The sequence below is a fragment of the Schistocerca gregaria genome, chromosome X (genome assembly GCF_023897955.1).
Source record: "Schistocerca gregaria isolate iqSchGreg1 chromosome X, iqSchGreg1.2, whole genome shotgun sequence".
Classification (NCBI taxonomy): Eukaryota; Metazoa; Arthropoda; class Insecta; order Orthoptera; family Acrididae; genus Schistocerca; species Schistocerca gregaria.
In genome coordinates, this window is record NC_064931.1 from 415,782,831 (window position 1) to 415,854,919 (window position 72,089).

At 43.4% G+C, this 72,089-nt stretch overlaps 1 non-coding gene across 1 annotated transcript; it reads left to right on the forward strand.

Moving 5' to 3' along the window:
* Positions 1-32,249: 32,249 nt before the first annotated feature.
* On the forward strand, positions 32,250-32,324 carry Trnas-cga (transfer RNA serine (anticodon CGA)). The gene has a single exon. It is a non-coding gene; the product is annotated as a tRNA-Ser (tRNA).
* Positions 32,325-72,089: the final 39,765 nt, after the last annotated feature.

Here is a 72,089-nt window from a genome sequence, read left to right on the forward strand (position 1 = left end):
CGACACCGGTTCCGTAAGACGAATTGTCAACAACAATACAACTGGTTTCGTGGGGCCAAATTGAACCAGACGTCGATCATTGAGCAATGCATCTTTAAGGTATTGAAAAGCTACTTGGCACTCACCTGTCGAAACAAAAGGGACATTTTTGTGACGTAAGCGATGCAACGGAGCTGCGATTTGTGCAGCGTTCGGTATGAACCGAATGTAATAATTGATTTTTCCTAAGACTGACTGCAATTCTGTGACTTTGCGAGGAACTGGCAGGTCACGTATGGCTAACAAATCTGACTGAAGAAGATGTACACCTTGATTGTTTATGACATGACCTAGATATTGTAACTGCGGCTTAAAAAATCACACTTGTCCAGTCAACACTTAGTCTAGCATCAGATAATATACGAAACAAAGCACACATATTTGCAATGTGTTCGTCAGGTGTAGGACCTGCTACTGTAGTATAGGCCAAATAGTTTTAACAGCGGAAGCACTGCCAAAAGGCAAACACAAGTTTTAAACAAACCTAAATGAGTATTTACTACTCAAAGTTTCTAACATTATTCATCTAACGCTATTTGAAGATAGGTGTCGCGCAAATCAATTTTTGAAATATAGCGCCCAGCCCCTAATTTGGCCACGAGATCCTCTGGGTGTGTCATTCACAATTTGTGGATTGACTGTAGACTTAAAGTCAACACGGAGGCAAATGCGACCTGAGGGTTTGGGGAGCAAAACCAGTAGACTTGCCTATCGACTAGTTGATATGGGCGCAATAACTCCGCTATCTTGAATTTTTTTAAGTTCAGCAGCGACTTTGTCCCGTAATGCAATGGGAACAGCTCTGGCCCGGCAAAATTTCGGCTGATCATTGTGTTTCATAGTAATATGTGCAACAAAATTGTTAGCCTTGCCTAAACCTTCAGAAAAGAGTTCAGGGGATTCTTTCAGCAAGCTAGCTACACTGTCTTTTGCATTGAATGGAGGCACGGATAACACAGTGTCCTGAATTTTAAAACCAAACAAATCAAACAAATCAAGGCCAGATATGTTCTCAGAATCGCGTGATTGTAGCACAGTGAAAGTTACAGTTATCATATGCGAGCTATATATGGCAGGCAAGATACATTTTCCGAGAATGGAAATGTCCTGTCTTTTATAAGCCTTCAAGTGCATGCTTGTTTCGGACAGTCGTAGGAAGCCTAACAGTTCATATGTGTTACGAATGAGCAATGTAACAGAGACAGCAGTGTCCACACACAAACATCCAATTGGACAAAGAGGTTTTTGTACTGGTATAGCACTGAAGAAACAGTTCATTTGTTTGCTTTGCTAATGCCTGCGGCAGGCTTTCAATACATTGCATTGACTATATGGGTCTTGTGACGAGAATTATGTGAGTGGGCCGAATTCTTGTGTTTGTTCCATGGAAAACATACGGACTATTCGTGTCTTTTCTTCCCACAAGCATAAAAGTGTGCATGTCGGGACGGGCAGTCATGGCTTTTGTGCCATGAGTAGCACTGACGGTATGAATTACCTCTGTTCACCTGTTTAGAGAAGTGTTTGCGCAGTGTGGAGAACTGTTTACGAAGCGTGATGCATGTAGGCTGTCGCTGCCTACTGGGCTGTTCGTAAGCAAAGGACGACTTGACCCGACATATTGGTGGCTGCTCAAATTTTTCGGCTGACACAGCATCTGAATTGTATTGATCTAGTATTTGGCCTACCCAGCTAAAATAGTGGATCGGATTGTTTCATAATCTGTTCTCTAACTTTGACATCAGAGACATTGTACACAATCACATCACGCAACATAACATCTGAATATAAAGCACCACAAACACGCCGGCCTGGTGGCCGAGCGGTTCTAGGCGTTACAGTCTGGAACCGCGCGACCGCTACGGTCGCAGGTTCGAATCCTGCCTCGGGCGTGGATGTGTGTGATGTCCTTAGGTTAGTTAGCTTTAAGTAGTTCTAAGTTCTAGGGGACTGGACCTCAGAAGTTAAGACCCATAGTGCTCAGAGCCATTGGAACCATTTTTGAACCACAGGCACATATGAACTTGCATTCCCTCGTCATATCCTGCAAATCTGTTACCCACACACGTTAAGTTTTTTCTTACTGTTTCTTGCAACTAAAGAATTGGTACCTAGCTGCTACCACATTCACTCGTTGGTTATAATAGTTAGTTACCGAATCTACAACCTGATCATACGAAAGATCACTCTGAGTGGTGTAAGAGAACAATTTCTAAATGAGAAGAGGCACTGAACTTCCTACCATTGTCAAAAACTAATGAAGTTTCACATTACCTGGTGAACTGTGAGCAATTACGTGGGATTCAAACTGTTGCAACCATTCGAGCCATTCCTCTTGTTGTTCATTAACATGGCGAATAGGTGGTGTGTCACTCGGAGCTACCGCAGGTGTTTGCTGCAGTGTATTGGTAGTTTGGTTCACCAGGAGCTGCTGTACCGAGTGGAGAAGCCAAGCAATTTGTTGGGTCTAAAACTGAAATATGTGTGTCCGCTGTGTTGCATCTATCGCTTGCAGCTGTTGCGCCTGAGCCTGAGGTGGGTTGCAGGTATTGGAAGACACAAATGCAATAAACAGACCACCGCCGGCCGCGGTGGTCAAGCGGTTCTAGGCGCATCGGTCCGGAACCGCGCGACTGCTACAGTCGCTGGTTCGAATCCTGCCTCGGGCATGGATGTGTCTGATGTCCTTAGGTTAGTTAGGTTTAAGTAGTTCTAAGTTCTAGGGGACTGATGACCTCAGATGTTTAGTCCCATAGTGCTCAGAGCCATTTGAACCAAACAGACCATCCAAGCAATAAAAATGGTTCAAATGGCTCTAAGAACTAAGGGACTTAACATCTGAGGTCATCAGCCCCTAGACTTGGAACTACTGAAACCTAAATAACCTAAGGACATTACACACATTCATGCCCGAGGCAGGACTCGAACCTGCGACCGTGCCAGCAGCGCGCCCCCAAGCAATAAAAATAAGCGCACAAGCAAAGAATATTTCCGCAACGCCCACCTGAAAACACTGATTAACAAAAAACACTATAAGAGACACTTTTAAACAAGTAAACACGCCCCTGCAAAAAAAAAGACAAAGTAGAATTAACGCGCCAGCAAAATACAAAAGAAAATCCGTGGCTGCCAGGCAATGGCTTCTTCTTATAACTCGTCGCCAATGTTGAGTCCTGCCTAGTCATCGAATATGTGTTGTCGAGGAAACCTGATTTCTCGTATCGCTAGACGAAATTCAAACAAATCGTGTGTGAATTATTACAATAAGATAAATGACATTACTTAACTTAACAGATGTGGCGCAAGTAAAGGGCGACACACAAAATAATGTTCTTCAGTATCTACAGTTCCTAAGTGGCCGGTCTTGAAGTGCCAAATCTTGATGCTGCTGTAACGGTAAGCCGCGACCAATCGGCGCAGCGCTTATGTCTTATCGCATAGAGGCCGCTGCGGTCGCGTTGTCGTCTTGGAGATGGGTCGTTCAGTGTGCAGTCGGCTGACGTCCTCTTCACAGCCCTCTCTACTCTGGCGTGCCGAAGTTTGACTTTGTGCTGTAACACAAGGGGAAAGGGAGGGCTAAAACTGAATGCAGCCAGAACACAATTTTTTGGCTTTTCTCGGTCTTGAGTGTCTGGGTACCCGCAACCCACGTCAGTTCCTCTCATTCCGCGGTACTTTTTCTGTAATGTATGCTTTAATTGACAATTTATGTTATTTTGTAAGTTTTTATCTCAATGTTACATGTTTCTTCGTATTGCTCTCAATTTTACTCATTTCCACTCAATTTTTCGTAATTATAGCAGGTTTTATCCTGATTTTTTGTCATTTTTTCATATTTTTTCGTGTGTATTTGATCATATTGCAGGCAAGGGAAACTCTCACGTTCCAGGATTCGAAGTGCAGTCGACACACTGCCACGTAAAGAATAACTTACTACTAGGATAAAAAAATAACCGAATTCTACAATTTGCAGATGTCTTGACATAGTTGTGAGGACGTATCAGAGTTGTAAGATGTTAACGAAAGCTGCGAAGCTCATTTGGTAAGAAATAATAGCATATACTTACAGGAACAAATATCAGAGCAGCAGCAGAAATCAGCTCTGTACACAAGACAACTCCCTCTTGTAGATCCCTACATGGTAGAGTAGAAGTCAGGTGAATGTGCAGAACTGTACCACACTTCGAGTTTCCATCAGTTCCATCGCTACATGAGTCTGCAGACAAGCACTCTGACAGATCGTAGCAGTACACGAATTTGTTTCCAGACTACAAATTTCCAGTCTGCGCCTCTCGTTGAATCTCACCTAGGTACCAGGCGAGTGTTACTATACTTTTCATGAGCTTACTATCCAATATGCATGCATATAGATCATCGGGAGGAGAGGATTTCTTATGATTATAGAGATCTGTTGTATATAACACGCAAATATCCTCGTACAGAATAAACAGCGCATGGGTATGCCTCCAATATGAGCACATACATACGGAAAAATATTGAAAAAATAAGAAAAATGACAAAATGTCGGTTAAAACCGTTCGTACCGTAACACTGGTATAACGGGACCTGCCATAATGTACAAAACTGCAATGTGCTCTTGAATTATAGCTTCTTATTCTCGAATGTAAAATGATTACGTTTTTTCCGACATGTGAACAAATGACGTGAAAGGCTGTATTCTGTAATGTTATTTCTTGTGTGTTAAATTCTTGTAATACACATGAACATGACAGTATATTTACAGACACTGATTTGGCCTCAGGTCGTGTAATTCGCCCATCAGGCTGAAATACATTGTTTAACACAGATGTTTGCTCTTCATAGTTTAAATTCTCGCCTTTTCTTTACCCCCATAATGGATTCAAAATAAGGAGGACATTCTGTGGAAGTTTTCGCGGCAACATAGTGGAAGTTTTTTCCAGATTTTGCGCAGAGTGGTCATGTATAGGTGGTGTATAGTCCAACCTCTGCAGTCTAGTCATCTGTAATCGGCAGCGGAATTGTAGCGTATTTCACCTTGTTGGATGTCGCAAAAGAATTAGATGCGAATTATATCCTGCAGTGGAATGTAGAAAATATACCTATTTTTCTCAGAACACTAAAATAATATGGTCTGAACCCATTTTCGTGGAAAGAGAACATTTATTACTCTTGCGATTATGTTTTCATTTTTAATTGATGCTCGCTTATAACACATGTGTTGGCGTTAACTAAAATTATTATAGGGAAGTACTTTCACATTCAGAATGGCAGGCGTTTGTTGAAGCAGGCCTTGGAGAGTGTGTAGCGACAGATTGAAATACTTCGGAGTGCTGACTTGTGCACTTGTGAGATTTCTGTGGCTTCTACAGTGAAGAAGTAGTGTGCGTTTATAAGTGAATATCTCACAAGCTATGTTGTCGTTCATAACTAATTACGTGCAGTAGGAATCTATTGTTTCCCTGTTAATTACCTTTTATTTTATTTCATTGAAGGAACATTGACACCAATAAGTGTTTGGCAGAAATATACTGTATCATCAAAAGTACTTCTAATATTGTACTCATTGTTAAGATAGAACCTGCAGATTTAATTTAATTACAATCTTTCATTTAAAAATGTCTGTATTACGTTCAAAATTCGCAATTGCCGAATGATAGACTTTCGGCCATTCGATTCATGTGTCTATTCATATTGTATACTGTAGACTCAGCAGTATTTGGCTTGTAATACAGCTACTGCAAATTCCAGCCCCTAGACAACGAAACCAGCCAAAACTTTAATATTGCAACTTTGAATCTGAGGGTACGTAGTTGAGGACTACACCATCACCTCATCTTTCATTTCCTTATATATTGTGAAAGCCCGCACACTCCAAGCTTTTTTTCCTGTTGGGGGAGGGGGAGGGTCGAGAGGGGGTGTGGATCAAGATGCAGGCTGAGGAAAACACATGACGTCATCCAGGGGTGGGGGTGGGAATGGATGGGTGGTTGTGTTAGGAGTGGGCAGGTGAGCGTGCGGGTAATTAATTGTTCAATTTAATTAATTTGCATATGAATTTAATATCAAATGGTTCTGAGCACTATGGGACTGTAGTCATCAGTCCCCTAGAACTTAGAACGACTTAAACCTAACTAACCTAAGGACATCACACACATCCATGCCCGAGGCAGGATTCGAACCTGCGACCGTAGCATTCGCGCGGTTCCGAACTGAGCGCCTAGAACCGCTAGACCACCGAGGCCGGCTGAATTTAGTATCAAAAGTGTTCTAGCATCCCCATGTCCTTGCTACTTACTAGCGATGTCAATGCAACTTCCTGGTTCCATCCAGTTAGTAAACGATTTCTCCATCTATTCCGCCAGTGAAAACATCAGTGCGACCCATCTCTGTAAGATTTTGAATCCAAGTGTTACACAACCTCCATTTTAATGGTTTAACCATTTATCACTTCCGCCAATAGACTTCTGCAACATATTTCCCTTCAGTCAGACTAATTAGAGCCAGTTGTATGCAGAGTGAAGCCGAAATTCACTGACAATGATTCAGAGGTTGTTTAGAGATATTTTCCGTATATTTTCATATGAGGGACGGTTAGTATCCTGTGAATCTATGAGTCAGTGGATATGTAAATCATGACTGGGTTATTGTGTTCATAGTTAGCTGCAATATTTGCTCTTAGTTTACTGACGCTTTAGAATCTGTGCAGGTGTGACAACGCCACTAATCACAGCGTCGCTACAAGGTACTGTATGGCTGGACGGTGGCCCGACAACAAGCCGGGGAACAGAAGCCCTCAGGAAGAAATGAAGACTCGCCGTCCTGGTCAGTCCACGGGGAAACACTGTCCGCAGCCGTGTAGAGACTTACACGGGGATCAACACAACACACGACCAGCGCTGGTGTCTGACGATTGTGCACACGGGAACAGAGCACGGCACCAGTCACAAGGCGAGGACAGCGGTGGTTAAACTTAGCGTTAGAACTGCCCGCTCGGTTTGCTGTCGCCTCAGGTAAGCACTTGGACCAGCGTGTCTGCCAAAGCAGCGCGACACGTGCGGCTCCTACGGCAGTTGTCCGCACTAGCCCGTTGACCTACCTAAGCCACCTCATCTGCCTCCACCGCGACGTCCGCTGGCGGGGACATTAAAGACACTATTCACATGACTGAATGTATTTCTTCAGTTGGCCTTCACGTCTAACAGTTTGTAACAGAGCGTCCAATCGCTTTAGTAGCAACATTCAGTATGCGCTGACTTTCTCTACAGAACTGCAATATATTAGGCTGTAATTGTCAGAAATTTCCAGCTTGTGTGTTGACTGTAAAAGTTGTCACCACAATATCTTCCTGAGATTTTAGATCTGATATTCGACATAGCCGAAAACATTAATTTAGTAATCTGAGAATGTTGAGTGAAAATGATGTCCTGATGGTTCACTGTATTTACTTTGGATAAGTCCCTTTGTTTCTTTCGATCCTGAAATGAAATGTGCTACTTTCCGTTGTACTGGGATTTACTTTAGATGGGCGAAGCCATGAAAGATTGCAATTCCTTTAAAGGCAGTTTAAGTTATGCCTAGTTGTGTGCAAAGCCCCACACTGCCATGTTTGATGCATCAGCACAGATAGAACTAGCTGCTGTGCAGAATACACTGAACGCACTAATCAACTTTAAGTAGTAATTAAATTCATAGGATACACATGAAGAAAACTTCCGTATTTTTTTGTTTTCGTTCATAGTACGGGGCACTACGGCGCAGTGTAAACGTAAACTCCTTCCACAGACCCTTGCGTGTCCTTCAGTACCGACCGACCACCGCGCCAATGGCTTCATTGACTGCGGTATGAAGAAGCGTGGGGTCAGTGAGCACACCGCTCCCTCGTTCGTTTCAGGATCGTTTCAGTTATTAAGACCTGGAGCCACTACTTCTCTTTCAAGTAGTACCTCAGTTGTAATCACGAGGGTAAATGCACTCCTTTGCCGTTTGCTCACCGAAGACAAATCCCTGGCAGTATCGCGAATTAAGCCCAGGTCATCCGCATGGCAGTCAGCCGCGCTGTCCTCTCATCTACGGAAGTGCGTTAGCCACCCAGATTTGGGTTTTCCCTGCTTTCCCTAATCAGTTTTTATGAACCCATTTGGATTAGCCACGGCTGATTTGTGGCCCTATCCTTAATCAATATGAACTGGATAGGACATAAAACCCTAACATTTCTTCCTTTAGTTCCTTTAATTAGTATTTTTCCTTTGCTATATCTTTAGGAGTTTGCTACTCGCCATGCGCAGACATTATGACATCAACTTCGGTGATTTTCTGGTGGACCATTCATTTCAGTGTTACGTGTAGGTTGCTTATAAGTGATTTCATGAAAGTCAGCTTCATTTACGAAACTCAGAAGTCTGTAACAACCGATTCCCAGGATTATGCACTGTTTCTTGACTTCTACAACAGTGGAAATCAGTATAAACGTATGGATATTTCTACATCTACATCTATATGGATACTCTGCCTGGCAGAGGGGGTCATCGAACCATATTCACAATAATTATCTATTGTTCCAATCTCGTACAGCGTGCGGAAAAAACGAACACGTACACCTTTCCGTGCGAGCTCCGATTTCCCTTATTTTATTATGATAATCGTTTCTCCCTATGAAGGTCGACGTCAAAAAAATATTCGGAGAAAAAAGTTGGTGATAGAAATTTCTTGAGAAGACTCTGACTCAGCGAAAAACCCCTTTGTTTTAATGATGTCCACCCCAAATCCTGACCGAGCGAGGTGGCGCAGTGGTTAGCACACTGGACTCGCATTCGGAAGAACGACGGTTCAATCCCGTCTCCAGCCATCCTAAGTCGCTTCAGGCAAATGCCTGGATGGTTCCTTTGAAAGAGCACGGCCGATTTCCTTCCCAATCCTTCCCTAACCCGAGCTTGCACTCCGTCTCTAATGACTTCGTTGTCGACGGGACGTTAAACACTAACCACCACCACCACACCCAAATCCTGTATAATTTCAGTGGCACTCTCTCCGATATTTCGCGGTAATACAGAAGGTGCTGCGCTTCTTTGAACTTTCTCGATGTACTCCGTCAGTCCTATCTGGTAAGGATCCCACACCACGTAGCAGTTTTCTAAAAGAGGACGGACAAGCTTACTGTAGGCAGTCCCTTTAGTAGATCTGTTAGATTTTCTAAGTGTCATGTCAATAAAACGCACCCTTTGATTAGCCTTAACCACAACATTTTCTGTGTGTTCCTTCCAATTTAAATTATTTGTAATTGCAATTCCTAAGTATTTAGTATAAATTACGGTCTTTAGATTTGACTGATTTATTGTTCAATCGAATTTAACGGATTCCTTTTAGCACTCATGTGAATGACCTCACACTTTTAGTTACTTAGGATCGACTGCCAATTTCTACACTATACAGATACCTTTTCTAAATTGTTTTGCAATTTGTTTTGCTCTTATGATGACTTTACTAGTCGATAAACGACAGCATCAAATGCAAACAATCTAAGATGGGATCTCAGATTGTCTCCTGAATCGATTATATGGATAAGCAACAGCAAATGGCCCATATAACACTACGCTGGGGAACCCCAGAAATCACTTCTGTTTTACTCGACGACTCTCCGTCAATTACTACGAACTGGGACCTCTCTGAAGGAAATCACTAATCCAATCACTCAACTGAAACGACATTCCATAAACACGCAATTACATTACAAATAGCTTGTGTCATACAGTGTCAAAAGCCTTCTGGAAATCCAGAAATACAGAACCAATATGAAATCCCTTGTTGATAGCATTCAACACACCGTGTGAGTAAAGAGCTAGTTGTATTTCACGAGAACGATGTTTTCTAAACCCGTGTTGACTGTCTGTCAATAGACCGTTGCGATCGAGGTAATGCATTATGTTCGAATACAATATATGTTCCAAAATTCTGCTGCATGTCCACGTTAATTATATGAGCCTATAATTTAGTGGCTTACTCCAACTACATTTCTTGAATATAGGTATGACCTGCGCAACTTTCCAGTCTTTGGGCACGAATCTTTCGTCGAGCGAACGGTTGTATATGATTGTAAAGTATGGAGCTAATATATCAGCATACTCTGAAAGGAACCTAACTGGTAAACAGTCTGTACCGGAAGACTTGCTTTTGTTAAGTGATTTAAGATGCTTCGCTACTCAGAGGACATCTGTTTCTAGGTGACTTAGGTTTGCAGGTGTTCATGATTCGAATTCTGGAATATTTACTTCGTCTATTTTGGTGAAGGAATTTCAGAAGGGAAATTAACATTGTCGGATGGAACAGTTGGGCACACTGTCTATACAATGTATGAAATCCATTATGCCGATAAATGCAGTCAAATGGTATCGCATTTGATGACACAAGTACAGCATATAGTATACAGACATCAACAATTCATGTGATAGAGGGAGGTGTTAGTGTGTGCGTACGTGCGTTTACTGCAGATAGGAAACAGAAAGCGAATGGTGCGTAGAGAAACCACGATTGTTACAACGCCACGCGGAAAACAGTTATAATGAGATGAAAAAGCAGAAATCCGCAAGTACGAGGAAATGGGACTGACCAATCATCAAATTGCCTAGAAGATGAACTGTTCAAGTACAGTGACCTATAATTTCGTTAGACTGGGCTCACGGTGTGGACAGAACAAAAAATATGGGCAAGATAGAAAATTATCTGAGGCATATAAAGGGTTTATTTTACGGGAACCAAGGGCCACAAACCGTTATTCTCCTCATCCTGTTGCTGATTTACAGTTGCCTGCAACTGCGAGATGTGTGCGACAAATTTTGTCACATGACAAACATCTTGCATTCAAGAAACGACAACCGGAACCCGCATTAACACCATTACATAAATAGGCTAGGTCCATGTTTGCTGGAGAACATATGTGAGGATGGGACAAAATGACCTTCAGTGATCAGAAGAAGTTTAATTTAGGTGGGCAGTACAACGTTATTGTCATGAGCAGCAAGTGAGAATGAGGAGAAATTTTGGTAGTGGAAGTAATATGATTCGGGTAGCCCATTGAACTAAAGAAAAATCACGCATTGCTTGGCTGAAAACTAAAATAAGCCCTATATACACTGATATGATAAAACGCATGGTGCAGGGAATGGCAATTGAATCTCAATGTAGACAAGTGTAATGTGCTGCGAATACACAGAAAGAAAGATTCCTTATCATTTAGCTACAATATAGCAGGTCAGCAACTGGAAGCAGTTAATTCCCTAAATTATCTGGGAGTACGCATTAGGAGCGAATTAAAATGGAATGATCATTAAAGTTGATCGTCGGTAAAGCAGATGCCAGACTGAGATTCATTGGAAGAATCCTAAGGAAATGCAATCCGAAAGCAAAGGAAGTAGGTTACAGTGCGCTTGTTCGCCCACAGCTTGAATACTGCTCAGCAGTGTGGGAAACGTACCAGATAGGACTGATAGAAGAAATAGAGAAGATCCAACGGAGAGCAGCGCGCTTCGTTACAGGATCATTTAGTAATCGCGAAAGCGTTACGCAGATGACAAATAAACTCCAGTGGAAGACTCTGCAGGAAAGACGCTTAGTAGCTCGGTACGGGCTTTTGGTGAAGTTTCGAGAACATGCCTTCACCGAGGAGTCAAGCAGTATATTACTACCTCCTACGTATATCTCGCGAGGAGACCATGAGGATAAAATCAGAGAGATTAGAGCCCACACAGAGGCATACCGACAATCCTTATTTCCACGAACAATACGAGACTGGAATAGAAGGAAGAACCGATAGAGGTACTCACGGTACCCTCCGCCACACACCGTCAGGTGGCTTGCGGAGTGTGGATGTAGATGTAGATGTAGATCGAGCAAGACAAGGGAGCATGTCGACACTCTGTAAAGAATGTTGGGTCACAACATCGGTATTTGGGTGAGCGTTATCCTTTAGTAAAGTAACCCCTCACATTTTGTTCATGAATGGCAGCTCAACAGATCGAATCACCAAACTGATGTACAGATTTGCAATCTGGGTGCGTGGGATAACCACGAGAGTGCTCTTGTTGTCATACGAAATCGAACCGCAGGTCATAACTGCAGGTGTAGGTACAGTGTGTCTTGCATGCAGAGGCAGAACTACCTTTCATCAGAGAATGCAATAGACCTCCGCCCTGCCCTTCAGTAAGCTCTCGCTTGATGTTACTGAAGTCGTAAATGGCGGTGATTTGCAGTCAATGGAATGCACGCTACGGGACATTTGGCTCGGAACTGTCCTTGATGTAACCGATTTGTAACAGTTCTATGTGTCAATGTGGTGCCAGATGCTGCTAACATTGCTGCTGCAGATGCAGTACGATGCTCCAGAGCCATACGCTGAACACGATCGTCTTCCCTCTTTGTAGTTCCACGTGGCGGTCCAGAGCCTGGTCTCCTTGAGTCTGTACATTCCCTTGACCACCGCTGCCAGCCACTATTCCTGCCAAGTCTTTTTGCAATAGCACGGAAGGAACATCCAGCTTCTTGTAGTCCTATTTCATAGCTCAAACGTAGTGAGCTATGATAATGGCTTCTTTGTCGCCTTAGAGGCATTCTTGACTAATATTAACTTACCACGTCCAATCTCAAAGGTAAATAACTGTATTGTCCATCGTGTGTATTATGCGAAGAACTTTCGTTCATTTTATGTGTATTGTATAAATAAATGCTATGTATACACATCAAAAAAGTTTTGCATCACCTCGGTTCAGAGAGTTCCGGAACCTGTACAGAAATTTGGAATAGAGATCAACATAAACATTATTTCCGCCATTTTTATCGCTCATGAAAACCACACATTACATATTGTACCACCATACAACGGGACCTTCAGAAGTGGTTTTTCACATTACTGTACACACCGGTACCTATAATACCCAATTGCACTCCCTTTTCCATAGATGAATGCTTGTATTCGTAGTGGCATACTGTCCACAAGTTCATCAAGGCACTGTGGGTCCAGATTGTCAAACACCTCAACGGCAATTCGGAGTAGATCCGTCACAGTGGTCGGTGGATCACGTCCTCCATAAACAGCCCTTTTCAATCTATCCCAGGTATCTTCGAAAGGGTTCATGTCTGGAGAACATGCTGGCCACTCTAGTCGAGCCGGCCGCAGTGGCCGAGCGGTTCTAGGCGCTACAGTCTGGAACCGTGCGACCGCTACGGTCGCAGGTTCGAATCTTGCCTCGGGCGTGGATGTGTGTGATGTCCTTAGTTTAGTTAGGTTTAAGTAGTTCTAAGTTGTAGGGGACTGATGATCTCAGAAGTCTCATAGTGCTCAGAGCCATTTTTGAACTATAGTCGAGTGTTGTCGTTATCCTGAAGGAAGTCATTCACAAGATATGCACGATGGGGGCGCGTATTGTCGTCCATGAAGACGAATACCTTGGCAATATGCTGCCGATATGGTTGCACTATCGGTCGGAGGATGGCATTCACGTATTGTACAGCTGTTACCGCGCCTTCCGTGACCATCAGCGGCGTACGTCATCTCCACATAATGCCACTTCAAAACAGCAGGGGACCTGCACTCGCTGGAGTGATCTTCTCGGCATGTTGTTGGGCCGATGTGTACCACGCTGCATGGTGTCGTGATTGCAAAGATGGACCTCGCCATGGACGTAGGGACTGAAGTTGCGCATCATGCAGCCTGTTGCGCACAGTTTGAGTCGTAACACGACGTTCTGTGGCTACAGAAAAAACCTTATTCAACATGGTGGCGTTGCTGTCAGGATTCTTCCAAGCCATAATCCGTAGGTAGCGGCCATCTATTGCAGTACTAGCCCTTGGGCGGCCTGAGCGAGGCATGTCATCACAAGTTCCTGTCTCTCTGTATCTCCTCCATGTCCGAACAACATCGCTTTGATTCACTCCGAGACAACTGGACGCCTCTCTTGCTGAGAGCCCTTCCTGGCACAAAGTAACCATGCGGACGCGACAGAAACGCGTTATTCCGAGTGGAATGACTGGAACGGATCGGCTGTCGGACTCCCTCCGTCTAATAGGCACGGGTCATGCACGGTTGTTAACATCTTTGGACGGGTTTAGTGACACCTCTGAACAGTCAATGGGACTATGTCTGTGTTACAATATCCACAATCAACATCTATCTTCAGGAGTTGTGGGCACCGTGGTGCCGCAAAATTTTTATTGATATGTGTATTAAGCATTTGTTTACAAATTATCGCTATTGTAATGATATGTGTCATAAAACAAGTTACTTATTATTTTAAATTAGCGAAATACACACAATTATATGAAATGTAAACTAAAATACAAAAAAAATCGTGAACGTAAAATGTAAAATAGTAATTTAAAACATAAAACAAAAAGCAGAATAATTAATTATAATAATAATGAATGTTTAGGTATTTTAATTAGGTATGTTGATAATACTCCGATTGCAATTTCTATGCCGCTTATGTTCCAAAAATAGTATTTGAGAAACTAGTTTTATTACTTGTGTATGGATATGGCATGAAAGCTTCTTCTGATTTATGTTGTAGCATAAGTTTTCGTTTTTCAACGTTAATTAATGGTGGTGACGTATTTTGCAAAATTTTATATTATTAATAAAGTTGATTATACAGTTTTGATGAATGGTAATTACATTTCAGCTTTTATAATAAACCACATTTTATGTATCATGGTTTCGAAGATATTAGCTCTAAACCTAATATGCCAACATACCTTTCGGGATGTGTTTGCTCCTTAAAAGTGTAAATAGGCAACACCGATACAGTAAGTACTGAATTGTGTTTTATCGTTTATGTACGCCCGGGAACGTTGCTGGTGAAGTTCTATACTGTGTATACTTCTTGTTTGGTTGTCACTGTTGACACATATTGTTAAACCAAATGTAGCCCCAGAATAATTCGGGACAATTGTATCGAATGAAAACATAAAGTCCACTTAAGAAAAATAAAGAAAACAACAGTTTAAAAATCAGTTTGTTTGCAACGAGAAACAAGCTGGCTTTATATGTTGACGTCGTGTATCGTATGGAAAACGTGAGGGCTCACATTCCTAAGAAGCTATTAACCACAAATAATTCAGAAGTGGAACAAAGTAGGATATCAGAGATAAAAATTCTGAAGAACTAAGATTCCGATACCCAATGAGGCAGCTAAGTGGTCAGTATGTGTGAGTGTTACGCGGAGAAACGGCGATCATTTCCCGATACTGCTCGGAACTTTTTCTTGGTGGGTGAACTAGAATGTGGTTCACTCTTGTTGCCAACTTAGGAGCTACTTTAGGGAGAAGTAGCGGCTCCAAGGTTTTTGAAGCTGACAACGGCCGGGAGCGCGGTGTGCCGAGTCCGTGCATCTCAGGATGAGGCCATTGGTAGAGGATGACACGGTGGCCAGTCAGTTTTGCATGTGTAGTTAACTGAATTTTAGGACAGATTTCTTGGATTCTGTAGATATCCAAGATATTCTGCGTTAGAGCAATGAAATAACACAAAATTACAGATAAATTCTTAATGAAACAGCAGAAGGTGTAAATATCGAAATATTATCTGAAAAAAGCAAAACACCAAAACACTTGAAGAGTCTGGCCTAAAATGAAATTCCTATGAAATTCGTTGCCGCAAAATGGAAACAGATTTCAGATTTACAAAAGATATTTATAACAAAAAATGCATTTCGAATTACACAAAATGGTTATTAAACCATAATGTCTTTATGACTCTTAAACTTTCATTTTAAATTGAAAGAGAGAGAGAGATTGAAGAAATCCAAAGGAGAGAACGAAATGTAATAAATAATAATTTCGGACACTGAATAAGAAATATACAGATTAAGAGCAAATAAGGAATTGCAAAGTAATCCAACATTTGTTCTTAATCTGGAAAAGAAATTTGTCGGCTAAAATTTTTTGTGGTGTGCATTCACGACTGGAAAGCTGGAGAGACAGACATATTCAAGATGGCTGAAAGTTCTCGGTCTGAGGATAGGAAAAGAGTCCTTTTTGAGAGAAAATGTGTACAAAGAAGGAGTAAATGAAGCTCCTGAAATTCACTTTGATGCATAACACGTGGTCCAGTAGCGGCCATCCGTGAAATGTGCTTGAAGCCTCACATTACGAAAGAATTTTTGTTAGTGTAGTAACATCCATTTTAGAGGGTCGCAGGAGACTGGAGCTGATGTTGTGTCTTGTTAGTGCGACTAACTGTGAAAGATTAAAGAAAGTTAGCGCCAGCTGATGAGAAGGAATAATCCGTTTTGGTACGTCACCAGTGTGTCTTTCGTAAGTCAGACAGGTATCTATCGAAAATTTTAAATATTTCTTAGGAAACATACGAACTATTGTATGAAGCCGATGAAAACTACTAATTACGTAATTTGTGAACTTGTTGAACTTGGTGGGGCACATTAAGTAATGAAAAGAAAGAGTCGTATGTTGTAAAAAGCCAACGCCACTAACAAGAAATTGCGAAACTTCTAGGCCATTGCGTGCTGAACAGACGCTGACATTATTATCCCACGCGTGACAGAAAAGAGGGTTTCTTCTAGTGCCAGCCCAACACTGAAGATAATCATTCAGTCTTTTTTCAGTCTTTTAAGGAGTTTCTGTAGTTTCTCGTTCTTTTGCTGAGGCCAGCAGGAACCTGAATACCAGGCATTAAGACAATTTTGTTTCAAAAAAAAAAAAAAAAAAAAAAAAAAAGAACCTACAACTTCTCACGCGACGACGTAACTGAAGCGAGGCTGTGTGACGTCCACTGTCTGCATACTGCTTCCACCTGTCTACAAATCGCTGTTGTCCAATGACCACTGTATCCCTGATTTCAATGCTCTCTTCTGCCCCAGTCCTTACGCCTCGAAATACACCTATGTAATTAGCACGTGATTTCGTTTTTCATAATCGGCCTCCGGCCAGTGTGGCCAAGCGGTTCTAGGCGCTTCAGTCACAGGTTCGAATCCTGCCTCGGGCATGGATGTGTGTGATGTCCTTAGGTAAGTTAGGTTTACGTAGTTCTAAGTTCTAGAGGACTGATGACCTCAGATGTTAAGTCCCATAGTGCTCAGAGCCATAATCGGCCGTGTTGCTCTTTTATGTCATATATACAAGTAGTATCTCGTCTACGCCAGTAGCAAGTCGTAGGGAATGCAATGGCTTAATAATGATCATAAATTTACCTTCATTCTTGTCTAGAAGCCGTATATTTTTGAAAGGCTTCTGTTAACATCCTGCGTGGCGAACCACTGTATCGTTTGGTTGTTTTAGAAACGTGGTTTTCTATAAGAGTACTATATTAGGCAGTGTGTCTCACGAGGTATCGTCAATGTCCAGTGACGTGACAGGAACCATCATTCGAAGCAAAAAAGTCCAGTAAACAGGGGCTCTAAAATGTTCGCGTATCTTAGATACTGTAGAACAAATCCGTTCTGTTGCAAGTTCTTTACTTTCCTTGTTTTGGTAAGAGGTAGTATAAACCATAGCAAGAAAAACTGTCTTATAAACATAGGTTCTAAGATGCTTACCTTAAGAGTTATGAGCACTTGTTCATCAGAACAGATGTGTCCCACGGTAGTGAAAATAGCAAGTGCTAATAGCTCTTAAGGTATGTGCCTTAGAGCTCATGGTTACTAGATATTTTTTCTTGTTTTGGTCTATACTGCTACCTCTCAAAATATGGAAAGCAAAGATCTTGAAGTCGAAGAGGTTTGCTTCACAGTATCGATGATGAAGTGCTCATCACTCTTAAGGTATGCATTTTAGAGCTCTGTTTACTAGACTTCTTAATTTCGAATGTTCTTTCCTGCGATATTCATCAAAATGGGTCATTCCTCCTGGGACGTCGTGCAAGTTGTTAGTGCTGTCTTATATTATTACCGAACGCTGAAATAAAGATAGGAAAAATGATAAGGTCATAGAAAAATAGGAGACCGATGCTGGCACAACAAAACATAGAACTGCCTATTGCGCGTGGTTGGATGACTCAGTTGTTCAGTTCTGGAGAGCACTTTGCAGGGAAAACTAGGATTCGGCGTTAAACACCTAATCAGCCAGACGTTTCTACTATAAAAATTGTTCCACTACTGTTTTAAAACGGCAATGAATACCCAAAAACGAAAATTTGTATGAGTGGATGTTTGCGGTTGCCTTTGAATGACACCATATTATTTACATTGCTGCTACTGTATTCAGTAGTGTACCAACATGACTACTTGCTGATGTATTATGCATTGGATCGAAGAGTTCTTCAAATTGAGGATTCGCATGTAAAAGAATTCTCGACATTCATCAAGGCAAATTATTAGAGCATGCACAAGAAACACCTCATGTTATGCTAGGTTATTTTTCTTGCGTCGTATAAAGGCTCATTACATTAATCCATTAACTTTCTAATATTGTTCCCCATAGTCGACCCTACATTTACTATTGAAATTTATATAAATTGGTTTATTTTGTCTTACACACTTTTCTCAAAATTATACAATTATTTGATAGGAATTCTTTATAAATCAACCCCTACTTTTTATTTAAGTGATGGGGAGTAAAGATAATACTGTTTTAGAAGTTTTTGTAGGTGTGTTATTTCCGAAAAAATACAAGCATGTGCAATGCCACTAACCATTTCTCACGCTCATACCGTGTATCACTTTTCTTCTTCCATTCTTTTTACACTACACCATTTCTGGAAGGCGTCTTATCGACGGAATTGCGAAGCCTACCAAAACCTGAAAACGATTGCTTAAAACTAGACAAATATCGAGGATACACAACGAGTGGAGTGTCGCAGCGGTTAGCACACTGGATACGCATTCGGGAGGACGACGGTTCTAACCCGCTTCCGGCCACACAGATTTAGGTTATCTGTGGTTTCCCTAAATCGCCCAAGACAAATGCCGGGATTTTTCCTTTGAAACGGGATGACAGTTTTCCTTCCCCATCTTTGACACAATCCTAACTTGTGCTCCATCCCTAATAACCTCGATGCCTTCGGGACGTTAAGCCAAATCTTCCCTCCTTCTTTTTCGAAGGATATCCCACTAAATAGATCCATTTCTCAGCTTCCCATGATATATGGTACAAAATATCTGTTAACACAGAAGAAGAGACACTAAGGAGAAGCTATAGCTGCTAGGCCTGTCGCACAGCCGAAAGTGTAATAGCGGATTTGAAACCTGCGACCGGCTGTCAGTCAGCTCTATAAGCCAAAGGATTAATGTCGTTAATATTGCTTGTAGCGTTTCATAATTTAACGCATATATCATAACTGTAAAGAAATGCTTTAGTGCCCGCATCTCGTGGTCGTGCGGTAGCGTTCTCGCTTCCCGCGCCCGGGTTCCCGGGTTCGATTCCCGATGGGGTCAGGGATTTTCTCTGCCTCGTGATGACTGGGTGTTGTGTGTTGTCCGTAGGTTAGTTAGGATTAAGTAGTTCCAAGTTCTAAGGGACTGATGACCATAGATGTTAAGTCCCATAGTGTTCAGAGCCATTTGAACTGCTTTAGTGTTTATATTATTTTAGGTGGCCGACCTGGTATCATTGTAAATTCGTTAATGCAGCCTGGTATCGATCGGTTCTGATAGCAAATCAGTTGACGCACTACTGGTAGTGTTGGAATGACGAGAAGGAGAGTTAAGCCCATATTTATCTCTCTGTTTCATCGTGCTTCCAATCCCACCACAATGGCACAGTTGGGGAAGTTATGCTGTTTATATTATAGGCGTGGCCATCCAGACATGGGGGACACACTTGAGCTTACTTCAAGATATGTTAAACGAGTTATCTGCTGCCTCAACAATGCTCCCTCCAGTCTTAGTTCTTGGGAACAATGAACCCCTGAGTAAGATTACGGGTATGTTGCTTGGCCAACAGAACCATTGTGATAGTTGATCTTGCTCTGCCGGCCGCTGTGGCAGAGCAGTTCTAGGCGCTTCAGTCCGGAACCGCTCTGCTGCTACGGCCGCAGGTTCGAATCCTGCCTCGAGCATAGATGTGTGTGATGTCCTTAGGTTAGTTAGGTTTAAGTAGTTCTAAGTCTAGGGGACTGATGAACTCCGATGTTAAGTCCCATAGTGCTCAGAGCCATTTGAACCATTTGATCTTGCTCTGAGCAACATGAAGCCTGTTGTCTAAGCGAGAGTTAAGGCCTAGAAGAGTAACGTGAAAAAGATAGAGTTTCACGTGGGACAGAAGGTCCTAGTAAAATCTCGTGTGTTACTGAGAATTGAGTCTGCCTCGCGTAAGAAATTTTTTAGCCTCTTCAGTGTTTCATATTGATTAAAGCGTATCCTCCATCTTATTGCGACTGAGATGGAAAATCTTCAACCATTGGCTAAACAGGACTCTGCCGGCCGACAGAGATGTCCAGACGATGTAGCAAATCTTGGTACCCTGTATATTTAATAGATTTTTCAGATTCCATGAAGTTTCCGGATTGCAGCCAGATTACGTTGACCTCTTGCCACGATATTTCGACTGACAACCATTTATGTATCTTCCGATGAGTGTTTCGCACTGGAGGTTGTTAGTTCCTGTCGTCAAATTTACACCAAAAGTTCGCGCAGAGGGGCATGTGTAAAGGCAGCTGCCACATGAGCGACATCTGTCGAGTTCCGCACCCCCTTCAAACGCTGCTCCCGTTACGATGAGCAGGTGCATGCGTAATGGTGATACTACATGCACGCTCTCTGTCGGAATGAGCACTAACAAGTTTAAATTCATATACCAATATTTATAAAAAATTAGTCATAAAATGTTTTCTGTCTGAAGAAGTTATAGACATTGTAGAAACCAATAGAATTCAGCTGAAAGCCACCATGTCAGTTAATAAGATCTTCCACCAAACATGTATCCAACAATTCCTTAATAACTGAAACCCAGAAGTTTCTCTTTGGGGCCAAGTGTTCCGTGACATAACACTGCATGGAATGTCCTGTGAAGATACTATGGTCGGCTATAGCTGATTTGCTGGGCTGCGAAATGCGTGTGTGGCTGACCCTAGGACGTAGCCAAGTGGGAGTCCGCAGGGTCCGGACCCCACCTGCCACCTACTTGAAGCTACACACGTCCTAGTTGCCATGTAGTGTAAGTGAAAGAGATTTTGATTTTCAATAATACGACGAAAAACGGATCAGCACTGTCGATAGTATACAAAGCCATCGATAGATTTAACCTGTCTATATATCGAGAGCACTATCGGTTATCGCCCATCACTAATTTAGCGAAGACGAACTACTGTACAGAGTTGGCCTCACTTGAGCTCAGTTGATTTGTTAAACAGTTCATTGCTTACTTGCAGTTGAATACAATGCCGTTTATTGTTCTTTGTGCTGAATGCCGTTGTGATAGCATCTAATTACAGATATGTTTCTAACAAGAAAGAGGAGGAAAACGGATTTTGATTCGTCCACATGTGCTACGACAAGTTAAAAATATGTTTGCCCTTGTGTAATAGCCTAATTACCTATCTGCAGCCGTTTATGTTAGCACTTCAGTTGTTATTTGGAGAGATGTACAAGTATGGGGCTGCAATATGTGGGGTCCTGCCCTCTCGTCTTGTATAGAGTGCCTAAAGGATGCTGCGTTCTCGAAATGTTATACAAGAATTCAAGCAAATAAAATTAACAGTTTTATTTCAATAAAGCAGATTGACAATACTTAACTTTGAAATAACAATGGTGTCGCAGGCGATGGGTGACATGCAAACACTAATGATCTTCGCTATAGACAGAGTCCAAACAAGTAATGGGTATGTATCACTAATAACTGTTCTCGTAACCCTCTCTGCTAGGCCGTGCTAATACTCTGCGAATACTGTCCGCTAATGTCCGGCCGAGGCTGACAGGGGTGCCGCTTATATTCACTTCGGCTAGATTCCGCCGCTCCTATCGTGGTGCGGTCCTAATCAGCGCACCATTGGCCGACGTCGTTCAAACGCCTTCTCTTCTTTTGGGTTCTACATCTTCGTTCCGGCGCCTGTGGTTACGCAAGAACATTCCTGCCCCCGACCCCCCCCCCGCCCCCCCGCCCCCCCCCCCCGCCGTGTATGGAGTGTGACCACGGCGTGGAAGGCAGGAGTGTGGGCGCAACGTCGGGCCGGAAGCCGTGGCTGCAGGGGACGTCAAGCTTCCGCTGTACCCCGCCATCTGGCCTGCGCTCTGGCGGAAACATCGCCTGGAAAACGAAAAGAAGGGTACGCGTCTACCTTCTGCTGCCGTGAACCAAGTGAAGGCGGCGACTGCTGCAGTGTGGGTGGGTTCAGCTCCATCGGTAGGACGAGCGGAGGCAGAGGAGGCAAAGGCTCCGTTTCCATGGGGTTGTCCCGCGGTGTCGCGGTTGCAGTGCCTGCGCTGTCCTCTGGACCCGTGAATCTGGGGGAAGAGAGATTGAAAGAACATCGTGTACCAGACAGAGGCGATGTTGATTTTGACGCGGCGCTGCAAGCCATCCGGACCTGAAATAAGGTTCATGCAAGCTCCAAGTCTATGGACGATTTCGCATCGCGCCCACCGTCCGCTGCCGCTAAAAACCCTGTAAAAGACAGTATCATGAGGCGCGAAGCAATACTTGTGGCCTTCCTTCGGCACCGCATGCTGAGGAGGGTGGAGCAGGTGGAGCAGCGTGCGATTGCGGCGACCATGAAGTATTTCTGCAAGCGATGGTCCTTCGCGAGGGTGTGAATGGTATCAGGCGACAAACAGTTGATCCCTGGTGTGTGCAGAGCGAAATTTGGCCATCTGCTGCTTAAACGTTCTGACAAAACGTTCCGCTTCGCCGTTTGACTGTAGATCGAACGATGCACTAGTTAGATGATGTATGCCATTGCGTTGACAGAATTTATCAAATTAATTTGACGTGAACTGAGGGCCGTTGTCTGACACTGTTACTTCAGGTAAGCCTTCAAGGCAAAAAATCGATGACAACACCTGAATTGAGCTACGTGTCGTTGTCGACTTCGTTGGCACAGCAAAAGGAAATTTGCTATATGAGTCAACCACAATAAACGAGCGAGTGTTCCAAAAAGGGTCCGCAAAATTTATGTGCACACGTTGCCATGGTGACAGCGACCTGTGCGAAGCAGAGAATTTTGTGGTAGAGCGGAGTGATTTTCCGCACATACGTGATACTGCGACGTACACTGTTCTATTTGATCGTCCATATCCTGCCAGGTATAGTGTCGACGCACTAACTGTTTCGTACGAACTATCCCCCAGTGTCCTTGGTGAAGTAGCTGCAACACTTTTTTCTGCAAAGCTTTAGCTATCAACACTCGTGACTGTCCATTGTCATTTTGAACAAGAATTGCACCTTTCTGTACAGCGAGGCTATGCCAATGTGCAGAGTATAGGGGCACTACAGGGTTTTGTATGCTATGCAAGGAACGAGGCCAACATCTGCGAATTTATGTTAGCCAATCTTTCAAATCTGGATCAGCTTCCGCGGCCTGTGCAAGTTTCTTATAGTTCAGCGGAAAAAATTGAAGCAATTCAGAATCCTAAGTATCGATGTGACCACAAGATGCAGCAGAAGCGTCAAAGTCTGTATCAGGGTCACTCGGAAGACGTGAAAGTGCGTCCGCATTACGATGATAAGCTATCGGACGATAAACAATCTCGTATTGATATTGAGACAACAACAAAGCCCATCGTAGCAATTTTTGGGCAGTTCGTACAGGAACCGATGTCTTCGGATGAAACAACGACTGCACAGGCGTGTGATCCGTTACGAAATAGAATTTTCTGCCATACAAATAGTGGCGAAATTTGGTGACACCATACACAATAGTCAAAGACTCATTTTCAATTTGTGAATAGTTACACAGAGCTTTGAACAACAGTTTTGATGCGAAAGCAATAGGTCTGTCTTTATCACCAATTCTGTGCGAAAGCATGGTACCGATTCCATAAGAGGAAGTGTCAACTTGCAATACAACTGGTTTGGCAGCATCAAAGTGAACTAGACATCGATCACTGAATAATGCATCTTTAAATTTTTGAAAAGCTGTTTGGCACTAAGCTATCCAAACAAAAGGGACATTCTGCGACGCGAGCGATGCAATGGAGCTGCGATTTGTGCAGCATCTGTTATGGACCGAACGTAATACTTCATTTTTCCTAAGACTGATTGCAATTCTTTGACATTTCGAGGAACTGGTAGGTCACGTATGACTAAAAAGTGTGACTGAAGAAGATGTTCACCTTGACTGTTTATCAAATGACCAAGATACAGTAATTCAGGTTTACAAAACTCACACTTGTTCACTCTACACTTTAGTCCTGCATCAGATAACACACGAAACAAAGCACGCATATTTGCGTGTAGGACTTGCTACTACAGTATCCTTCAATAGTTTGAACAGTTTGGCTAACGTGCAGTCAGCTGTTCCAAATACTGTTGGAAAATGGCGGATACGGAAGCACTGCCAAAAGACAAATGCAAATATTTAAACAAACCCAAATGTTTTAAGACTCTTCATTGTGCGGTATTTGAAGATATGCGTCGCGGAAACAATTTTTGAAAAGTAGCGTCCAGCGCCTAATTTTTCCACGAGATTCTCTGGGCTTGGCAATGGATAAGTTTGAATCATAGTCTGTGGGTTGACTGTAGACTTAAACTCAACACAGAGGTGAATAAGAAGTAAAGGTTTGGGGAGCAAAACCAGTGGACTTGCCCACTGACTAGCTGATATGGGCGCAATAACTCCGTTATCTTGCGATTCATTAAGTCCAGCAGCGACTTTGTCCTGTAACGCAATGGGAACAGTTGTGACGCTGCAAAATTTCTGCTGATCATTGTGTTTAATGTGTGCAACAAAACTGGCAGCTGTGCCTAAACCTACAGAAAAGAGTTCCGGGAATTCTTTTAGCAAACTAGCTTCACTGTCTTTTGCATTGAATGCAAACATTGACAACACATTGTCGTGAATATTAAAGCCAAACAAATGAAAAGAATCTAGACCAAATATGTTTTCACTCTCACTTGATTGTAGCACTGTAAAAGTCATTGTTCGCGTATGCGAGTGATACATGGCAGTAAAGTACATGTTCCGAGAACAGGAATCTCTTGTCCATTATAAGCCGTCAGCTGGGTGCTGGTTTTAGACAGTCGAGGGGTGCCTAACAGTTCATATGTGTGACGGTTTAGTAATGTGACAGAGGCACCCGTAACTAACTGAAATTTCGTACATTTTCCACAAAGAAGTAAATGAGCAAGAAATTTGTTTGACTGGCATGTCACCCAAGAAACTGCACGCTTTCTATGTTTGCTGATGCCTGTTGCAGACTTGGAATATACTGCATTAATTGCACGGCCCTTGTGACTAGATTTTTGTGAGTGAGTACAATTCTTATGTTTGGCCCGTTTCAAATATATAGATTGTACATGTCCTTTGTTACCACAAGTGTAACACTGAGCTTGTCGAGAGGGGCAGTCTTGGCGTTTGTGCCGTAACACCTTGGGCAAGACGTAATTCTGTTCGCCTGTGTAGCCGCCTGTTTAGCTAACTGCTTACTTGACGTGCAACGTTGTTTACTCGGCTGGGCTAGCGCAAACCGCCGGTGCGGAATGGGGCGATCACAAGCAAGGGACTCAACCCGCCAAATAGCTGGCCGCTCAGATGTACGAACCGACAAGGCACCGGAATCGTACTGATCTAGTATTTGAACTCCCCGCAGAAATGAGGAATCGGACTGTTTCATAATTTGTTCTCTGATTTTGACATCAGGTACATTGTACACTGTCGCATTACGCAACGTAACATTGGAATATAAAGCACCGCAAGAACATTTGAATTTGCATTTCCTTGTCATACCCAGCATATCTGGTACCCAGTCGCGATAAGTTTGTTATAACCGTATTTTGCAAGTAAAGCACTGATACCTAGTTACTACCACATTCACCTGTTGGTCATAATAGTTAGTCAGCGAAGAGATAACATCGCCATACGCAAGTTCACTCGGACTGGCATTAGGAAAGAGTTTTTGAATTCATCTGCACTTCCCACTGTGGATAACAGATATGGAAGTGTCACACTATCTAGGACGTTGTGAGCTAGCATACTGGCATCGAACTGGTGCAGCCACTCCAGCCCTTCCTCGTCTTGTTCACTAAATTGTCGAGAAAGTGGTATAGCAGCTGTAGTAGGCGGTGCTTGTTCCGTCAGGTGCGCAGCGCTGGCGAGTAGCTGCTGCACCGTGTTGAGTAGGCTGAGATCTGTTGCGTTTGTAACTGAAACATCTGCATTAGTTGTGTTGCATCTAACGCTTGCAGTTGCCTCGCCTAAGCATTGGCGGGATAGGCGAGATCAGCGTGTTAGAAGACACAAATGCAACAAACAGACAAAAAAAGCAAAGACAATTTTTGCAACGCCCACCTGCAAACACTGATTAGCAAAAATGATAAAAAATTGTTAACGCAATATGCGCCCCTGAAAAGTAAAGAGAAGAGATTATGAAGGTGCCAGCACAATATAATCTAAAATTTCGTGGCTATCAGGCACTGGATTCGTTTAGAAATCCTGATCGCCAAATGTGGGGTGCTGGCCCCTTGTCTCGAATAGGGTGCCTAAAGAATGCTGCATTCTCGGAATGCTATACAACAATTCAAGCAAATAACATTAATAGTTTTATTTCAACAAAGCAGACTCACAATACTTAACTTTGAAATAACAATGGTGTCGCAAGCGATGGGTGACATGCAAACACCAAAGATCTTCGCTATAGACAGAGTCCAAACAAGCAATAGATATGTATCACTAATAACTATTCTCGTAGCACTCTCTGCTAGGCCGTGTTAATGCTCCGCGAATGCTGCCCACTAATATCCGGTAGAGGCTGGAAGGAGAGACGCTTATATTCATTTCGGCTAGATGCCACTCTTATCGTAATGTGGTCCTAATCAGCGCACCATTGGCCGACGTCGTCTCACCGCCTTCTCTTCTCTTGGGCTCTTCATCTTCATTCTGGCGCTTGTGGTTACACCAGAACACAATAATTCCATAATTCACAAGGCAGTGGATCGTAAAAAACATTACATATAATTTTATATTAAAATCGATACAAAAAATACACTTTGATTTGCCTGTGCCGCACAGATATCGTGTTGCTCAACAAAAATATCGCCAAAACATCTATGGTGCATCTCTTTAAAAAAAAATTCTCTCATTAGTAGACCAAATGACAAAATATCGCCCAATCTGGTCACCAGGGCAGTACTCCGTTATAAAAACCAGTTACGATACGGAACGATGGGGACTGGTTTGTGAAGAACAGAACGTGTATGTGGTGGCAGCATATTTTATAGTTCGTTTGTTTCTAACCTTATCCCTCTCTTTGTTTCTCTCGAACTAGTACTGTCTCCTTCATTCTTTTCCTAGCTCTGTTCTGTCACTGTGAATTGTGTTCAAGTGCCACTGTGTTGCTCTCCTACTCTCACACTGCCATCGCCTCCTGCCTCCTTCGCTCTTTCTATACCACAGCCACTATCTACTATCGTCTAGTATTTATTACTTTTCCTTCTCTCTCCCACTGTCACTGTCTCCATCTCTCTCAGCACAAAGAAGAGCGAATAAGTTAGCGTATCAGATATTGGTAAAAATTATGAAGGCACAGAGGAAGGTAGAATGAAGCAGCTGCAATCCTCAACTTTTCAGTCAGAACCATTTGAACATGAGCACATTCGCCGTTTTTGACTCCGATAGGAGCGTTTTCCCGCTGGTTCCCTTGTTTTCCTTGCTACAGCAGAGCATGTCAATTATACGAAAAGAACTGTATGGCTCAGTAAAAATTTGATAGGTTACTTATGTGAAATTGAAATAACGCAAAACTAATGTTATACTTAAAACCAGATTTTACTTGCACAAGTATTTTGCATGTGCTTCAGCAATACAACATATGGTTGCAGGGTACTTCTCCGTGCTATGACACTTTATAAACTACGTTTTCGCCTCAAACCAAGCTTGACGTGCATATTTTACTCCTGTATGTACGGTAACTTTGTATGCCGGAAACGTCTAAAGATATCAAGAAAATATTCAAGGTGGTTTGATATCGGGATCTTACGAGTATATAGCAAAAATTACACCAATATGTTGCGCATAGTCGTCTTTGAAGCAGCTACTCCATTTTGGCACCCAAACCTCATGTTTTGGAGTGTATCTCGATAAGGAATAAAGAGTTTTGAAAATAGGAAGATGGCACTTGTGTATAAATGTCTACAGAAAGCAAAGTTAAAATTTGAGGGATTTCCTGCTGTTATTTATTATTTAGATTTCACCTACACCGAATTTTACTTGGGTATTTTATGTGTACATGCATGGTACTTTGAACGCCTGTATCTCGGAAACAGATAAAGACAGCTACAAAATTTTCAAGGTTTTTCGAGATCTGGATCATAGGAATTTATAGTAAAAATCTGAGCCATTTTCTGTGAATAGCCGTTTTAGAATCCGTGGCTTGTTTTTGGTACGAAAGGTAAAAAAATACTTTTTTAGGGTTTTGTAAGGAACCACCCATGAACTATTGGTGCCCCCATAAACCGATTAAGACCCACAGTAGGCAAGATCAAATATAAAAAGAACCAGCCGATGGGATCCATTTGGCCATAGAAAAGTAAGTGTGTAATATTTATATTTTCAAGCTGTAACCCAAGGAAATTCTGGTCTTGCGTAAAATCGGTAAGCGGGTCGAAGGCTTCCATCCAGTGACTCACTGATCAGTCTGGCCTGGCAACGGAAGACAGCAAAACGTAAGCCGAAATTTTAAATTTAGCATTTGAGAAATCTTTCACGCAGGAGGATCGTACAAACATACCGCCGTTTGAGTCTCGTACAGATTCCCGTATGGAGGACGCAGTGATAGACATCCCTGGGGTTGTGAAGCAGCTGAATGGGTTGAAAATAAATAAATCGCCAGGTCCTGATGAGATTCCAATTCGGTTTTACAGAGAGTACTCTACTGCATTGGATCCTTACTTAGCTTGCATTTATCGCGAATCTCTTTCCCAACGTAAAGTCCCAAGCGACTGGAAAAAAGAACAGGTCGCACCTGTATATAAGAAAGGTAGAAGGACGGATCCTCAAAATTACAGACCAATATCCTTAACATCGGTTTGTTGCAGGATTCTCGAACATATTCTCAGTTCGAATATAATGAATTTCCTTGAGACAGAGAATTTGCTGTCCATGCATCAGCACGGCTTTAGAAAGCATCGCTCCTGCGAAACGCAACTCGCCCTTTTTTCACATGATATCTCGCTAACCATGGATGAAAGGTATCAGACGGATGATATACACTCCTGGAAATTGAAATAAGAACACCGTGAATTCATTGTCCCAGGAAGGGGAAACTTTATGGACACATTCCTGGGGTCAGATACATCACATGATCACACTGACAGAACCACAGGCACATAGACACAGGCAACAGAGCATGCACAATGTCGGCACTAGTACAGTGTATATCCAAATTTCGCAGCAATGCAGGCTGCTATTCTCACATGGAGACGATTGTAGAGATGCTGGATGTAGTCCTGTGGAACGGCTTGCCATGCCATTTCCACCTGGCGCCTCAGTTGGACCAGCGTTCGTGCTGGACGTGCAGACCGCGTGAGACGACGCTTAATCCAGTCCCAAACATGCTCATGGGGGACAGATCCGGAGATCTTGCTGGCCAGGGTAGTTGACTTACACCTTCTAGAGCACGTTGGGTGACACGGGATACATGCGGACGTGCATTGTCCTGTTGGAACAGCAAGTTCCCTTGCCGGTCTAGGAATGTGTAGAACGATGGGTTCGATGACGGTTTGGATGTACCGTGCACTATTCAGTGTCCCCTCGACGATCACCAGAGGTGTACGGCCAGTGTAGGAGATCGCTTCCCACACCATGATGCCGGGTGTTGGCCCTGTGTGCCTCAGTCGTATGCAGACCTGATTGTGGCGCTCACCTGCACGGCGCCAAACACGCATACGACCATCATTGGCACCAAGGCAGAAGCGTCTCTCATCGTTGAAGACGACACGTCTCCATTCGTCCCTCCATTCACGCCTGTCGCGACACCACTGGAGGCGGGCTACACTATGTTGGGGCGTGAACGGAAGACGGCCTAACGGTGTGCGGGACCGTAGCCCAGCTTCATGGAGACGGTTGCAAATAGTCCTCGCCGATACCCCAGGAGCAACAGTGTTCCTAATTTGCTGGGAAGTGGCGGTGCGGTCCCCTACAGCATTGCGTAGGATCCTACGGTCTTGGCGTGCATCCGTGCGTCGCTGCGGTCCGGTCCCAGGTCGACGGGCACGTGCACCTTCCGCCGACCACTGGCGACAACATCGATGTACTGTGGAGACCTCACGCCCCACGTGTTGAGCAATTCGGCGGTACGTCCACCCGGCCTCCCGCATGGCCACTATACGCCCTCGCTCAAAGTCCGTCAACTGCACATACGGTTCACGTCCACGCTGTCGCGGCATGCTACCAGTGTTAAAGACTGCGATGGAGCTCCGTATGCCACGGCAAACTGGCTGACACTGACGGCGGCGGTGCACAAATGCTGCGCAGCTAGCGCCATACGACGGCCAACACCGCGGTTCCTGGTGTGTCCGCTGTGCCGTGTCCGGAGCAAGTATGGTGGGTCCGACACACCGGTGTCAATGTGTTCTTTTTTCCAATTCCAGGAGTGTATTCCTTTACTTCCTGAAAGCATTTGACTCGGTGCCCCACTGCAGACTCCTAAGGTACGAGCATATGGTGTTGGTTCCCAAATATATGAGTGGCTCGAAGACTTCTTAAGTAATAGAACCCAGTAAGTTGTCCTCGATGGTGAGTGTTCATCGGAGGTGAGGGTATCATCTGGAGTGGCCCAGGGAAGTGTGGTAGGTCCGCTATTGTTTTATATCTACATAAATGATCTTTTGTATAGGGTAGATAGCAATGTGCGGCTGCTTGCTGATGATGCTGTGATGTACGGGAAAGTGTCGTCGTTGAGTGACTGTAGGAGGGTACAAGATGACTTGGACAGGATTTGTGATTGGTGTAAGGAATGGCAGCTAACTCTAAATATAGATAAATGTAAATTAATGCAAATGAATAGGAAAAAGAATACCGTAATATTTGAATACTCCATTAGTAGTGTAGCTCTTGACACAATCACGTCGATTAAATATTTGGGGGTAACATTACAGAGCGATATGAAGTGGGACAAGCATGTAATGACAGCTGTGGGGAAGGCGGATAGTTGTCTTCGGTTCATTGGTAGAATTTTGTGAAGATGTGATTCATCCGTAAAAGAGACCGCTTATAAAACACTAATACGACCTATTCTTGAGTACTTCTCGAGCGTTTGGGTTCCCTATCAGGTCGCATTGAGAGAGAACGTAGAAGCAATTCAGAGGCGGGCTGCTGGATTTGTTACTGGCAGGTTTGATCATGACGCGAGTGTTACGGAAATGCTTCAAGAACTCGGGTGGGAGTCTCTGGAGGAAAGGCGTTATTTTCGTGAACCGTCACTGAGGAAATTCAGAGGATGAATGCAGTACAATTTTACTGCCACCAACTTATTTTTCGTGGAAAGACCACAAAGATAAGATAAGAGAGATTAGGGCTCGTACAGAGGCAGTAATTTTTCCCTCGTTCTGTTTGGGAGTGGAACAGGGAGATAAGATGCTAGTTGTGGTACGAGTTACCCTCCGCCACGCACCGTATGGTGGATTGCGGAGTATGTATGTAGATGTAGATGTGCTGTAGGATAGTGACACTAGGACGATCCTTCTGTTGGGTATACAAACGGTCCCTCACCCAACGGCAGTACGAAAAACGTGAACCTGCCATTCTGTCACCATAGAACCACAGGTACGAGCCACGGAAGTTTGGAAGGTAGGAGACGGATACTGGCAGAAGTAAAGCTGTGAGTACCGGACGTGAGTCGTGCTTCGGTAGCTCAGTTGGTAGAGCACTTGCCCGCGAAAGGCAAAGGTCCCGAGTTCGAGTCTCGGTCGGGCACACGGTTTTAATCTGTCAGGAAGTTTCATATCAGCGCACACTCCGCTGCAGAGTGAAAGTCTCATTCTGGAAACATCCTCCAGGCTGTGGCAAAGCCATGTCTCCGCAGTATCCTTTCTTTCAGGAGTGCTAGTTCTGCAAGTTTCGCAGAAGAGCTTCTGTAAAGTTTGGAAGGTAGGAGACGGATACTGGCAGAAGTAAAGCTGTGAATACCGGACGTCCGTCGTGCTTCGGTGGCTCAGTTGGTAGAGCACTTGCCCGCGAAAGGCAAAGGTCCCGAGTTCGAGTCTCGGTCGGGCATACGGTTTTAATCTGTCAGGAAGTTTCATATCAGCGCACACTCCGCTGCAGAGTGAAAGTCTCTTTCTGTAAATGTGTATATTCTCCATTTCAGAACTAATGACTTATTTTTATCGATAGTCCACATTTTATTTAAGTCCATAGTCAATGACTGTTATTTTGTAGTTTATTAGCTGTCTGGTGTGCTTAACGTATTTAGTTTTTCACACGTTTCTTTTCCACAATTCCTACATCACATAATTTGATTTCACGCATTCACACAATCCAATGAATGTTCAAGCATGAGGTGCGATTTTTTTTTTTATTTTTGCACGAAGGTGATGGACTTGAGCGAGATTGATGTGGGCAAGTATTTGATGTACAGCTTCGTTCGTCGTTCCTTGTTGGCTTGGCAAGTGTGTGTTGCTGTTGTGGCGGTCCCATAATGGAATGGAGCTGTGAGTGCAGAATCTCGTGCTTTACTGGCTTTGTATGCGTGAAAGTCATCGCTATGTGTCGCTGAATGCGGTCGTTTTTCGTTGTAATACTTCGCAGACGACTAGTTTACAATAGGATAGGGATTTCTACATCTACCTACATGACTACTCTGCAATTCACATTTAAGTGCTTGGCAGAGGGTTCATCGAACCACAATCATACTATCTCTCTACTATTCCACTCCCGAACAGCGAGCGGGAAAAACGAACACCTAAACCTTTCTGTTCGAGCTCTGATTTGGGAAGGTATGTCGTCTATTCTTCACCCATCTTCTTTCTTGGTCTCAATCTTGCTGGCGCTGATGGTTTAAAATGAGTAGTGTCACAACAGTGTCTTACGGTGCGGGATATTTGTCTTTTCGTGGTGCGACATTAACTCAAAACAGCGCAGTAAGGCGCTGAGATACCATGGATGTGAAATGGATCATTGTCCATGACGTTGTGTTATGCTGTTCATGGTCACTCAAAATGCAGTCTGCTTGGTAGCAGAGTATATGCCTCAGGTAACTGTCGTAATCAGTAAAAGGAGTACTGGTAGTCATAGTGGGATATCGTACCGAGGTTCAGGGAAGTATGACGAGAAGAAAATGCTATTAGGTAATAGGAGTTCAGGATAAGTTCTAAGGTTTAAGCCATAGTTCTGCAGATACTCTGATCAGAAATTCCATTGCAGTGGCTTAATTGCGGAGTCCTACTTGTAAATAATTTATTTTCAAGTTCTTGCTGAAAATTTGTACTTGTTTCACGAATTATTATAACGGTAGCATGACGATGTTAGTGCTGTTCCGTCACCATAAGACATATATAACGATAGCGTGTAGACCACCGCTAGTGACCTCAGAGGCCGCGTAATAGATAAAGCTCGGTCAAATTTGAAGTTATCGTATAGTCTTGGTTGCAGATTTTCTATTTCGTCAAAATACTGCTTCTTGCGAGTGATAATATTACTGAAAAACACGGTTGCCAGCCAAAATGACGAATCGATTGGCGTTATTCAATAAATTCACTAAATTTGGTCTTTACTATACTTTGGTTATTATTAAAGTTTTTCTCTTTTAATAATTTCTATCACTGAAGGAGCAGGCCAATGCACGTCGATAGCTGAATAATGGTTGTTTTCATAGTTGCTCACATGCACACACTTAAAAAGTTTTGGTCTATGAAAACAACACCAGAACGACAATAATGCCTACTTACTTTTCTGAAGGTAAGATCAGCAACACTGTCTCAGAAAACATGTATTATATACAATAAATACTTTTACGATACTTTGTTTAGTATCGAACTGATTGCAAAAAGTTTTATATATGGTTTTCCTCAGTTTTATTGAAATAGGTAAAATAGGTAATTTCTTGGACAGAAGTCCCAATAACCAAGTTCACACACTATGTAGAATAGTTATTTACTTTACGTACTTTCAATGTAGTCTATAATTATCCACATTTACTTTAATTGTTGCACTTGTGTGATAATTTAAATTTACTTAGCAAGAAAACACTCAGTTGAGCAATAATGTTTCACACCAATGGATTCTCGGGTTCATTCGCTTTAGTATAGGAACGGTATCCCACTTGGAACACTCTAAGTTAAATGAGTATTTTTGCGTACAAAAATCAGTTAAATGATTATGAAACAAAACAGGCAAAAACTTGTCAACACAGCTTGTATACAGAACTATGGACGGTTAATTTCAGTAGTGCCGTTGTGAGCACAGTTGCTGGGGATGTAGGTGCGGTTGCTGAAGAAAGACGCCGAGAGTTCATACACTCCTGGAAATGGAAAAAAAAACCACATTGACACCGGTGTGTCAGACCCACCATACTTGCTCCGGACACTGCGAGAGGGCAGTACAAGCAATGATCACACGCACGGCACAGCGGACACACCAGGAACCGCGGGGTTGGCCGTCGAATGGCGCTAGCTGCGCAGCATTTGTGCACCGCCGCCGTCAGTGTCAGCCAGTTTGCCGTGGCATACGGAGCTCCATCGCAGTCTTTAACACTGGTAGCATGCCGCGACAGCGTGGACGTGAACCGTATGTGCAGTTGACGGACTTTGAGCGAGGGCGTATAGTGGGCATGCGGGTGGCCGGGTGGACGTACCGCCGAATTGCTCAACACGTGGGGCGTGAGGTCTCCACAGTACATCGATCTTGTCGCCAGTGGTCGGCGGAAGGTGCACGTGCCCGTCGACCTGGGACCGGACCGCACCGCCACTTCCCAGCAAATTAGGGACACTGTTGCTCTTGGGGTATCGGCGAGGACCATTCGCAACCGTCTCCATGAAGCTGGGCTACGGTCCCGCACACCGTTAGGCCGTCTTCCGCTCACGCCCCAACATCGTGCAGCCCGCCTCCAGTGGTGTCGCGACAGGCGTGAATGGAGGGACGAACGGAGACGTGTAGTCTTCAGCGATGAGAGTCACTTCTGCCTTGGTGCCAATGATGGTCGTATGCGTGTTTGGACTGCATACGACCGAGGCACACATGGCCAACACCCGGCATCATGGTGTGGGGAGCGATCTCCTACACTGGCCGTACACCTCTGGTGATCGTCGAGGGGACACTGAATAGTGCACACTACATCCAAACCTTCATCGAACCCATCGTTTTACACATTCATAGACCGGCAAGGGAACTTGCTGTTCCAACAGGACAATGCACGTCCGCATGTATCCCGTGTCACCCAACGTGCTCTAGAAGGTGTAAGTCAACTACCCTGGCCAGCAAGATATCCGGATGTGTCCCCCATTGAGCATGTTTGGGACTGGATGAAGCGTCGTCTCACGCGGTCTGCACGTCCAGCACGAACGCTGGTCCAACTGAGGCGCCAGGTGGAAATGGCATGGTAAGCCGTTCCACAGGACTACATCCAGCATCTCTTCGATCGTCTCCATGGGAGGATAGCAACCTGCATTGCTGCGAAAGGTGGATATACACTGTACTAGTGCCGACATTGTGCATGCTCTGTTGCCTGTGTCTGTGTGCCTGTGCTCCTGTCAGTGTGATCATGTGATGTATCTGACCCCAGGAATGTGTCAATAAAGTTTCCCCTTCCTGGGACAATGAATTCACGGTGTTCTTATTTCAATTTCCAGGAGTGTATATATCAACTTTCGCATAACATCTCAAAATCAAGAAACACACACTTCCTCCTCCATCATTTTTGCATATAGTTGAGAACGGGTACAAAATGAATCTCTTAAGAGAGTTTGAAATGTATAAACATTCTAACCTGACTTGGGAAGATTTGTTACATGATCCCTTTGTACTGAAATAGATACGACTTTATAGTTTAGCGTCTCTTACAAAATTTGAAATTTAGATAATTCCTTTTGTATTAGAGCAATCGCAGTGTTTTTCAAAAGTATTATACATAACGTCCTCATACAACTTAGTTATATTTTTATGTTCCATTATGTATGTTCCTTGCACCAGCTTTCACAGGTGCATAGATGTGACTCATTTTCTGTAAATTATCAATATGTCGATCTGTGTTTACAATAATCGCATACAGTATGTACAGTTTTGGGCATGTTACGGCATTATGCTTGTGCGAAGAAGATATTCCCATCTGCTAAATCAATATCAAATAAGTTTCTGTAATACACTTCTTAAACTCCACAGGATTGTACCAGAAATGTCTTATGATTTATAATATCACTAATTGTGTAAGCTTCTGAGGATGAGAAATTTGTTGAAACCGGTAAAGCTAGATAAAAATATCTGTGCAATTGATCACCGAATTTTATTCTTAATTAAATATAAATGGACTTATGTGTGCATGGTGTGAACATAAGTCAAAGTGTGGTGACACATTTCAGCTATCCTGCTATTTGTTTGCCAAATATGGCTCTGAGCACTATGGGACTCAACATCTGAGGTCATCCGTCCCCTAGAACTTAGAACTACTTAAACCTAACTAACCCAAGGACAACACACACATCCATGCCCGAGGCAGAATTCGAACCTGCGACCGTAGCGGTTGCGCGGTTCCAGACTGAAGCGCTTAGAACCGCTTTGCCACACCGGCCGGCATTTGTTTGCCAGCCTAGTGCTAGTTTTCAGGGCCAGTCAGTGACTGGAACCATATAAAATATGGGAAGATTTTAATTGTATGTATCTGTTTCAGTCATTACAGAGTGGCGAAAAGAAATTCTGAAACAAATGTGACGAAAAGACTGACAATGTGTACCAGAATCAAACTGTGAAAGTTAACTAGGTCGAGGTGCAGCTCCAGAGAGACTGTGGAGGGCTAAATTGTTCTAGGAGGGAAGAGTGTGCAGGAGCCCGAGGCAAGAAGGCTCGCTGTGGTAAGAACGCCAACTGGTGCCAGTATACTGACGCAACACCGTGCCACGCTACCCACTTAGACGCCTTTTCTCGCCTGTCCGTCGATGACCTGGCTGCAGAAAAAAGGGACAGTTCGACAAGTGGAGTACGCGACCTATGCGGTAGCCACACTACAAAAGGCCCCCTTTGGCGCATATAAGTACTGGTCTTCCGGTCAGGCTAGTCGTCAGATCGAATTGTCAAGTCACCGACTCGCTGCTACTACTCCACCATTATTCTCACAGGACCGCCTTCAAGGGAGTTCACCTACAGCAATGATGGGGTGAGGGTCGAACTGAGGCCCTCCTGTCCACCGAGCCTCTGGGTGGCCGCCAGCTCCAGACACCCCGGACTCGCCAATGCTGGGTCATGTGCTGTACGCGGCCGGCTGTGCCATTCCACTGATCAACTCCTGACACAGATAATCCACTTGGCCAGGAGCGCACTGTAAGGACGGTATGACGTTACGCCAAGCCGATCACAACCACGACCGATGTCTTCACAATAACTCTACGCCACCGAGGTCAGTGAGTTCGACGCCCTCATCCGGCGTCTGCTGGATATGGGCATGGGAATCTAAGACGAACCGCTGGAAAGCAATAAAGGGATTCTGCTGGCCTCAAGCGGCTTGTGACTCACCGCCGAGCCACATCTCCACCAGAGGACACCAATATTCTTTAAATTATGTTTAAGCAATTTATGAGACATGACTTTTTTCTTATATTATCCACAATGCATACGTTACATTTACAAATAAACACATAACGATAAGAACTAGCAAGGTTATGAAATCAGCATTGCTGGTTTGAGGGACAATCAGCTTAGATTCTAACGCAATGCACCGGCTAAACTTCTACCCATGTGTCCGCTGTTATGCTGCACTTCATACGTCGTCGTCGACTGTTCATGGATCCATTCAACGGCTGCGTATCTTCAGTGTCTGACATCACCTGCTTCTGCTAGCGAGATGACCAGAGCTGGACAATGTAAGTCATTGTGTGTCGAATGGAATAAACTGAGGTCACGAAAGTCGTGGCATACCTCGTAATATTGTGTCAGATACCCCCTTCTACCCGGCGTAGTGCAACAACGCGATGTAGCACGGACTCAACAAGTCGTTGGAAGTCCCCTACAGAAATACTGAGCCACGCTGCCATTATAGTCACCAATAACTGCGAAAGTGTTGCCGGTGCAAGCTTTTGTGCACGAACTGAACTCGCGATTATGTCCCATGGGAGTTCCACGGGATTCATGTCGGCTAATATAGTTGGCCAAATCATTCGCTCGGATTGTCCAAAATAATCTTCAAACTAATGGTGAACAACTGTGACCCTGTGATACGAAACATTGTCATTCATAAAAATTCCATCGCTGTTTGGCAACATGAAATGCACGAATGGCTGTAAATATACTTCAAGTAGCCGAACATAACCATTTCCAGTCAATTATCTGTCCAGTTTTACCAGAGGACCCAGTCCACTTCATGTAAACACAGCCCACACCATTATCGAGCCACCACCAGCTTGCACAGTGCATTGTTGACAACTTGGGTCATGGCTTCGTAGGAACTGTGCTACAATCGAACCCAGCCAGCAGCTCTTACCAACTGAAATCGGAACTCATTTGACCATGCCACGGTTTACCTGTCATCTGGGATACGACCGATATAGTGATGAGCCAAGGAGAGGCGCTGCAAGCGAGGTCGTTCTGTTAGGAAAGGCACTCACGTCGGTCGTCTGCTGCCATAGCCATTGAAAGCCAAAATTCGCCGCACTGTCCTAATGGATATTGTCGTGCATCCCACATTGATTTCTGCGGTTATTTCACGCTAAGCTGATTAGCCGTAAGCAGTGACAACTCTTCCCAAACGCCACTGCTCTCGGTTGTTAAGTGAAGCCGTCGGCCTCACATTCAGAATGTTTTCATCGCGTCAATTCTTGTCATACCTACTGTATAACCGTATCACCGAATTTGAATCAGGCATATCTGCTATTATGGTGCAAAAAATACCGTAGTCTCGTTCTTAAAAAATCTAGTGACCATTCTCCTTTTTAGAATACGACATTCAAGTGATTCATAGTGGCGTAATCAGATGGAATATTTGGAATGAGCCTCTCTCTGTTTGAATTATATTCTCGTAACATCGAAAGAGACGTAGTTCATTCGCATGTCAGAGTTAACTGGCACACCAGGTATATCACTTGTGTCGAGGTAAGCCACAGTCCCTTACCGATTTCTAGCAGTTTCCGTGCCAATCAAGCATAGTGTTAACTTATCAGTGGTTTAAATGTTAACTGAAGCGACATAATGTTTGAGCGCAAGTGTGGAAACTATTATTATTACTGAGCAGACTGAGTTTTACTGCAGAGTGATTTACGTAACGGAAGTGTAAAGGAGGATATTTATATAGATTATAATTGGTGTGTGGTGGGCTATCTTTATCATTGACGTCCTTACTTCCTTCAGCTCATCACTTAAATTCTCAGTAAAAAAACCTGACATTTCCTCTATCATGATTTTCGCTTTATCAACGCTTTGGATGGCTCCTAGCAAGCTCGAGTGAGAAAATTAGGAGAAAATAAGTGGTGAGGAAAATTGCAAAATGTTGCGCTGGAACATTTAATTCCATGGAAACTTGCATTAACATACAAAGAAAGAGATCCTAACGCTAATCATTGTTGGTGCCTGATTTGCTTATGAAGAAACATTAAACTAAAATCACGATAGATGCCAAGAAGGCTTTTATCTGTTGAATCCCACATGACACTCAAGGACGGGAAAGGATGGATTAGCACACTCGACAAAAACAAAGAATTTACAATACGAATCATGTCTACTGGAGTTGTGGATTTAAGGATGTAAGTTTATGGGGGCTCTTTATTTGCCGGCAGTAAACATTATTCCAGCGTAGACTAAATACATTTCTGAAAGTTACACGTATGTTTACAGTAAATCAGTAGTGATGGCGTCACTTAAGAGAATTCTTCAGAGATTAAACTGAACCTATGTGTGCCAATCCAACATGATGTCTTTCGACATCAGAGTACCACCAGCACCAAAATGGGCTCTTTCCCCAGTGGCTCTTTATTATATCGGTTACAGCTTTACATTCAGAACAGTGTTTAACGAGATACACTCAGCAAATAGAAGAGGGACGCAACTATTGATATATCCATTTCTTTACGATAAAAATTGGACGTCGCAAACTCCGCAATAAAAGGCTCATCACTACACTGGACGGAACATACACTGGCCAGACATCTGGCACACACACGTCACCGATTCTGAGCTTTCAATGGACAGTTGGCTGTTAAAAGTTCAACTGCTGAGGTAACAGCAATCTCAGCAGGAAATTGTCTTGTAGATCTTGTTGGGTTTCAGCGTGCAGTTAATAACAGCTATCACACCTGCTGTAGAGAGGTCATTCTCGGTTGTCCTTGTCCTTGTCTGCGACTAAAATATTTCTAACATTTCTTGTGCCTCAGAACACTTGCGCAAACCTTCATGTTGCACTTTGTGGCAAGTTTTACGCAGATGAGACTGGGGTGATTGCCTTACTCCAAGCATCCGAGGATTCCATTCTTTGGAGGTAATAAGAAGTGGTACTTTTGGGGCACTACATTGTGAACTTTCGCAAGATATCACACTCTCTTCACAATGTATGTGTAATTAAGACTGGACTGTTACGAGTCTAAGGCATTGTGCTTCGTTAGCTTTGTATTGCGTACCTATCCGAAGCTATTAGTACTCCTTTACTATAAAGAAGGAGTGAAACAGGTTTGTGGTGGAACGTCGTTTATTGGCTTACGTCCTTCCAGTTTGCTCTTTTTCCTGTTATGCGTAACTGTCGAAAGCTATGTAGTAGAAGAACACAATATTATTGCAGCGGGAGATGACAGCTCTTCGGTCGGCTTATCACGAGTTAGCGATAATCAGGGATGATAGTATATGCACAACTGACCAGAAAGAAATTGAGCGAGATGCGTGTTCCGTAATCATCGCTGTGCTTGTTCACTGTAACGTCACCGCGTGTTTCCTATGACAGTAAAGTACAATAATATCGTGACTGAGTAGTAGTTGTTGACAGATATTACACTCTAATCTCTGGTATAAGCTTGATGCAGCAACAGGTGACGTATGCCCCTTCATTAGCATAGCTAAAGCACCAGCCCACCAATGTGGTTGTTAGATATTTCTATTTGAAGTTGATTAACAGATGTGCTGCAACATGTCAATGCATGCCAGTTCATCATAAGCTTCATTCAAACGTCGATTCAGTAATTTAGTTGTAAGACATTTCCATTTCAAAGTGATTAACAAAGCTATTGCAACATGACAATGGAAGCCTGCATGTCATTAACATGGCTAAACCCTCAATACAGCAGTTTGGATTTAAGATATTTCCACGTCCCTTGTTCTCCTCCGAGCTTGCATTCTCAGTCTTACACCTTTCCACTTCTCTATACAGTAATGTATAACAAAATTCTTTCGATAATGAATACCATTTTCATTCATGGCACGGCGAATTCTTCAGTGACGAAACAACAGATTTCTTCAGACATGAACTCAGGAACCTACTCCAGCTCTGAGGAAGTCATCGATTTGAATGAAAATATATTGATGATTAATTTGGCGTATTACTTATTTCAAAGACATGCATCATAGCAAAAAGGAAACAGGTACACTCCATTGCACTAACACAATACCTAGACGCTAGATGAGGGGTAAATTAATTTTCCACCTTTCTGACAGCAATTTGTGCTGTTCAATGAATAACGTACTATGATTACTTGTTACATATTAATGATATCTCTGTTTTATTCGGAAATACATTCAATAACTTCACTCTTTAAGTAGGTAATTGAGATGAGTACTATTCAAAATGCAGAGTACGGATAGCATTACAAGTATGTTGTCACGGCGTGGGCAATCTTGCGTAGATGTAAAGTTGTAATGTGAAAATTGGCTTTGCCACTCACAGAGGTCTGTGAACTGGTCTAAAATAAATGGATTCTGTTGACCTTCAAAGACCATCTGTCGAAAAATCTGCCGTAAACAGATTACTATGTGGTAGCTTTGTTGTAGTTATCAGTATGAGGGCTGGTGTGATATTGATCCCCGTTCTAGTTTATATTGTGTATTTGTTTTCATATCTGGATAACTATTGGACCTTAAATCCATTTGAACCTGTTAACTGTTGTCAAGTTTTGATTTCCCTTTACTATTCTTAACACCGAAGCTTCCCTCCTCTGCCTAATTGGCGATTTCGTGATGGACGAAGGTGTATTCTATCAACCTAAACCATCTTTTAATCAAGTTGTGACAATAAACCTCTTTTCTCTTCGATACTATTCATTACTTCTTCATGATTAACTGTTCTAGTGATCTAATCTCCAGCATTCATCTGTAAAACCACATGTCAATACTCTGTGTTCTCCTCTTGACTGTACTGATTATCGTACTTTGTTGTACGTGTTCCCCATTGATGAGAATACACAGCGCACAAAAACTTTGAGGGAAGCTTAACATTCAGTGATAGTGAATCTCTCTTTTTTGAGTGAAGTTTCTCTAGCTACTGCCCATCTACATTTTACAACCTCTTACCTCTGCAATCGTCAGTTATTTTGGGGCCCAAATATTTTCTTTCAATGATGTTTATCTTATAACCTGTTTTCAAGACACAAGCCGTTCTCTTCAAATGATGGTTCTGATCACTATGGGACTTAACATCTGTGGTCATCAGTCCCCTAGAACTTAGAACTACTTAAACCTAACTAACCTAAGGACATCACAAACATCCATGCCCGAGGCAGGATTCGAACCTGCGACCGAAGCACTCTTCAAATGATGTTTTAAGTTATTTGCCGAATCTGATAGGGTTACGATGTTATTGGCAAAACTTAAAATTTATCTCTCACCTCCACGAAATTCAGTTCACCTTTCAAATTTATTCTTTCCCTTTGCTGGTTGCTCAAAGTACAGACTGAGTAACATGAAAGATAAGAGGAAGTCCTGTCTCATTCCCTTCTAAATTGTTGTCTCTTTTTCATGTCAATTGACTCTTATAACAGCAGTCTGGTCTCCATACACGCTGTCTATTGCCTTCCACACAGTGTATTTTATTCCTGGTATGTTCATAATTCCAGTGGGGGTTTCCAGTTAACATTGTAAAATGCTTTCCTAAATCAAGAAATTTTATAAAAATGAGTTTATCTCACTTTAACCTACATTCTAAGATAAGATCTTGGGTCAGTATTACATCGCCCGTTCCTAAATTTCTCTGGACCGTGTAGTGATTTCATCCCAAGTCGGTTACTACTAATTGTTCCATTCCTCTGTGGGTAGTTCGTGTTAGTATTTTACCGCTATAACATTTTAAACGCAAGGTTCATGCTATTCACACCTGTCAGCACCTACTTTCCTTTCTAATGGCATTCCTGCATGCGTCCTAACGTAATCTAGATTAAAGGTATCAGGCCTGTATCATACACTGCTGGAAATGGAAAAAAGAACACATTGACACCGGTGTGTCAGACCCACCATACTTGCTCCGGACACTGCGAGAGGGCTGTACAAGCTATGATCACACGCACGGCACAGCGGACACACCAGGAACCGCGGTGTTGGCCGTCGAATGGCGCTAGCTGCGCAGCATTTGTGCACCGCCGCCGTCAGTGTCAGCCAGTTTGCCGTGGCATACGGAGCTCCATCGAAGTCTTTAACACTGGTAGCATGCCGCGACAGCGTGGACGTGAACCGCATGTGCAGTTGACGGACTTTGAGTGAGGGCGTATAGTGGCCATGCGGGAGGCCGGGTGGACGTACCGCCGAATTGCTCAACACGTGGGGCGTGAGGTCTCCACAGTACATCGATGTTGTCGCCAGTGGTCGGCGGAAGGTGCACGTGCCCGTCGACCTGGGACCGGACGGCAGCGACGCACGGATGCACTCCAAGACCGTAGGATCGTACGCAGTGCCGTAGGGGACCGCACCGCCACTTCCCAGCAAATTAGGGACACTGTTGCTCCTGGGGTATCGGCGAGGACCATTCGCAACCGTCTCCATGAAGCTGGGCTACGGTCCCGCACACCGTTAGGCCGTCTTCCGCTCACGCCCCAACATCGTGCAGCCCGCCTCCAGTGGTATCGCGACAGGCGTGATGGAGGGACGAATGGAGACGTGTCGTCTTCAGCGATGAGAGTCGCTTCTGCCTTGGTGCCAATGATGGTCGTATGCGTGTTTGGCGCCGTGCAGGTGAGCGCCACAATCAGGACTGCATACGACCAAGGCACACAGGGCCAACACCCGGCATCATGGTGTGGGGAGCGATCTCCTACACTGGCCGTACACATCTGGTGATCGTCGAGGGGACACTGAATAGTGCACGGTACATCCAAACCGTCATCGAACCCATCGTTCTACCATTCCTAGACCGGCAAGGGAACTTGCTGTTCCAACAGGAAAATGCACGTCCGCATGTATCCCGTGCCACCCAACGTGCTCTAGAAGGTGTAAGTCAACTACCCTGGCCAGCAAGATGTCCGGATCTGTCCCCCATTGAGCATGTTTGGGACTGGATGAAGCGTCGTCTCACGCGGTCTGCACGTCCAGCACGAACGCTGGTCCAACTGAGGCGCCAGGTGGAAATGGCATGGCAAGCCTTTCCACAGGACTACATCCAGAATCTCTACGATCGTCTCCATGGGAGAATAGCAGCCTGCATTGCTGCGAAAGGTGGATATACACTGTACTAGTGCCGACATTGTGCATGCTCTGTTGCCTGTGTCTATGTGCCTGTGGTTCTGTCAGTGTGATCATGTGATGCATTTGTCCCCAGGAATGTGTCAATAAAGTTTCCCCTTCCTGGGACAATGATTTCACGGTGTTCTTATTTCAATTTCCAGGAGTGTATGATCTGTATACCAGTTGAAATAGTTTTACCATGCTTATTTCTTCTAACGATATTAATAATTGTGTATAGGAATGTCATCGATTCCTAGTACCTTGTTTCGATTCATTCATTTCAGTGTTATGTCGAATTCTTCTCACAGTATCGTATTACTCATAGCCCTTGTAGTCTTTCCGCCTGTCAGGCTCCTCCTCTCCGGTTACTAGTAGTTTTCGTCTGAGTTCTCGATGTACGTACATCTGCTTCTTGTTTCTCCAAAGACTTATTTAATTTTCCTATAAGTAACATTTACCACTTCCGTAAACATGCTTCCACAGCGTCATATCTCTCCTCTAACCATTCTCGCTATGCTGCCAATTTCATTATTTAGGCGTCTATACCCCGTGTTGCCTGTATGATTTTCTGAATTTTTGTATCTCCTGCATTACCGAAGCATTTCTGCTGGGCTTCGTCTTTTTACCTCATTTTTCCACTACTGCCTTCCCTATTTCATTTCTTTAAACTACCCATTCGCCTTCTATTCTCTTCCAGTCCCCTGTTTCAATGACTCATGGTCTAGTGCTCTCCTTCAAATTCTCAACTGTCTCTGTTTGTTAAGCTTACTCGAGCCTTTTATTTCCTACCTTTTCGCAAGGTATTCGACTTTATTCTACAATTAAATACTAAAATGTTATTGTCAATGTGCACGTCTGCTTCTGAAGTGTTTTGCGTTCAAAACCTGATTTCTAAAGCTCTCTCTCTCTCTCTCTCTCTCTCTCTCTCTCTCTCTCTCTCTACCATTACATAACCAATATGAAACATTCCGATGTTTCCAAACCGCTCACGTTTATGATCTTTTTCATGATTATTAAACCAACGTAATGCTTAAATCATTCTTGTCCAAAATTCTACAGAGCGGGTTCTCCTTTCGTTAATATCCCGAGATTACATTTTCCTATCATTTTTTCCCCTCTTATCTTTCCTATATTCTAATTCCAGTCTCGCATCACAGTTAAACTTCTTTCTAACTAAATATATAGTGTACTGAATATGTCCTATAACTCATCATAAATTTTTGCTGTCTCATCTTCATGTGCAGAGCTGATTGGCGTATGTACTTGTACTCCTATGATGGATCGTGGCTTTGTGTCTGTTTTGAGTATAATAAAAAGTTCACTATGTTGTTCATGATAGTTCACCATCATTCAAATTTTAAAGTTAATTATTAGACCTTAATTGCCTGTCAAAGGGTTCATGGAATCGCTTTCACAGTAGCTCTCTACCGATCCACTATCGAGTAGCTCGCGGAAAACACGAACATTTAAACCATTGAGAGGGAGCTTTTCGGCTTATATTGACATAACAGTGTCCTTTTTCGTCTGCTAATAGCATGTCTGGTCAATGAATTAAAAAACAAAAGCAAAAAAGGTATAAAAATTATTTAAAATTGTTTTCGGTGAAATTCTGTATTGTATCTTATTTCGTGATCAGCTGCATTCTCCAGGTTTCGGAAAAGTGATCCGTTATGCTTGATTTGCTGCGAAATTATTGTCAACTTCTGAAATCTTCTGCAGAATTAAACGGTGTTTGTTTCCTGAGTGAGACTGATACGAAGAAATGTCACTCCAGCAAACCTGCCTTTTCACGACACTCGTGGTGTTCCGAATTTTTATGTTTCGAATGTTTCTGTGATCGGTATAATCCAAAGCCTTCCTGAACCAGAAAAATAAGAATATAATATGACATATAAGAACTGATACTGGAGTGAAATACAAAAGTATGAGAATTAAGAACATTATAACCCATAAAAATACTATACATACATATACGGTATAATAAATGTGTGACACCTATTACGAAACCTATGTGTAATTTTACAGGTAATATAACACCACTGTATCCCCTAACATGATAAGAAACATTTGTGTAGAGATCTTCTACGGACACAAGTGGATAAATGAAAAAAAATAAAACAAATAAAAACAATAACTGGGTTTCGAACGCACGACGCAGAACTAACAGGTCATTACGCTAGACACTCTGCCACCAGTTGGCCTGGGTTTATCAACCGCTAAAAAACATGCAAATTAAGTCGAAAACTTTGATGGTCGTTTTCTCAGAAACGGTGGTGTATCTACAGATAAGCCGAAACAATGATTCGTTTATTCTAGCTCCTCTTCAACGGAGTTACTGGGAAATCCGGTATATATATATATATATGTGTGTGTCTGTTTGTTCTGTTGGATATGACCGTTTATTTTTGGTGGCTGTAGATGTTACGGTATTCAGTCTCGCTACAATGACCTTGTTTTGAGCTTCAGTGCTGTCTGCGAGTCTTAACGCTTGGAGCACTAGATAATTCCTTCAAGGCTACGAGAATTACCATCTATAACGCCTATCATTTCTAGATTTACCCTTGTCCTGTGTTTGTCTGTACCCTTTGAGAGTGGAATGCTGTTTAGTCTTTCCCAAGGCCCTCTAACCTAAAAAACCACCCTCTCCACTCCACACTACCCCCCACCACCCGTGTAGTCGCCTCCTGTGATGTAATGAACCCCTGACCTATTAAGCGGAACGCGATTCCCTACCACTGTATTTTGCAAGTCAACAAATCTACAGCCTACACGGTCGCAAAAACGATTGAGCCTCTGAATCAACCCTTTCACTCGACTCTCTATCAAAGGCCTAAAATTGGTCCTGTCGACGATGCTGCAGATGGTGAGCTCTGCCCTCCTCTCACAGACAAGACTGGCAGTGTCTGCCAGTCACATAGCCCCCAGAAACCAGATACTATCTCTTCCGACCTAAGGCAACACCCACCATCAGTACAGACATGAGCCATCACCAGAGGTTAGTCGCATATTCTGCTCTTCATGGCATCTGGCAATATCTGTTCCTCTTCTGGGATGACTTATCCAGTTATGCACGCAGGATGCACTCTAGTTTTCTTTCCCTTCTTGGCATCCGTATCTCTGAGGGGCCCCATTATTCACCATAGATTGGAGCTTGAAATTACCAGAAATACTACCTTCTGTGAATACCTGGATATTGCTGTCTGAGAGGCTTCCTCTGAAACTGGACGAAGGGCTGCATCTGGTCGAGGATCTTTATTAGTCATATATAGTACCAGAAACCTATTTATCAGGCGAACTGGGGAGGCCTTTCCACCTCCTACCCCAGGGATCAACCTCATTGCAAGCACAAACCAGGGCAGCCACAGTAATGAACCAATAGAGAGACACCTGGGATGTGTGGGATGTGCTGCACATCCTGCAGATCCCCACGTCTGGCCCCTCACAACGACGCCGATTGATAACAAATGGTTCAAATGGCTCTGAGCACTATGGGACTTAACATCTGAGGTAATCAGTCCCTTAGAACTTAGAACTACTTAAACCTAACTAACCTAAAGACATCACACACATCCATGACCGAGGCAGGATTCGAACCTGCGACCGTAGCAGTCGCGCGGTTCCGGACTGAAGCGCCTAGAACGGTTCGGCCACTGCGGCCGGCGATTGGTAAAGCCTCAGGCTACTTGACTGAAGCCAGCAGCACCTGGAGCTGTGAGTGAACGGTCACTAGCTCAGCTCACATCCAGACACGGCAATCACAGTCCCTATTCATATTAAAGACGCCGGAACTACACACTAGTATACACACAAACATGCAGTAACCTTAGGAATTAATGTACTTAGCACACAGGTAAATCAAAATGAGAAACGCCTAAAAAATCCACAAGCGAACGATGTACTCTCCTCAGATGCTGCAGGACAGAAGCTGCCAGCTAACTACGGTGTCTTACAACTGTAACTGTCTGTTCAAACAAAACCAGATAACCCCTTTTTATTTTGTGTTGATGACCCTGTACTCATCTGATCAGAAATCCTTCCATCCTGGCAGCGCCCTTCACTAATTTCAGCGATATGTAATTCCAACCTATCCAATTCTCTTTCCTATTTCACTAACTTGCCTGTACGATAAATGGACCTAACTTTCCACCCACCAACCCATGGTACGCAATATTACTTTTTTTCTGATGATACTATTCGCGTGATTAGTCACTGTCCAGAGACCTGGTATTTTACATCCACCATTACCACTGCAGATTGCTGAAAAAAGGACATCAAATTTGAGTTTAAACACTAGTAATTGTTAATGAGATTCACTTCAAAACGTCTTGGATGAAATTTTCACAAAAGTTCTTCGAAATAAAGCAACTGCACTGCTTCTACACAGGCCATATAGTTTTTTAGTTGTCCAAATCCAATCATTCTTATTTACATTTATGAAGTGATTTAATGATATACCCATGTGCAACTTCCTCAGCACTCAGTAGCCGCTGTACGCTAACGTTTGTGAAAAGTGCCGAACATATGAGTGAATGAAACTTATGACACAGATATAGTGCATGCCAGTACACAGTGAGGATAATAACAGAGGTGCGCATCATATGCTACTGTAAGAATTCGTCTGGCATGAAGCCACTGGGTACTACAATCAGTGCCTCTAATCTGTGTGGAATAGAATCAAAGAGGTTTTGGATATCTACTTGCGATAACTCCCCAATTCGATTCCCATACAAGTTCATAAATTATCAACAGTAGTTGTAGGGGATCCAACGGCCTTACCGCGATGTAACATTGGTTCCCGTCAAATAACCGAAGTTAAGAGCTGTCGGGCTGGGCTAGCACTAGGATTGGTGACCATCTGGTCTGCCGAGTGCTGTTGGCAAGCGGGATGCACTCAGCCCTTGTGAGGCAAACTGAGGAGCTACTTGACTGAGAAGCAGCAGCTCCAGTCTCGCTCTTCACCAGACTTTGGCCGGCCGCGGTGGTCTCGCGGTTCTAGGCGCGCAGTCCGGAACCGTGCGACTGCTACGGTCGCAGGTTCGAATCCTGCCTCGGGCATGGATGTGTGTGATGTCCTTAGGTTAGTTAGGTTTAAGTAGTTCTAAGTTCTAGGGGACTGATGACCACAGCTGTTAAGTCCCATAGTGCTCAGAGCCATTTGAACCATTTTGAACCAGACTTTGCGCTGCTAAAGGAGCGGCTATAAAACTTCCCTGACGTAAAGGTTTCTCATCCGATTATCCTCAATGGTCAGCAGTGAAGACTGTATATTGTATCCTGTGACACACCGTAGGCAATTGCTCGCTATGCCACTTAACAATGCAACCTGCCAGATTGCGGTTACCACAGTCGTGTCTATAGACAAAACCTGTGAAGTAAACTTAGAAGCCTGTAGGCAGGCAACGGACATCAGAAAGGTATCAAGTGCTATGTCAGTTGCCTGTCTGCAGGCTTCTAAATATACTTCACAGGTTTTCTCAGGGTTACTTCGCAGGTTTCCTCTGCAGAGACATAATTTTAAAATTGTTAATAAATGTGGGCAGGTGTCACCTAGGGTACTGTCGAAATGAGGGGTGTTAGAGGGTTTTTCGCCACTGTATTCAAACACGTGTCAATGTCGCGCCCCTCCATGATCACACCACAGCAGGGAGTGAAACAGGAAGAATGAAAAAGCACAAGCTGCCTTCGATACTTCCGACCACTCTCGAATTTCATCTAATGGTTACGTACCTCCCTAGTTGCTCCAAACTATACGTACGGGAGAACAAAAATTGCTGTCGTGCTACACTGCAAAGGAGTGTGATCGCGTTCAGTGGGGATACAGGCCCACCATGTCCTTAGAGGGACGTTGAAAGACACTGGAGTGACAGAAGCGTCAAAGGTTGTCAAGAACGTCGTCCTGTTGTACATCGTACTGAGAACTAACGTTTTCGGTCGCGAAATGTGTGCGAATCAGAGAAACAAGGAGAGGGGTGAGTGATCAGACGTAGTCGATTGGATCTTTGATGGTGAGTATGCTTGCCCACAATTTTCCATACAGTACCAGGCTTAGTAAGATCACTAAACACTAACAAGACTAATGAAATGCAGCTCTAATCATTGGCTCTCACATTGGAACTTTGAGTATTTAGATTGATACTTTAAAATTACATAATTTTTACGTACTAGTTTGATCGCATTGGTTCATCTCTGCACCCAGTATCGACTAGTAACAACTTAATTAACAATTTAATTATCTTTGGTGTTAGTTTGTGAGGCTTCTAGGAAGTCTGCTTTGAGTTCCTGCTGAATAGACCAACCACGTCACTGCTCGAATGCGGAGAATGGTGGGTGAGGAGTTTGAATAGGCACTCAAATGCTCCATCGTGATGAAAAAATGAGCTTAGAGTCGAGTGCCGCGATTTGCTGGACGCTGGACAGTGAAATGGTCAAGTATATCTGGGTTGCACGTAGAAAATGGTAACTTACAATATGATTTCGTTAATGATTCACGACATACAAGTAATCGATGGTTAACGTTTTCTTCTTGATTCACGTTACGAAATTGCCGTATCTTTCATGTACTGGACTCACATCACACATGTGGTTATCGAGTCTTTGTGAAGTGAGTATCTGTCGAGGCATGTACAGAATCTGGTAGCTACTAATTCATCCCAAAGATAGTGCAAAGAGTTTAGTCACAATCCCTGTTGCGGAATCTGCGTAAATGCTTAGCAATTTTTATTGAATCACACTTGTTCGATTCTCTTACGTTTTGGAACGATGTTCGCCACTTGTTTTCTGGGAACAAGTAATACATGTATCATTATGATTTACTCACTTTCTTGAGATCAGTTACACGAATTTACATTCAAATATTCTTTACAATCATGCTTTTTGCGATGCGTTTCCTATTTAAACGAATCATACTAACTTGCACTTAGCAGTTGGTACACGATAATCTGACGTTTACTTAACTACCTCAGGTAGAAGAATTTTCCGATTTCCTCATTGCATTTCACATCAACGACGTTAGTAACCACTTTTAAAAATACATTTCCCTTTTCTGCGCATGTTTTTTTAACACAGCAGTTAGGTTTTGGTGTTGACGTAGGTGGCAGAGACACGGTGCTTTGTTCTGCAGAAAGTGTGTTTATTCGGTGCCTTACAGTTTACTACTATTATTTCTACATACCCGTTTGCGTTGCAGTCGGCTACAAGCCACGTTCCTTAAACACTTACTTCTATGTTTGGTGAAATATTTGGTACGACTGCTCATATCCACCTACATTCAGTTTTTCTTTGGTATTGTTGCGATAATGATGTAAGTAAATAATCACCGTGTAGGTAATGAGCCGTGACGGGACTGGCGCCAGTAGTATCTCTGACATTAGGAAGACCGATTTCCTAGTGCAGGGGTTTGTCTGGGCTTGGGCTGGCTCGAGATATAAGGGAGTGCCGACCGCAAGTAGAGAGGGAGGACACAACTCTTGAGAACGGAACGCGGCGGTGCGAGAGTCGTCGATTGGTTGGCGAATAGAAGCGAAGACGGCGTGCCCGAGGCCGGGCGACGGTTGTAGCGTGGTTGTACTGGAGTCAGCGGGAGTTGGCCGGCGCTGTGCATTCTCCGGCAACCTTGTGAGGTGTGGATATGCCTGCTTCCTTGGAGGGACATACTGTTATGGTCTCGCGAAGTGATGGTCTGACATCTTCGCAAAATCGCCCCAGCATCAAGACACTCAGTTAAGTACGCTAATTACTAAGATCGCTTAGTTAACTGTGATTGTGATCGCTCTTGGTACAGTAAGAAGTTGTAGGACATGTGATGGTATATTTGTTCGATTTCATTTGAGGCCTCTTACTAAGTGTGCGCTCTGCTTCTGCATGATATTGATGTTTTTGCAGATGTGTGTCATTAAGCTCTAGTGAGTGTCGGTTCTCGGGAGCCAGTTCATTTTCCACCCTTAGTGCTTGTTTATCAAGTACAGTTTTACCTAAAGGAAGCACTTGCGAGTGTAACTAGTTGTTGTTTAGCCTTGATTTTATAGAGTTAATTTACTGGTAAATCTTAAATATTAAAGTTAAGGAAAGTTATTCTGCCTCCTGTTATCGGATGTGGTCTGTGTTTCAGTGAGCTGAGGCAGTGAGCAACCGAAGCACTGGGCTTCCCTTTAGATAGCAAGTTCGTCTTAAGGGTAATGGACTTCGCCTGAGCTCGTGTATTCCTCTTCGGTAGCGTTGGCTTGGTTGACATTTTGGTGGCTTACTCGACGTGGAGTTGCAAACAGAGCCACGCCTTGATTAGAAATTATGTATTACTTCTCTCAGTCGCTTCCACAGTTCGTGATTAATCTTCATCCCTACAAGCTTCGACCTTGCTTCTGTCGTTACACATTTATCATTGTACAAAGCTATAATTTCTATGCCCTAAACGTTCATCTTACAAGCCAATGGGCATTTGAATAATTTCAGGTTCGCCCTGCAAAATTGCCCAGCTTACGTTTAGTAAATATGTTTTTAGTATTCTTGTTAAAGTTGAAATTGAAAAGGGTCTTAAATAATGTGTCTTAACTAGAGTTGTTCGTTAAAGATTAGATTAAATTCAGCCTTAGTGGGTTCTGTCAAACTTAACTTGTTAATGATTTTATGGTATGAGTTTCTTAAATAGTTTGCCTGACTGGCGGTTCTCAAGGTTTATGGGAGATGATTTATTAACGTGCTTATGATTTTATGTAATGTAAGTCTCTTAAATAATCTTGCCCGAGTGGCGCCTGTCAAATTTCATGTGATTGTTTTGGGTAGCTAATAAACCCACTGGAATTTAAATGTTCACTTCATTGGGTCAACCCTTCCATCCCCTTTAGATTTAAAGGTTAAAGAAACAGGTGTTAAGTAAAATCGTATGAGGTAACTTTCTGCAAATTATTCTCAGTCGGATAGCGTTACGAAATTGTTTCATAAAGGATAATTTCGTTAAATATTCTTGAGAAATTGTCGGTGGATAAGCGTTCAATGCAATAAGAAAAAAGTATCCTTATTTTCGGTATTTTATGTAAAGAAAAAGCCATTCCTATAAATGAAGGATGGTGTGAGTATATCTCTTGAGTGTATCTACTGTTACCAGAACTTATCATAGGGAGATTGCAACAAAGCATGCCCAGAGGACGAGCACGTGCTACTTCTTGCCATCTTACTGGTTTTCAAACTGGTGGTATCACTGGCATGAGGTGCACAGGATCATCGAACCGACAGTTCATAACGACTACGGAACGAATGGTGACGTAATGTACTCAGGGAAGCAGTGTGTCAGGAAGTGCAGAAAAGGGTCCTTGCAGAAGGACTACACCTCGTATTGATAATAAGATGGTTCATCTAGCTCTGACGAACAGACGGATGACAACAGTTGCAATCTAGGCAGAGGCTATAGAGAGTTACCACTCACCGTCCGGAACAGCTTGCTGCAAGCTAGACGGCGATATCGAACTGCCATGCGTCGTTTACCACAGACCCCATATCACAGCTAACAGAGACATACATGTTCAGGAGCGAGAGCTAACTGAGATATTGCATGTCATTCTGTGGTGTTCAGCTATGAGTATCGATTCTGTCTGTGGCGGTCAGATGGTTGCTATCGTGTCCGTATATGACTTACTGAAAAGTGACGTGAAGCAGCGATTCTCGACATCCATACCCGTGTAAGTTGTAGAATCATGGTGTGGGTAGTTAATGGATATGACAACAGGACTGAATTGGTAACTGCTGAAGAGGCGCTCAGTCCCCGTAATTATGTGTCATGAATTGTAGATCTTGATGTACCAATCGAACCACTGCACCAAATAGACTATTCCAGCAGGTTATTGCAAAGACCACACACTGCAGTTCACGTCAAAGTCCTTTTGAGAAATTTACAGATCATTGACTTGCCGTTCTTCGTCTTCTAATTTTTACCCTTACAGCAAGTCTGGGATGCCATGCTGAAGTGTCTTTATCTAAGCTGATTCATTTACTTTCAGGATTGATACCCACTTGTATACTTCTGAACTGCATAACTTACGTTTTGGTGCTGTTATAAATTCAAGATGAGTGAAAGACGATTAGCTCCACATTAGCTAGATAGATACTAACAGTTTAATCTAATACAGCAAAGCAATCATCATATATTTGCGTTGTCACACTGTTTTCCTTGCTCCACCCCTCTGGCTATATGCCCGGAAGCGTGTTTCGCCGTCTGATGGAGCGACTATACAGCGATCAGGCAGAACATTATGACTACCGATCTACTATCGATGTAAACCCATCCAATCAATAGCTGCGTCACCCCGCGACGACTGCTAGTCAGGCACACGCACGGTTCATGTGTTATCAGTGAGCGTGCTGTCCCTGTGTAGAATAGGGAATGCGGCGATCTATTTGAGTTTGACCGAGGGCAGATTGTGATGACCCGGAGGCTCGGCACGAGCATTTCCGAAACAGCACTACTTGTCGGGCGTTCGAGGAGTGCTGTGCAGAATGTTCTCAGCATGTGGCGAAACCAAGGAGAAACCACGTCCAGTTGTCGTGGGGTTGGGCTGGGCAGACTGATAAACCAGGACAGGCGGCGAACTGTGGTGGAACTAATATCAGAATTTAATGCTGGCCAGAGTACAAGTGTATCTGAACAAACAGTGCACCGAACGCTCCTAACGATGGGCCTCCGCAGCCGACGACCCATGCACATGCCAATGTTAACACCCCTTCATCGGGAACTACGACAGAAATGGGCACGTGACCATCGGCACTGGACGTTGGGGCAATGGCAGAGAGTTGTATCATCTGATGAATCTCGACAACTTCATCATCCCGATGGGAGGGCGCGAATCCGTCGTCTTCCAGGAGAGCAGCTTCTTGTCACCTGTATTGTGGGATGGAGACAAGCTAGCGGTAGCTCCATTATACTCTGGAGAACATTCACGTAGGCATCCACGAGTCGAGTAGAGATCGTGCAAGGCATTTTGGCAGCCAAGGAGTATCTTACACTGGTTGCAGACCACGTACATCCCTTCATGACGGTTATATTTCCAAACGTCAGTGACAATTTTCAACAAGATAATGCGCCATGTCACAAGTCCAGGAGTGTGATGGTGTGGTTCGAGGTACACAGTGGCGAGTTTCAATCGCTGTACTGGCCCCGCAACTCACCAGATCTTAACCCGATCGAACACCTCAAGGATGTGATTGAACGTTGCATCAGATCTCATCGTTTCCCTCCGCAGAATTAGGTGACCTGTGTGTGCAGATGTGTTGCCAATTCCCTCCAGCGACCGACTAAGGCCTCACTGCTTCTATGCAACGACGCGTCGCCGCTGTTATCGGTGCCAAAGATGAACATACCAGCTATTAGATAGGCGGCCATAATTTCTGGGTGATAAGTGTAAGTCTGTGGACTTAGGGTAAGTTTATCTGTTGTAGGAATAGCTTAGTCAACTTCTGTGTGTACCGAAAGGCAACTCTCCTAGGTCAGAGAGACACCAGAGAGCGATGATCCGCCGCACAGGTAGAATATGTACACTCCTGGAAATGGAAAAAAGAACACATTGACACCGGTGTGTCAGACCCACCATACTTGCTCCGGACACTGAGAGAGGGCTGTACAAGCAATGATCACACGCACGGCACAGCAGACACACCAGGAACCGCGGTGTTGGCCGTCGAATGGCGTTAGCTGCGCAGCATTTGTGCACCGCCGCCGTCAGTGTCAGCCAGTTTGCCATGGCATACGGAGCTCCATCGCAGTCTTTAACACTGGTAGCATGCCGCGACAGATTGGACGTGAACCGTATGTGTAATTGACGGACTTTGAGCGAGGGCGTATAGTGGGCATGCGGGAGGCTGGCTGGACGTACCGCCGAATTGCTCAACACGTGGGGCGTGAGGTCTCCACAGTACATCGATGTTGTCGCCAGTGGTCGGCGGAAGGTGCACGTGCCCGTCGACCTGGGACCGGACCGCAGCGACACACGGATGCACGCCAAGACCGTAGGATCCTACGCAGTGCCGTAGGGGACCGCACCGTCACTTCCCAGCAAATTAGGGACACTGCTGCTCCTGGGGTATCGGTGAGGACCATTCGCAACCGTCTCCATGAAGCTGGGCTACGGTCCCGCACACCGTTAGGCCGTCTTCCGCTCACGCCCCAACATCGTGCAGCCCGCCTCCAGTGGTGTCGCGACAGGCGTGAATGGAGGGACGAATGGAGACGTGTCGTCTTCAGCGATGAGAGTCGCTTCTGCCTTGGTGCCAATGATGGTCGTATGCGTGTTTGGCGCCGTGCAGGTGAGCGGCACAATCAGGACTACATACGACCGAGGCACACAGGGCCAACACCCGGCATCATGGTGTGGGGAGCGATCTCCTACACTGGCCATACACCTCTGGTGATCGTCGAGAGGACACTGAATAGTGCTCGGTACATCCAAACCGTCATCGAACCCATCGTTCTACCATTCCTAGACCGGCAAGGGAACATGCTGTTCCAACAGGACAATGCACGTCCGCATGTATCCCGTGCCACCCAACGTGCTCTAGAAGGTGTAAGTCAACTACCCTGGCCAGCAAGATGTCCGGATCTGTCCCCCATTTAGCATGTTTGGGACTGGATGAAGCGTCGTCTCACGCGGTCTGCACGTCCAGCACGAACGCTGGTCCAACTGAGGTGCCAGGTGGAAATGGCATGGCAAGCCGTTCCACAGGACTACATCCAGCATCTCTACGATCGTCTCCATGGGAGAATAGCAGCCTGCATTGCTGCGAAAGGTGGATATACACTGTACTAGTGCCGACATTGTGCATGCTCTGTTGCCTGTGTCTATGTGCCTGTGGTTCTGTCAGTGTGATCATGTGATGTATCAGACCCCAGGAATGTGTCAATAAAGTTTCCCCTTCCTGGGACAATGAATTCACGGTGTTCCTATTTCAATTTCCAGGAGTATATATATATATATATATATATATATATATATATATATATATACTGTGTTAGTGGAAAGCCAAGGAATTATTACTAGATTAGCAGTAATGCCTACTACTAATCTATTACTAATCTATCAAAATACAGTATTTATTCAAATAAAACCTGCCATATTATTAATTTGGGGCGACGCTATAAGACTGGTAAATACGATCCATCGAGAACATTGACTGTGCACGAGCTCCACCAAAAATACCAGGCAGCAAAAAGATGTGTAGCTCTCGCAATATCTTTGTTGGACGTCACTATAACTCTTTTAAATAGATACACGGTATGCATATAGGTCTCTGCCACCCAAATGAGACTAAGCAGGTGTCATATTACACACAGCACCTCTGCTGTAAGATAAAATTCAGTTGTAGAGTATAGCAAAATTCACGAGCCCTCTGTCAATAAGTCTCCGAAAAAAACTGTAATGAGATACTGTGTATCTCTATCGACGCTGTTGCAGCAGTGGACCACGGCTGCAGCAGCAGAGAGCCTGCAGCCAGCCCCGGGCATACTGACCAGACGGAGGCCGTCCATGTGCTCTCCGTATATGCGTCTGCCCGTTCCATGGAAGAGCCATCTCATTGGCTCCAAGTAAAACCACGGGTTGTGTGTCAATCGAGTTAACGGTCCAAAAATTCTTTCAATGGACTGCAAGACGAACGACAGATTTTGCCAGATAACTCGATCTGCCTCTTAATATGACTGCCAGATAAAGGAGCCCACACACTTAGAAAGATAGAAATACTTGCTGGTTCTCCGAATGTAGTAGGAAGACTATCTTAACAAAGGTTCTAATATTATTTTTTTATTACATGGCTCGTGTATGTTAGCTGCAAGCTGCTGGTTTTACCGATAGTCTTATTTAAAAGAACTCATTATTTAGTAGCAATAACACACCTAAAGGTACTAACAGATCATGACGTTTAAAGTGTTGAACTTTGAGTTTTTACCATGAATACACCTCTCTTGGTTCTCATATATCAGTTGAGCTCCGACGATGCCCGTCTACATCATTATCATTGATGACAAAGCATAAATCAGCTAATATTGGAGTCAAGTTCAGAACCTGATGCTGTCGGAAGGAGAAGGTATTACTAAATTTCTTTATTGTTGTGTTTTAAGATGGCAAATTCGACAAATCATTTTGAAAATAATCATGCATGTGATGTTTTTCTCTTATAGCACTCTGCTGGATATTTTGTTTAGGGACCATACATTTAAGATAGGGTGCATGTTAATAATGTAGCAAATCAATTAATACAACCTTGTATGGGTGTGACTATGAGAAAATGCCGAAATTAGCAAATGCTCGGTTAAAACAGCAGTCCCATTATGCATACGCACATCATACTGATCCGCTTGTGATGAATAGTCATCCAGCAGAACGATTACGACTGTCAGTTAATTGTTTGTGAAATTAATTTCCACATAAAACTAGAGGTATACAGTGCCTGATTTTGTAGCTCATTATAGATCTTGATAGTCTCTTGATAGTCTCTTTAAGTTAAGTATCGAGGCAAGGTAGTGGATCCTGCCATTACCGAACAATCAACTGAAACATCTCTGGGAAGGTACTGTATTCCATACTGATTTATTACAGCTATCAGAGACAGTGTACAGTACAACTGTTAGCGGCGTTGTTTGGTAGCTCATGTAATAGATTTCCAGGTTAAATTATTAAAACTATAGACATTTACGGTATAGCTTTATAATTAGTGATGAGTTCTATACCCGGTATGTATGCACATCCACCCAAGCCATCATCACACTGGACTCGTATTCGGGAGTACGACGGTTCAATCCCGCGTCTGGCCATCCTGATTTAGGTTTTCCGTGATTTCCCTAAATCGCTCCAGCCACTGCCATGATGGTTCCTTTGAAAGGGCACGGCCGAATTCCTTCCCCGTCATTTCCTAAACCGATGAGACCGATGACCTCGCAGTTTGGTCTCTTCCCCCAAAACAACCCAACCCCACACAATCTGCTCCCATCCACTTTTCATCTGTTCCTTCCCCTTATGTCCATCTCCTTCTTCCCCTTCTAATTCCATGCTCTCTTTTTGTCAATCCCGTCCTCCTCCTCCTCCTCCTCCTCCTCCTCCTCCATTTCTCTGCCCATCTCCTCCTGCACCTTTTCTCCATCCATCTCCTACTCTTCAATTTCTCTATCCACTTCTCCTTCTGTCTGTTCATCTTCTCCTTCCCCTCTCTCTTTAGTCTCTTTCCCTACCCTGTCTGTCTCTCTTTCTTTTTTCTTTCTGCACCCATCTCCTAATCTTCACTCTCTCTTGTCAATTTCCCCCTACCCTATCTCTCTCCATCTCCTCCTCTTCTTCTGCCTATCTGCTCCTTCCCTCTCGCTGTCTGCCCATTTCCTCCTCTGTACTTTTCTCTCCACGTTATTATGCTCATATCAATCGGAGGCTGGTGGTTCTTACCTCAATGGTATTTATTTCCAGACTGTCACTAACGTTTTTAACAAGTATGATTGAAATAGTGCCAGGGGCTTGAGCCAAGAATTTTACCTATGGCTTTGCGTGCATACGCACATGTCAGATGTATTTCACATATATTTAACATATTTCACTCGTATTTGTACTCAGATTTCACCTGTATGTTTAGCGAATTTCTCCCTCAACTCAACGTTCATGACGTCGTATCTCCTGAACAAGGTTCTGTACAATGGTATAAGTTTGCAGGTACATCGAGTACTATATATAGCTAGTGTCTGAGAAATGTATTGTGAATTAAGATAGCAACAAATAAGTAATAAATTAAAGCGTGATGCATGATGCGCCACTTTTTCACGCATCTCAGTATTTACGTCGTCATATGTCCTGAGCTATTTGTCAATCAGTGATATATTTTGTGGGTACATTCAGCAGCATATGCGGATACTGTATGCGAAATGTGTTGCGTATAGAGTTAGTAGCAAAGTATTTGACGTAATATCTCCTAAACAATATGTCACACAATGATGAAATTTTTGTGGTAAATCCAGTCATATATGTGAATACTGTCTGCAAAAAGTGTCATGGATACAGTAAGCAGTAAGAAATCAATGAATTAAAAAATCATGCTTAATGCGGGACTTTTACTGCATTAACAGCGAAAATGTAGTAAGCGATAAACTTTTTTCCTTTAATCATTTTCGGGGGTCGTCAGCTAGAAAAAAGTTTTTTAGACGTTTAAAATTATGTGTGAAGTTTATTGCAAGTCTCTAATAGATCTCACTCTCAGATACTGGATGACTGGAATGCGGAATTTGCCCGTCGTGAGCAACACTGGTTTTTCACACCCACCCCTTTGATAAGTTAGTGGTTCTTACCCCCATGGTGATTTTTTCCAGAGAGTAAGAGATATGTGTAGGAAGTGTGGTTGAAATCGGTCCAGTAGTTCAAGAGGAAATGTGGAACATATATATATATATATATATATATATATATATATATATCGATTTTTTTATATCTCACATCTCCTCCAAAGCCACTGTACCTATTTGAATCAAACGTGGTTCTCATATCACAAACTGCCTGGAAATCATGGCTGCAGAGGTAAGGCCTACCTTCTACGGAGGGGGGGGGGGGGGGGGGGGGGAGGAAGGGGAGCGAAAAAGCAGTGTAGCAAATGACGTGCGAAAATTCATAGTTTAGTCTTCCAGTATTTGAGAATGGGAAGACTTAAGAGATTTGCAAAAAACTTTAAATATCATTTCAAACCTTTGCAAAACTTTTGCTCAGTGATGACCCTCAGTAAATATGGAAAAGAATACAAAGTTTATCGCTGGTTCATACAGTGAAACTGCTGCATGACAAATGACGTTTTAATTTATTACTTCTTTAATACTAACTGCATTTGTGGCACAGCTTGCAAACAGTAGTCACATATACCACTGACTGCAGCAGAAAAATTAAATCATTGCACGACATATGGTTCATGAGGCAGGACATCATAAGCACTGAGATGGGTGAGAAACTGCTGCATCATACTGCACCTTTAAATTGATTACTTCGCTGCTATTAGTTCTATTCGCAACACTTCTCACAGAGGGTATCCACGTATGTCTGACATCATTGTACAACACATAGCTCAGGAGATATGACTTCAAATATAGAGAAGCGTGAAAAACTGCAATATTGTTCATGACGATTTACTGAGTCGGTTCACAACACATTTTGCGGACAGTAGCCACTTATAGCACCGGTTGTAGGTGTAAAATTATATCGTTGTAAAACACATAGTTCAGGAGACACGTCATTGACCTTTAGCTGTGTGAAAATGAAATTGCATGGTGAAATTCGCTTGAGGTACAGGTGAAATGCGAGCACAAATACGTGTGAAACATGTTAAATATATGTGAAATATAATTGGTATGTGTGTACGTGGGAAAAACTACAGATACGAAACTCATCCTAAACCCCCAGAATGATTTCAACCAAATCTGGCGCAAATATAAACTACAGTAACGAAAAAAATACTGTGGGGATAAGAGCCACCAGCCTGCTAGCCGCCAGCCTGCTATTGTTGCTGACGTGGTAAAGTGGAGAGAGGAAGGAGAAAAAGGAGATGCTCACAGTTAGCGGTAGGGGGAGATGGACAGACAGATATGGTGGGGCAGTGGACAGAGAGAGGGGAGAGGTAGAGATGGAAAAAGAGAGGGGGAGCAAGAGATGGATTGAGAGAGGAGAGGAGGAGACAGATAGAAAGAGGGGGAGAAGGACTTGATCAGAGAAATGGGGAAGTGGAAATGGAATTAGAGGAGGGACAAGGAGATGGAGAGAGGGAGAAGTAGCTGGTGATCAGAGGGAAGAGGAGCGAGTTGACATTGAGTAGGATAGAGGTGGGACTGGACAGACAGAGGTTAGAGGAGGTGAAAAGAAAGATGTTGAAGGAGGATATGGACAGATTGAGGGGGAAGGGAGAGATGGGCTAATGTACAATTGAAATAAATAAATATCTCAGCAATGCTGGGTACTTAGCTGGTACACATATATGTAGATAAATAGATATGTAAATCCATTTTGATGATTTGTAAGAACCATTAGTCCTAATTACATGGAGTGTATGCATAGTCACCCAAGTCAACAGAGTTTACTTTAATTCTCCAGAAGATGCTGGTTTAAGTCCTATATCAATACATGTTACTATTTATGAAAGTGTAGGACATACACTGGAATATGTCTTAGCATGGCATTATCACAAACAAGGTAAAGTTCATGAATTCAACACTATTAGTCATGTGATCTTCTGCTCATAGTCTTCTGGCCATAGCTTCTAAGAGATGTGAGTTGACTTACTATCCAATTACACTATTTTGTGTTAGTATGCTGTGAGGCAGATACCGCCAGGGCTTAGAGAGGGACGTGGATCCAGCAATGACAAGCAACATGCACTCTAAGAAGTAACAATTTTGATTGTATCTTCTAAGTGGGGCTGCCCTGATGTGAGTTTGGAGATGCATCTGAAAGATGGATATTACTGCATTAGGTGTGAGATATTGATAATGTGGGACTCACAACACACAACATCAGGGAGTGTTACAAGGTGTGGATGCAGCATGTGATATGTTTAGGAACAGTGTTAGGGTTGGATCCAGCACGCACTATGTACTAGCATATTGTTTAGGGAAGATTCACCTGCTCAGAGTCTTGGTTAACAGTTGAAGTTTATTCTTCTGCACAACAATTCCTGGGTAATATTCAGCATGCTTCCATGTATGTATGATCTTGGAGGTAGCATTCAACAGGTGGTTCGGCCAGCACTGTATATGACACTGCTACTAATGCCACCAGCACCTCTGACGATGTCTCTGGTCTTGGGTAGGGGGCAGGGGTAGCCCTCCCCCCTCCCCTGATAGGAAGTAAACACATCAAATACCTTGAATGTGCTCTGTATGTATATTTGTGTGTCTGTGTGTGTGTGTGTGTGTTAGCATTAGCTTTGGCACTTGCTGTCGACGTTTGAAAATATATGTACAATTTGGTCGGTGTGGATTCTGTATAAAAGTTGGGTGGCATAAAAAGTTACATATGGAAAAGTGTAAAAAAGGAAAATGTCGAAAAAACGGTGAAATAAGTATAAGACATGATTATACAGATTATCTGTATTTATACTTAGGAAGTAGCCAAAATTTTTAGAGACATAAACAGTAAATTGAAAGTGTCTGAAGATCACTTGGATACTTTTGTAGAAAGCTACAAGAAAGAGACAACTGTAGGAATTACAGCATCATCTCCCTCCAATTTGACAGAGATCTGTTTGAGAGAGAAAGCTCGTAGCCCCTTCACAAAAAATGAATTTAGTTGATTATGCAGATGGAGGATGGTAGAGATACATGACGTCACACATATATATCGAAATAAGAAACTCATTACACAGATTGGGTAATCGGTAGAGATGGGCTGTAATGATTAGATATGAGGGAGGGTATGAGTCCTCTTGTACCTTTGTAGTGAAAAGACTTTACATTCGTGATAATAAGTCGAAACCGTCATTCTCCCACCAGTTTCTGAGATTATACATATAATATATAGGATATATTTTGGCAGAGAATACCAGTCATCAGAATCAAATTACTTCACTTATGTGTGTGTATGTGAAGAAATTTTATTCTGATGAATACCCATATATATTCTACTTGCAAGTCATATGTATTTGTAAACGGAAATACATTTGGATGCGCCGTAAAGTTATACGTATGGCTCGCATATAGACGTTACTATAGATGAAGTCTCGAGATGTTTACTGATAGAGTATAAAAGGGGAGCTGCAGGCAACTTGGATACCACAATATTTGTCTATAGGATGATAGTATTGCTCGTCGTTTGACAACTTTTTCGAGTGTTCTTCCTGATAGAATGAGTTGCGGAAAATTTACTGATTTCGACACATTTACAGTTGAGTGTTTTGGAGGAGAATGAATACACATTGGCGATGGATGGTCAAAAATGCCGTCGGTACTGATACTGCATCGTATCTCATTGCTAGCCCATTGTGATATTTTCATGTCAGCTGGATCACCAGGGTTGCATGAGATCTTTGTAACATCCTGCGACCTCCTTTGTTCAATATTTTGCCATCAAACATTATTATTGCTTAAAGTATCCAATTGTGCAATGGTGCACGCAGGAAGCAAGAAGATGCTGAGGTAACAATGAACGGTAGGAGTTTATTTCTACAAGATTCGAACAAGAACATTATAACAGAAACAGTTTCTCAATGAAAGGAGCTGGTTAAGAGCTGCAGGTGACAGTCCTATAAAGGCTGCCCAGAGTAGGAGGTTAGCTAGTGTCATTCAGAGGCAAGCTAGTGCTGGCTAGTGCTGTGACTGTGGCACACTCATTACTGCAATGCCTGTCACAGTGAAGTGGAACTGTGTTAGCTACAGGTGTCTGGTAGATCATGGCATGGCGTGTCTGTATTAACAGGAACCAGCCATACGCTGCATCCCCATTCCCTCTGCAGGGCGACGACAAAGCCTTCTTGAGGCATAAATGGTTGTCGTGGTGGAGGCGATAGCTAAGGAAATAGCCCTTCTCGTGCCCATGGAGGTAACATCGTAGCCAACTGGGAGAAATGGAAGGGAGAACAGGGGTAGCAGTGAAGTCGAACCGGTGGCCTGGAGAGGCTCTCTGAAAAGAGGCTGGTGCTCTACCAAGAACAGAAGACCCTGAGTGGCAGAGAAGATGGCTAGGGCTGCGATCAGGGTCAAATGGCTCAGAGTAGAGATGAGGGTGGCATGTGCACTGCAAATTTACCTGTCGGGAAGAAATATGGTGTGACAGGTGGAGACCATGCGGGTGGGTGGGCAGAGTGCATGGAAGGTATGGATGGACTGGCAGTATGTATGGTGTGTAGCACTGCCTCCAGTTGCTAGAGCACTGGTGCCACTGAAGCAGTCTACAGGCAGCACTCAGTGCACGGCCTGGAAAAACAGGAGCCACAGAGTCATCAGTGAGAGATGGACACAGGCTGCTGAAGGCAGAGTCTATGCGTTGGTCAGAGGCACCATGTCAGGTGGAGACATTGTGCTAAGTGGAGGCACCACATTGGCTGCAGGTGTCACGTCAGGTGAACACACTGCATATAACAGATGTGCCACGTCAGGCTACGCATCAAGTTGGGTAATGTTGGAGGAGATGTAGGTGCCATGTCAGGAGCACTTGAGCAAACAGAGATGACATGTTGGGAGGGGCCAGAGCAGACAGGTTTGCCACACTGAGGAGCACCAAAGTGGATGTAGCTAGTGCTGGGAGGTGCCTGAGTGGACTCAGGCACAGTGGCCAGAGGAGATGTGGCATTAGGCACTGGAGCTGTGGACGCCGCAGCTGTAGGGGCTTTGGCAGGGGGTGCCATGCTGGACTATCCAAGGGACATGACTGTGCAAAAGGTGAAGGAGGAGAGCCAGAAGCTGGAGGTTAGGGTTATGGCTGAGAGACTGGGGACCGAGGGGCCTGAGGTGGTTAGGAGAGAAATGTTAGGAAGAATGGAATCTCATGTAAGATTATCAGTGCCGCAAGCAATGAGAGCCAGTGCTGCATCTGGGTCTTAAGGAAGTGGATGTAGTGGCATGGATTCCTGTGTTGGGAGGTGGGTCATTGGGATGGGTGAGGTGCCATTGGAGGAGACCTGAAGCGCCCAGGAAATGCTAAGTGTCAAGTGGAAGCAATGGATTGGTATCTTGGATCAAATAGAGCAATTGCTGAACCCACAAATGAAGAAGCTGCACAAGTGAAAGTACTGGCATAGAATCAGCCATGGGAAATGGGTATGTGAAAAGAGCCCAGAAGTACGTTGGTCGAATGTGCATGGAAGCACACAAATGCAGAGAGGAGGCTGCGAGGCAGAGCACAAATACTGACAATGAAGTCGTAAAGACACAAGAGTCTCGAAAGGCTTATCCTTGTCACCAACTAAAGTTTCCCATTCTGAGATGGTGCATGCAGACAGTAAAAAAGTCACCCCGATACCAATGAACAATAGTTTATCTCTACAAGAAGATGAACAACAGAAACAATTTCTCACACAAAAGAACATAAATATTGTCCTGATTAATTAGAAGATTTGTCATATGTACTTTATTTTAGTGAAGATGTGAGAGAGAGCGCGCAGTCTGCCAAAACATGTTTCACTGCAGTCGGAGAAGTCGGACTGAGTAGCATTTTCGTTGTTTTGATTCTGATGCGCTGTACTTGGAGACACGTCGTAATGGAGGACGGATTCATACTGGTCCAGAAGTGCGGGGGGTGTCTAAAGCCTGCCTTGCGTATAAATACTAGATAGTTGGTCAGTCACGTGACTCATGGAGGAAGGCAAGTGCTGTCTGTGTCAGGTGTTCGTGGGGCCCTTTGTTACTGCACTGGATATTGCAGTGAGGTGGAGCTGCGTTGGCTGCAGGCATCTGATGGAGCGATAACCCACGGGACTATGCTGAGTAGCATGTGGCTGAATCATCAATCACTTGCCACATGCAGTGCCCCTATAGGGTGTGGCTGGCTTATCATGCACCAGCCGTACACTCCACAACTCTTCCCTTCAGAGAGAGATGGTGAAGCCATTTCGGGGCATAGATGGTGGCCGCTGCAGAGAAGGTAGCCAAGAGCACAGACTTATTATTATTATTTAAATAAGCAATTACTCCCGTGATGCAAAGTGGACTGGGTGTCTGTAAACTGAATTTCATCCATTAGTAAGCGTTTAGGGTAACGTATTGCATACAGAAAAAAATAACATTCACTGTATCCATGGCCTTCAGGTATCTACATCGTAGAACACACATAAAAAGGATGTAGTTACAGCGGCACTTTGAGTATATATCCGAAAGTGCTGCCATCTAGTGTGCATATTGCTCGTCATAGCTAGACTCCACGTCCCCACGCCATGGTCCTGGGTATTCATGTCATGACACACAAAGTATAGTGTAATTGGACTGCAAGTTCAGTCACTTTAGAAGCCATGAGCAGAAGATCATATGACTGGAAGTGTTGTCATCATGATCTTCACCTCATGATTTTTTGATACTAGAGTTAAAAGACATTGTTAGTAAAAGTCATCAGCTGTTGGGGTTCATATTGCCATACTAGGATGCATTCCAGTGTTTGTCCTATACCTTTGCGATTACTGAGACACACTAACATGGGGTCTAAACCAACATCTTCTAGAGAATTAAAGTGAATACTATTGACTTGTGTGGATGTGTATATATTACACGTGATTAGTGCTGATAATTGGATACTTAACAGTAGAAAGGTCCGGAGATGATTTCACGGACTTTTTTTTTTTTTAGTAATGCAGATTTCTTCACCATGCATGTGAAGATGTTCTGACATGTTGCTGGGTAGACATGTAGAATTTTATAATTCTGTTATTCGCAGCCAGGGATTCCGTGGCGACCAGAGCCGCTCAAGGAGTTCCATACTCCACCGACGTCACACGCAGCTCATTCGAGTCGGACTGTATGGCCGATGCATGCAGGTTGGATGCTCCTCGTAATCAAAGTGTGTAGTAGCCTTTGATATTTCTACCGACATGTTGAGGTCTTCGATAGTGACTGAAGCCAAAGAAATGAATTAAAATTTGTGCCACGGCAAGGGCTTTGCGACAGTACCTAACAGTTACTGCTAGTGTAGCTGCTCTTCCCCGGTTCTAGGCGCTCAGTCCGGAACCGCGCGACTGCTACGGTCGCAGGTTCGAATCCTGCTTCGGGCATGGATGTGTGTGATGTCCTTAGGTTAGTTAGGTTTAAGTAGTTCTAAGTTCTAGGGGACTGATGACCACAGATCTTAAGTCCCATAGCGCTCAGAGCCATTTGAACCATTTTTTTGCTCTTCCCAAATAGCATCCCATATGAGCAAACCTATGGTTACTCATGCTTGAGGTACTTCAGCTATGCTCGGCTCTGTTGAAAAAAGAACAGCTCGATGTAGTCATAGTGTCGAGCCACCCACATCTGCTTGCATGCCCTACCGTGGATAGAACTGCGAGTTTCTAAAATTCACTGAAATACTAAATAAAAGTTAAATAAATAATTTAATACCCAGGGTTCTATTATAACGGCGGTAATTGACATAGACGACAGAGAGTTATGTTGAATAAAGTTTATTCAAGAAAGTACATCTCAAATAAACAGGAAGTGGTCCTATGATATTCATTTAAAATACAGACAGAAAATACCATTACCAAACACAGTAAAGTTTTATTGAGAGCGTTACTAGAATGGTAGAAAAAACCCCACACTAAACTGTAATCAAACATCCGCGAAAACTAAGTCAATTTCGTAATCACAATAAACGAAATGTTCACCAATTCGAAAACAGTTTAGAGTTCAACATGATGATTGACAAATTAGCAGATGTGAACAAAGGATAGTAAGTCATACTCTATCCAGCCTTAGTTCAGTGAATGAAGCGACAGAAGTTAATGTACTACTCTGGAGCACATTCAGATCTCTCGAAATATAAAGTTCCTTCAGAAATTGAAATATAGTAATGCGTTCACTGCCCGTAATCTACCACCCACACCAGCAAAATCTACATATCATAGGCTGGTCTGCTTTCCAGAATGATCATATGAGTGACCCCTTCAAGGTCTAACCGGAAAACATCCTCAGAAGTTAGTCTCATAGCGGCTGTTCACCGCACAGAATCTGTCACACACGTTTCCAGTACAAACGTAAAAGTTCCCAGAATCGCTCCATTGATCCAGACAATCGGAAAGTCCTAGTCCCCATTTGACTCTCACAGTGTTTCGCTACTGTCTGATTTTCCATTGGCTTTAGGCCATCCCCACCAAAAGTAAATCTTTCTTACATATTATGGACACGGTTTGACTCATCTTGATCATTACTAGATTAAACTAATATGCTATAACAATATTTAAATAAAGAAATATTATAAATATTCGGTCGTACTCAGATCACTCACAATAATTACAGATAAAGGACTGTTCATAAATAAATAAGCTAGTATTCTTGCGCAAGTGCACTCCCGTTAAGTGACAACGAATTATCGTTAAATATTATTTAAACAGTTACTTGTGACTTCTTGACAGAAGCGTCTTATGGTTTTTTAATTCAACTGTGATGTCCGCTAACACATACACTGGACCATTTTTAAATTAGCAAAGTTTTATAATAGCGATTGCCATCAACATTTAAATAAAGTTAGTGGCAAAATAGTAACCTGATTGCTAAATAAAAGCACGAGTATCACAAAATATGAGGTATTGATGCTGCATCTATTTTCTGTGTGAATGTGAAGAATATGATGTTCTGACAAACATTTGAGCAATAAAAAAGATACAAAAGACGTCACAAGTCAATATATAAAGCAGGTACAGATGAGTGGCTTTCACGGATGACAGCTACCACGCAATGCTATCACCTGAGATATCGTTTATTGAAATCACATGAAGCGTTTAAAAGTTGTTACTTCAGAGATTCATTGTGTAAAAGTTTATTCGCTGTGAAATAATAACTTCCGTAGTTTCAAAGATATCAAACTACTGTTGTGCCACTGGATATGCCCCATTTTTCTGGGATTGCAAATTAGTCAGATTTGCGTAAATATTTTATTTGGCTGCGACTTATAGTCGAATCTCAAAGTGTTCTAGCTTAGCCATGTTTCAGCTTCTCTTACACCCTGCTATTGGGGCTTTTTCTCCTGCCATATGGACAACAGCTGTCCAAATTCTCAGCATTGCGATTTACCAGATTTCCGGCCACATGCTCCTTATCTCTGTACCTAGATATGCCCGAGGCGGCCACGTGACGTCCTCGTCCAGCTGACTTCCACCGAGGCCAGTAAGTCCATCTGTCATCAATACCAGCCCTAGGTGGACGAATGACTCGCCTACACACTCATAACGTTAAAACTTGAACCTGGATCTGCTGCTTATTGGGCAGATGTGCCAACAATTACACCACCGTAAAAGTACAGCTAACGTGTGTTGGGATCAGTTTGCCATTATTACTATGGGTGAGAGGTGCCTTGGCCAGAGCTGACAATAGCAGCTGTATGTTTTGTGTCAGCCACCACACTGGACATGATCAGATATATAATTATTCATCTGCTCATCCACTGCTAGCTCAGTGTTCACGGCTATACACCGCTATACACCACACGTCTGAGTTCGAGGAGCAGGCTACCCTACAGGTGATACACTATTCTATCAGGTGGCTGAAGTTACTGGTTGGCCTTATCTCTAGCTGCATATGTTGTAGCGTTGTGCTATGCATGCAGCATCCTTGATTGGAAGCATCAGAATTTTACTATGATCTTACAGTCTAGTAAAATTGTGGTGGCTTAGCAGGTAGTGGTATTATTTATACATAGAGTATCCTTGATTGGTGATCAGAAGTGCTTACAGAATTTCCTATGACTTAATTATTTCTGCCAAAATGTTCCTTCTCAACACATACACTTTGACGCCACACTTGCACTTGTAATAAATGGTTGGCTTGGCGGTGGTAAATAAATCAGTCCCATGTAGCATTGTGATGGGTTGGCAGCATCTTGGCATACATGTAATGTCAGGAACTATGGTGCGGATCTTACGTAATGGGATAAAATACGAAAAATGTTCAAAAATACGTAAACTGTGGAAAATACGAAAGTGGTTGAAAAATAAGTAAAATTGAGTAAGAATGAGAATATTTACATGTTTGCCTGAGCATGTCTCTGCAGATGCCTCGAATGAAGTAATATTAAATTGATATTAACCAACAGACCTCAAGTGGTGTAACTCAACATAATTTATTATTAACAAACAGACAGCCCACAACCTCTCCCTACAATGATCAGCTCCAGTGTGTCCCCCTCCTACTCATGTGCTACAATTATAAAAGACGAAGATGAGGGAGGGGCAGAATGGGGTACTTGATCCTCATTGGTCCAGTGGGTGTTTCCTACCATTTCATTGTGCTTCCATTGCCTGAGAGATGTAGGGAGGGGTTTCGCGCCAATTTTTTGGTATTTAACAACTACAGCAATTGCCTGAGGTTTGTGGATGGCTCCCGTTGGTGATATTGATAAATTCCCAGTCGTTCCCTGGGGAGGAAGGAGAGGGGGTCATCAAGGAGCCCAAGATCGTAATATGACACTGGATGTATAACTTGACACCTGATGTGATAAGATCAATCTATTCCTGAACAACTCCTTGACAATCTGCTATAGCCTTCTGTTCTACTCATTATTTATCTAACACCCTCTCAACAAAGGAAAATTATGAGATCCAACACATCTGCGTT